At 49.6% G+C, this 50,712-nt stretch overlaps 1 protein-coding gene and 1 long non-coding RNA gene across 6 annotated transcripts; both read right to left on the bottom strand.

Annotated features, from left to right (window-relative positions):
- Nucleotides 1-14,586: 14,586 nt before the first annotated feature.
- Nucleotides 14,587-27,214, bottom strand: LOC114814583. Its single transcript, XR_005660405.1, has 4 exons — nucleotides 27,017-27,214; nucleotides 25,181-25,326; nucleotides 18,087-18,319; nucleotides 14,587-14,748 (listed from the first exon to the last, which is right to left on the bottom strand). It is a non-coding gene; the product is annotated as an uncharacterized LOC114814583 (long non-coding RNA).
- A 3,662-nt stretch (nucleotides 27,215-30,876) lies between these two features.
- Nucleotides 30,877-46,135, bottom strand: LOC100075884 (aldo-keto reductase family 1 member B1-like). Of its 5 annotated transcripts, XM_029073923.2 has the most exons (12): nucleotides 46,020-46,135; nucleotides 42,080-42,247; nucleotides 39,831-39,947; nucleotides 39,308-39,385; nucleotides 36,630-36,752; nucleotides 36,052-36,158; nucleotides 34,927-34,959; nucleotides 34,625-34,706; nucleotides 33,865-33,948; nucleotides 32,602-32,684; nucleotides 31,988-32,132; nucleotides 31,239-31,341 (listed from the first exon to the last, which is right to left on the bottom strand). In XM_029073923.2, exons 1-12 carry the CDS (start codon nucleotides 46,083-46,085, stop codon nucleotides 31,336-31,338), a joined length of 1,092 nt encoding a protein of 363 aa, XP_028929756.1. In that variant the 5' UTR covers nucleotides 46,086-46,135; the 3' UTR covers nucleotides 31,239-31,335. The 5 variants fall into 5 exon arrangements, with proteins under 5 accessions (XP_028929758.1, XP_016083817.1, XP_028929756.1 ...); XM_029073925.2 differs by lacking the exon at nucleotides 31,988-32,132 and having other exon boundaries at nucleotides 30,877-31,341; nucleotides 46,020-46,132; XM_029073924.2 differs by lacking the exon at nucleotides 34,927-34,959 and having other exon boundaries at nucleotides 46,020-46,134.
- Nucleotides 46,136-50,712: the final 4,577 nt, after the last annotated feature.

The following is a 50,712-nucleotide window of genomic DNA, read 5'->3' as shown; positions in this document are numbered from 1 at the left end:
GGATGAACATCTCATTAAAACAAGGGCAAATAAATAGAATTTTTAGGAGCTCTTTGGCAAAGCTGAATACTAAGTGGGTGAATCCCATAGTGAGCAAATCGTGCGGCTGGCACGCTCTTATTCCTTGGAAAATGTGGAGAGGAGACACAAGGTGCGTATGGAGAATTCTTTACGTCCTTCTGCCTTGCGTCAAAGCTTCTAAACCTCCGGATGGTGGGGAAATACGAAGTCTCCATGTCACTGCTGGGCTTGAGGCTCAGCGGGGCTTAATCTGTGCCCGAGGTTGATGGGGTTCAGCACCCCAAGGGCTCTGCTGGAGGCCCGGCCCCTCCGCACGCACCCGCACGGCCGAGGCGGAACTGTAAATTCTGCAACCGAATGCTGCGCTGCCCACACTCTCCGTCCCCATAGAAGAGCAATTTCCGTTTCTCAAGTCCCCACTTCCTTCTTGCCCCCAGTCCCCGCCAGTCGAGAGTTCTGCTGGCCAGGGAGAAGGTAGCGTCACGCTGCAGTCGGTCAGTCAGTCGTATTCACTGAATCTTTCCCGTGTGCAGAACATTGAACTAAGCGCTCGCAAGAGTAGAGTAAAATAAAATAACGGATATATTTCCTGCCCACAAGGAAACCAGTCTAGAGGGGAGGGTCCGGTATCCGGGAACCCTGCACCTCACCCAGACAGACGGAGCTTTGCCAGACTGAGCCCTCCCTTTCCCTCTGCTCCTCCTCCCCTCCCCAATTCCCCCTACTCCCTCCCTCTGCTCTACCCCCTTGCCCTCCCCACAGCACTTGTATATATTTGTACTTATTTATTGCTCTATTGATGTTATTAATGACACGCATTTATCTATGGTTCTATTTATCTATTTTGATGGAAGGGATGCCTGTCTACTTGTTTTGCTTCGTTGTCTGTCTCCCCCCTCTCGACTGTGAGCCCCTCGTTGGGTAGGGATCGTCTCTGTCGCCGAATCGTACTTCCCAAGCGCTTAGTACAGTGCTCTGCACACGGTAAGCGCTCAATCAATAGGATTGAATCAATGATTGAATGTCGTATGCAGTATCGTTTAAGGCTAAGTTATTCCAACTGGAGGCCTTCGGACAAGTCAAACCGGTTGATCGTGCGGAACCCCACTTTAGGCTTAGTGGACGTGGAGTTGGGCTTTACGACAAAACTCTTTCCTCCTCCAACTTATTAAAAAATCTTCTTAAGTGCCTGCAGACGGCAAAGGGAAATTGAAACGGAAAAGGTCTGATTTGCCTAAAGGTTATTAAACTGATCCTCAAAAGGGCGTCGAACGTCTTTCCGGCCCAAGCCTCGCCAACCCTATAGCCCCTGTTAGTGGGGCGTCAAAGCTATCCGAGAGATTGTGCGATGAGGCAGTTGATCGATCAGTCGATCAGTGGCATTTATCGAGTGCTCACCCTACTAAGCGCTTGGGGAAGTCCGGTACAAAAAAGACTGGGTGGGCACGGTCCGTGCCCACAGCGAGTTTACAGTCCGGAGGGCAACAGGAAGGACTGTAAGCTTACCGTGGGCAGGGAACATGACTGTTATACTGTGCCTGTCCCAAGCCCTCTACGGTCCTCCGCAATCAGTAAACACGATTGACTCACAGACCGCCTCTCTCTCCCCGCCCTTGGAACCCCTCACTAGCCGGCCCTTTATAATTCCGCCTCCCTCCTTCTGACAAGGGTGACGTGTTCAGCCTGCGGTGAGGACCACGCCGTACGGCTTGGGGAGAGACAGCGGGCCAGGGCGAGGTCAAGAAACTCGTTGAAAACCCACTGGTCTGCCGTGAGCAATAGAAGCGCTCGATGAATACCCCTCACTACAACCATAGAAGAGAACTTGGGGCTGGGACTCGAGTCGTGGAGTCTGATCCTGACTTTGCCATTTTGAGATAAGTGTTGGGTAGGACATTTAATCACCATGGGCCTCACTTTCCCTATCTGCAAAGTATAATACTACTAGAGGATAGTATACTTAGCCCTTCCCTATTAAAATGATGATAGCAGTCAGGAGGTCTAACTTTCAAATTGGTCCTCCTATTTTTAAAATGGGACTTGGTCTCAGGTCAACAAGCACTTGCTGGTGCTAATATAGGGAGAGAGACAGCTTATTCCCATAGATGAGGCATTAGACTGTAATAATAATGATAATAACAATATTTATTAAGTGGCTCAAGTGGCCAAGTCCTACGCTAAGCCCCGGGATAGATGCGAGATAATCGGATAGGACAATAAGCCAGAAGACTGGAGTTCTGTCCTTGTACGGACTTGCCAGGTGACTCTGGGAAGGTTTTTTCTCCCTATTATGTTCAGCTTGGGGCCTAGGATCCCTGACGAAGATAAAATTAAATGAGTCAAGAAAACGGTCCAGGATTATTTAGTAGGGATTCCCGGTCATTTCCCAGTACTGCTAACAAAGGCGGTATCTTTCCCAGCACAGGACAGCGGCCCCGACCTGGGACAGACCCCAGCTCAGCTGAATATTAGGGTTGGCTTGAGGAGCCCCCCAAAAGTCTGCCTGGGGACTCGGGGATGGCCTTTCTGTGATGTTCCGGGGGGAGTGTTTGCATTTTAAAGACACACAGATGTTTTCTTAATGAAGCTAACGTGATACACGGATGTTTTCCTAATGAAGCTAACGTGTTCTGCTCCCCGGTCGCTGAAATGAAAAGGGGAACGTCAGACACTGAAGTTTGACATACTATCAATCAATCAATGAATGGTATTTATTGATTGCTTAGCGTGTTCAGAACATTGTACTTAGTACTTGGGAGAGTACAACTGCACACAGTGAACGTACAATCTAGAAGGGAAGACAGATATTAGTAAAAACAAATTACATATTCTAGGACTAGGCTCTTGCTTTCAGCCAGGAAGCACAGGGATTTATGGTCACGTGGTTGCCCCATGACGGATACGAAGCTTGTGGGATCTGATTATCTTGTATCTGCCCTAGCTTTTTGCACGGTGCCTGGCATATTATTATTATACTGGCTAAGCACTTACTATGTGCCAAGCACTGTTTTAAGTGCTGGGCTAGATTCAAGTTAATCGGATTGGACACAGTCCCTGTCCCACTTGGGGCTCACACTCTAAATCCCCATTTTATAGAAGATGTAACTGAGGCCAAGAGAAGTGAAGTGACTTGCCCAAGGTCACACAGCCGACGTGGGGTGGAGCCGGGGCTAGAATCTAGGTCCTTCTGACTCCCAGGCCCGTGCCGTATCCATTAAGGCACCCTCCTTCCCCATAGTGAGTGTTTAACAAATATGACCATTATGTTCATCGGTATAATTCCCTCCAATAAGCTTCCCAAATGACCCAAGCGTGACCGATAGCCACCTGCTGCTGGTTGTCCTGGGCCTCCACTCGGCTCCTTTCACCGCCCTGCCGGGCTACCTGGTCTCTAGAAACATCCATGAGGCCCCGACGTGGGAGAAAAGGGTCGGGGCTGGAAAAGCCCAGCACGCTCTCCCTGTCGATCAAGCAGATGGGTTCATGTCACAGGGTCCTGGTGCAGGCCCGGAGGGTGGGACCAATAATCGTTTGGGGAATTCCATGAACTTTCCCTTCTCTCCCGATGTGCAATTTGGGATCAGTGTCAATGGTGAGATTTGCAGATTCAGATCCCGGGAGGAATTTTCCATTTAAAACCCCCTCTCCAAAATTACACCATGTCCCTTTTAGGGACAGCCCCTGAGTCAGCAGCCGGCCTGTCATGAGATCCTGGAACAGTGCGCTCTTTTCTTTAGATCGTGCTGCTGACACAAAAACCACACAATTCAATCACCAACTTTTTCCGGAGCCTGATGGCCTCTAACAGATGTGCCCACAGGTCCCTCACACCTCTGACGAGAAGGTCTCCAATCCTTCTAGGGCATTTCTGCTTGACTTAAACCCCCTCAACCTCTTCTTGAATAAAAAGGCCGAGCACCCAGGGTGGTCCCCGGATGGGCCGGCGAGTCAGAGCCAGACGGCCTTTCTCAGAGGAGAGAGAGGGGGCCGCCAAGAGGGACGCTTGTTTTCCTTTCTTTAGGATTGCAGAGTAGCTGTGCTAGTGGGGGAGAGAGTTGGCCATTCTCCAAGGCTTCCGCCTGTTTGTGAAACTCCATGTTGTTGATAATTTCCTGTTGATACAGAAGCAGTATTAGTAATAATAAATACTATTATGACCATTCTCCAAGGTTTTCTTTTGTTTCCATTACTGCCTGTGAAGCTTGATGTTACTGATGACTTCCCGTCGATGTAGAAATATTAGTAAATACTAATAACTACTACTATCAATCGAAATAAATACAATTACTATTTTTGGGGTGCCTTCTTGGGTGCAGTGTAGTGCACTACACTAGGTGATTGGGAATTAACGATTATTATAATAATAATAATAATAATTTTTTAAGCTTTGACTACGTGCCAAGCACTGACGTAAATACAAGATAATCAGGAATGCCACAGTCTCTGTCCTACATGGGGCTCCCGGGTTAAGGAAGAGGGAGAACAGATATTTCATTCTCATTTTACAGGTGAGGAAGCTGAGGCACAGAGAAGAAAAGTGACTGGTCCAAGGTCATACATCAGGCAAGTGGCAGAGCCAGGATGAAAACCCAGGTCTTCTAATTCCTAGGCCTCCGCTATTTCCACTAGGCCATGCTCCTTCCCAAAATACGCTGCCTGACCACAAGGAATTAAAACACTAAAGGGAGAGACGGACATAGAAGTGCAACTAAGGTAGTCAAAATAAATAAATGAATGAGTGAATAAGCAGAGATAAAAACAGTGCTGAGAATATGTATAAATAAATTCATAAGGGCCAGGGTTGACCGATGGGTTTGAACACCTCAAGGTGTGGGGAAATTAATCAGACCCAGGACAAAGCATCCAAAACTCGTTCTTCAGACTCACTCTGTTTCCCTAATTCCCTGAAAATTATTTTCTGCCTACAGCCACTTCAACGCACCCCATCCCTGTCACAGACTGTTCAGAAGCCCAGATAATTCGCTACAAAACCTGCCAGATTTTTTTCCCCATTTCAGAAGCAGCCATACCCAGTCCTCAGAACGGAGACAAGGTATTCAAACTCATTTTACATAGCTGTTCTTAGGAAGCCTGCATAAACCTGAACATCGGGGCTTTATTAAAATGGTCCATCGAAGTTAAGTTCCTCAGCGTTCAGCAACCTGTTCTCTTTTTCATTCAATGGAATTTATTGAGCGCTTATTCTGTGTAGAGGACCATACTAAGCATTTTTGTCTTTTGAAACAAGAAGCGACTGGGAGATTCCACCTCACTCTGCCCTGTCCCTCTCTTCAACCTCCTTTTTAATTTGCCATTAAAAAGAACTGAAAGAGCTGAGGCTACAAATCTGGCATTTTCTAAAACTGTCCTGCTTATGCCTGGGTGAGGATTGCATCTGATTCTCTGTTTTCTCAAGTGACAGGGTTTCGCTGGGGCAATATAAATGTTAGAAAAACAAGAGAAAACTTGAGAACTCCAGGACCCAGGAGCTACTTAAGCCCTAATTATGGATCCAGGATATCGTCTTACTTCCTTGGACAGGAGAAAAAACAAAGGCGCCTTTGCTAAATGTCTTCTCTGTTTCCTTCTTGGGAGAAGCAGTCAGTGCTGATGGGACCAGAGGCCCTTACGGAGCAAAGAAAAAGGCTGGGAGAGGAAGATAAGCCTCTTTGGGGTTCCCTTCTGCGGAAAAGGGTGTGCTGATAACTTAGTCATCGGAGATATGCGGTATAGATGCTACTGGGCTGGGATTACGTAGAACTGGACCCAGGGAGACCGAGAAAACAGAAGAAAAAACAGCAAATTTGGAAGAAAAACATTTTACTGAGGTGAAAAACAACAACACTCTCCTCTCGCCTCCTACCATTCTGGCCTGCCCCAGATTCCGTCCCTTGCACTTTAAGAGCCCTCCCCTCTGCTCCCTCAGTTACAGAAAAAACCTTGTTTCCAACCTCCTTTTTGCTCTCACTAGTATCATTATGCCTCTCATGTGGCTTCTAAGCTGCCTTTAAATTAACCTAAATCTTTTATTTTTGGAAAAAAGAAACTTTTCTTGGCCCCACGTCTCCCCTAGCTCATCTTCCAAGGTCCTTTGCCCTCTCTAGACTCTACGAACACGATGTCAGTCTCTCTAGTACTGTTGTGTGGCCTGGGCCTCAATTTCCTCATCGGTAAAATGGGGAATTTAATATCATTTCTTCTTCCTACTTAGTCTCTTAGCCCATGTGGGACAGGGACTGTGTCCAACTTGATTAACCTGTATCTACCCCAGGGCTTAGTAAAATCCTTGGCAACTATGAAGCACTTAACGAATATCACATTTATTACTGCTCTCCTTTGCTCTTTATAATTTGGAATTCTCCCTTTACACTCTGCTAAAATAGTTCTAGTCTTCCAAGATCTCCTTCTGATAAATCTAATGGTCTCTTCTTCAAGCTAATCCTTTGGTGGTATCTCTGCTGCCAGTGATAAAATCCACCACCCTGTCCTCTTTCAGTGCCATTCTAACTACAGTTATCAAACTTATATGTTACAAAGAACACAGATCTTTCTTGGTTCTACTTCCTACTCTGACCGTGCCTTTTCTTCCCCTTTTCTGGCCTCTTTTCCTCTCAGCGTTCTTTATCTAGGCGCATCCCTCCGTATTCAGTTTTTTGACCTTTGCGATTCTCACTTTAGAGTCCTTTCTTGGAGGCCTCACCCACTCAGAGAGTTCTAAAGACTATATTTGTGGGAATCACTCCCATGGGACCTTTCACCATTCCCTAGTCTTGTATTTCCTCCTGTTTCCAAGACCTGTCCATCTGGCTCTCCTATCACCACCTCGAACCTAGTCTGCCCCCAACCTGAGTTCCTCAACTTCCCGTCCACCGGCAGTAGCCCCAAGATCCTCTCTGTCTCCCTCACTCGTAACTTGGACCTCATTTTTGGTTCCCTTTTTTATTTTCTCCTCCTTTTTTTAATGATATCTGTTAAGCGCTTACTCTGTGTCCAGCATTGTTCTAAGCGCTGGGGGAATTACAAGTAAATCAGGTTGGGCACAGTTCCCGTCCTATGGGTGCTCCCAGTCTAAGAGGAAGACCAGATATTGCATCTCCATTTGACAATTGAGGAAACCAAGGCACAGAAAAGGTGACTTACCCAAGGGCACACAGAAAGAAGCAGCGTGGCTCAGTGGGAAGAGCACGGGCTTTGGAGTCAGAGGTCATGGGTTCGAATCCCGGCTCCGGCACTCGTCAGCTGTGTGACCGTGGGCAAGTCACTTCACTTCTCTGTGCCTCAGTTACCTCATCTGTAAAATGGGGATGAAGACTGTGAGCCCCACGTGGGACAACCTGATTCCCTTGTGTCTACCCCAGCGCTTAGAACAGTGCTCTGCACATAGTAAGCGCTTAACAAATACCGACATTAAAGCAAGGGGCGGAGCCGGGATTAGAACCCAGGACCTCTGATTCCCAGGCCCACGCGGTCTTTCCACGAGGCCACGTTGCTTCCCCATATCCAATCAGTCCCCGAGTCCCCCATTTTTGCCCCAGGAGAATTTCATTTATCCGACCTGCTGCTGAGTCAGGTTGATTCCTGCCCACTGTGACTTTGTGGGCAAGGAACGTGTCTATTTATTGTGATCTGGTACTCTCCCAACCTCTTAGTGCGGTGCTCCGCACACAGTGCTCCGCGCTCAATAAATACGATCGACTGACTGACACGTAACCTCCCCGCAGGCGGCGTAGCCAGGCCTCCCAGAACACACCTTTAGGTGCCATTCCGCTCCACAACAGGTCCCATCCCGCTCCCTCCACTACGGCAGGATGAGGACAAAATAGCAGCATCCTCCTGTCATTTATAGAAGGTTTGGGCTGGGGTCCCTGGGGCAGTGGCTGCGGACTCTGAACGTCCCCGCCTGGGTGGTGAGGAACAGGAAACCCTAATTCTTTGGTATTTAGTCTCTTCAGCTTGCTTTCTGTTTCTATTTCACCTTCCCTGTTGTCTGGTCACTCCTACTCAATTATTCTTCGACGGTGAGTCCCTTGGAGAGGCAGGGACATTGTCTATTGTACGTTTTCCCAGTGCTTAATACGGTAATAATAAGGACGACGATGTTATTTGTCAAATGCTTACGGTGTGTCAAGCACTGTTCTAAACACTGGGGTAGATTCAAGATAATCAGGTTGGACACAGTCCCTTTCCCACTTGGGGCTCACAGTCTCAGTACTTTGCACACAGTAAGGACTTACGTTCACGAGGCGCTCGTCCCCTTGATTCTATTTAGCGTGTTTATGTGCTTTGTTTTTGTCCGTCTGTCTCCCCCGATCAGACCGGAAGCCCGTCACTGGGCAGGGATTGTCTCTATCTGTTGCCGAATTGTATATTCCAAGCGCTTAGTACACTGCTCTGCACATAGTAAGCGCTCAATAAATACTATTGAATGAACGAATGACTTAATAAATCCGACTACTCCCCCATAGTCACGAACCAAATACAAACCCTCCTTACCTTATCTTCTCTCGTCTTTCACGTCGTCGAGTCGTCTCCGAGCCAAAGCGACACCACGGACACAACTCTCCCAGGACGCCCCGCCTCCATCTGCAGTTGTTACGGTAGTGGATCCGTAGAGTTTTCTTGGTTAAAAAATGGCAAGTGGTTTACCGTTGCCTCCTTCCGCGCGGTCAGCTTGAGTCTCCGCCCTCAACTCTCTCCCGCGCCGTCGGTGTCCAGCATAGGTGAGTTTTGACTGGTGGCAGGAGGCCTTCCACTCGCTAGCCACTGCCCAAGCTAGGGATGGAATGGGTGGGACTCTGGTTGACTCTCCCTCCCGTAGTCGAGACTGGTGGAGGACTGGAAACTCTTCAGGTGTGACCCGAAAGATATTACTTTATGCGTGGATAATAAATACTATACCACTATCCCCTCTCTCCACTCCTACGGCCACATCTCTAATACAGGTCCTTATTATTACCTTATACGAATGACTGTAGTAGTCTCCTCCTCACCTAGAATATCTTCCTATTCTGCAGTACCCTAAACTTCACGTAAAAAAAAATCCCTATTCTCCTCTGCTAATAATGATAATGTTGGTATCTGTTAAGCACTTACTATGTGCAGAGCACTGTTCTAAGCGCTGGGTAGATACAGGGTACTCAGGTTATCCCATGTGAGACTTACGGTCTTAATCCCCATTTTACAGATGAGGGAATTGAGGCCCTGAGAAGTTGTGACTTGCCCACAGACACACGGCTGACAAGTGGCAGATCCGGGATTCGAACCCATGACCTCTGACTCCCAAGCCCGGGCTCTTGCCACTAAGCCACGCTCATCTGGTGATTTCCCGCTTAACCAGCACACTGTGAACCCTGATGCTCCCTTCTATATTTATATTAATGTCTGTCTTCTCCTCTAGACCGTAAGCTCTCCGTGGACAGGGAATGTGTCTACACCTCTGTTGTTTTGTATTCTCCTACGTGCTTAGTACGGTGCTCTGCAGAACAGTTCCCAGTGCTTAGAACAGTGCCTAGCATTTGGAACAGTGCTCCAGCACTTAGAACAGTGCTCGGCCCATAGTAAGCGCTTAACAAATATTCATCATCATCAATTAATACCCCTGATTGTTAACTATTGACTTCCATCTCTTGGCCAAACAGCTCCTAGGTTTCTTCTTCTCTCTGTGTTGTGTATTCTCCTTCACCCAAGTCGATCCTTCCCTCATAAATATGGAGGCAGACCCTGCTTGGTGAATCAGCTTCATCCTGGGTGTGTACGTTTTTAGTCGTACGTTTTTAGTAAATAATAATTAACAGTATCTGTTAAGCACTTACTGCGCGCCAGGCAGTGTACTAAGTATTGGGGTAGACTCAAGGTAATTGGGTTGGATATAGTCATCATCATCATCGGGCTCACAGTCTGAATCCTCATTCTACAGATGAGGAAAAGGAGCCCCGAAGAATTTAAGTGACTTGGCCGAGGTCACACGGCGGACAAAGGGTTAGAGCTGGAATTAAAACCCAGGTCTTCTGACTCCCAGATCCATATGAAACCTTTTGAGAAGAATGTTGACTATGGTCCCATTTATCAAATGCCAGTACCAACGTCCTAAAGGGAAATGTTGTGGTCTGAAAGAATGTACGCATCACTAAAGGTGCCTGATTTATCCTTCCTTAAAAGCTGGCTCACCTCTCAGGATCTTCAATGATTCAAGCTGTAAATAGTCTCTTTATTCCTCCGCTAAGCTCCCTGAAGATGGCTTTTTTTTTTTTTAATTGGGGATTTGCCAATAATACGATAATTCGCTTCCGGTCCTGAGGCCCATAGAAGAGAACGTATCCAGGCTTCCAACTGCTAAGTGCTCTAACCATTTTTCAGATAAAATGGACAGGATCTCTTGAATATGGTCGTCCTCAAACTGTGGTCTGTAAGGGACTTCGGTTGGTCCTTGGCCTTGCCACTGCCCTGAACCACTTCTTCTTTTCCCTCTTCTCTTGGTCCTCCCCCTCTTCCTCCTCTTCCTCCCCCTTCTTCTCCTTCTCCTCCTCCTCTACAACTGCTGTACCTTTAAAGAAATACGGGAGGTGGGAGTTGGATTTCCTTTACAGCTGAAGCCACATCAGCCCATTCCCATCACAACGACTAAGTAGATACGGCAGAGGTGGTGAGGTTTATATGATTTTCATGAAAAAAGTCATTTCTCTTCCACCAGAAATCAATCAATTGTACGTTTTGAGTAAATAATAGTAATAGCATTTCTTAAGCACTTTCTATGTGCCAGGCAGTGTATCAAGCACTGGGGTAGATTCAAGATAATTGGGTTGGATATAGTCATCATCATCATAGGGCTCGCAGTCTTAATCCCCATTTTATAGATGAGGAAAATGAGGCCCAGGGAAGTTAAGTGACTTACCCGAGGTCACACAGCAGACAAAAGGGTAGAGCCGGTACTAGAACCCAGGTCTTCTGATTCCCAGGCCCATGCACTTTCCACTAGGCCAAGATGTTTACAGGGTACAAAGCAACACACTAAAGGACTCGAAAGCATCCCTGCCCTCAGTGGGGCTTGCAGCGTGGCTCAGTGGAAAGAGCATGGGCTTTGGAGTCAGAGGTCATGAGTTCGAATCCCAGCTCTGCCACTTGTCAGCTGTGTGACTGTGGGCGAGTCGCTTCACTTCTCTGGGCCTCAGTTACCTCATCTGTAAAATGGGGATTAAGACCGTGAGCCCCATGTGGGACGACCTGATTCCCCCGTGTCTCCCCCAGCGCTTAGAACAGTGCTCTGCACATAGTAAGCGCTTAACAAATACCAACATTATTAATCTAATGGAGGAGACAGGCCGAATAAACTATTTGTAAACTGAGGAAGCAGGAAGAAGAACAGGCAGTACCTCGGAATTCATTCATTCATTCAATAGTATTTATTGAGCGCTTACTATGTGCAGAGCACTGTACTAAGCGCTTGAAATGTACAATTTGGCAACAGATAGAGACAATCCCTGCCCACTGACGGGCATACAGTCTAATCGGGGGAGACAGACGGACAAAAACAAGATAACTTAATCACGACAAATAGAATCAAGGGGAGGTACACCTCATTAATAAATAGGGTTGTCCTGATGAAATAGCTGAAGAAATAATTGACTTCATAAGGGAGAGTATGGATACACAGGACCGCTGAGGCTGGAATACATTAATTATTATTATAATTACTCTAATAATAATAACGTTAGATGGGGTCCCTGGACTGTCACAATTTAGGGTGCTAGGATTTAATCAGGTCAGGCTTTTCCTTCTATGATCAGTCATATTTATTGAGCACTTACTGTGTGCAGGACCCTGTACTAAGCACTTGGGTGAATACGACATACATGGTATTGTAGACAAAGTCCCTGCCCACGATAAGCTTATAGTCTAGAGGGGGGAGACTTAAATGAATTAAACTAAATATTACCTGAAATTGATATGCAGGTAAATCTCTTTGGAAGTTAATTTCTAAACAAACGTTTCCCTTAAATCTACATTTAGCCAAAGAAAACTCTCCTATTTTTTCACTGAATTTTAGGATAGCAGCTACATTAATAGCCAGTTTTGAGTCTAATCCTGTCAAAGACTTGAGGTTTATTAACCGGTTACAATGTTTAATCATTCAGCTATTTTTATTTTACGGACCCATAATCAAAGTTAGCACGCGATCTTTTTAATCAGCAGTTCTAGAGTTGGAATCAAAACCTGGATCAAACTTTCCTGGATATGAGTGACAACACACAGCAAAATAAAAATTACCTTTCGAGAAGTTTAAGTGGCGTCACTGCAGAAACCTAGGACACAAAGGAAGAATTGTACCATTCAACTGATATAATCACGAGAAAACGTAATTAATAGTAATAACAAGCAGAAATACCTGTTCTTTGCTTGTGTTCTTTGCTATTTTCCTTCTTCCCTATACCTCTGTTCATTGTCCCTTCCTTTCTTCTTGTCTTTCTCAGAGTGGACTTTTCCTTCTATTTGGTCCTTTTTGGATTTTTCTAGGGCTGACCGCTTTTTCCCCTACTATTTTTTCTTCAAGTATTTTCTTTTGTTCGTGGTTTGCCGTTTGCTGTGTGCTGTTTTTCTGCTCCTTTCTCCCGTGTCATTAACATTTCTCTCTTTTTCAGATTATTTTGGGAAAGGCCAGGAGACACGCATTATTGCTTCACTTCACATGCCATTTATTTTTAATGGTATTTGTTAAATACTTACTATGCGCCAGGCACTGTACTTAACACTGGAGTGGATAAAGGATAATCAGGTGGGACACAGTCCATGTCCTACATGGGGCTCACGGTCTTAACCCCCATTTTACAGATGAGGAAACTAAGGCACAGAGACATGAAGTAACTTGCCCTAGATCACACAGCAGACAGGTGGTGGAGTCGGAATTAGAACCCAGGTCCTCTGACTCCCAAGCCCGTTCTCCTTCCACTAGGCCACACTGCTTCTCTAAATAATTTAAAGCCGTTTAGATAATTGTTTTCCTTTGCTTTATCTCCGCGGTAATTTTATTTTTTCCTCCTGGCGTAACATCCTTTCTATTTCTCTTTTATGTAGATTTCTTGTACTTTATTTTGAGTGGCTGTTTGTGTAGGCTGAACAACTTATATCGGTCCTCTTGATGATCTCTTTCACGCATTTTAACAAGATATCTTAAGACTGTCAGCAGTGAGGCTGCAACCTTCTGGTTCCAGGATGGGAGAAGGCTAATGGTCTAAAGCAAAATGAGAGGAGAGTTGGAAGAGATGAGAAAAAGTGAGGCGGATTGGGGCAGTAAGGAATGTGAATTAAAGGCATCTGCGGTGAAAGAGTGGCCTATTTGGGTAACTTTGGGCGAGTTAATAATAATAATGTTGGTATTTGTTAAGCGCTCACTATGTGCCGAGCACTGTTCTAAGCGCTGGGGTAGACACAGGGGAATCGGGTGGTCCCACGTGGGGCTCACAGTCTTAATCCCCCTTTTACAGATGAGGTCACTGAGGCACAGAGAAGTTAAGTGACTTGCCCAAAGTCACACAGCGGACAAGTGGCCGAGCCGGGATTCGAACCCATGAACTCGGACTCCAAAGCCCGTGCTCTTTCCAATGAGCCACGCTGCTTCCCCTCTCAATCAATCATACTTATTATATGAAAAACACTGTATTAGGGCTTTGGGAGAGTACAATATAACAATAAATGGATACATTCCCTGCCCACGACGAGCTTAGGGAGGAAACTGAGGCACAGAGAACCTGTGATGTGTCCAAGGCTGCAGAGCAGCGATGAGAACCCAAGTCTCCCGACTCCCAGGCTCACACTCTCTCTCCGGGCTTTCCTTTCACTCTGCTGGCCTGGGCTGACCGTCTCAAAAAGACAGGCTGGCGTGGGGTTTCACGTGGATCCCCTATAGTTTGTCAAGCTCCTACTGTGTGCTTATTTGTATATATTATTTATGACCCTATTTATATTGTTAATGAGGTGTATATCTCCACGATTCTATTTACCTCGATGACGATGTCTTGTTTTTGTTCCGTTCTGTTTCGCTTTGCTGTCTGTCTCCCCCGCTTAGACTGTGAGCCCATCATTGGGCAGGGATCGTCTCTATCTGTTGCCGAATTGTTCATTCCAAGCATTTAGAACGGTGCTCTGCACATAGAAAGCGCTCAATAAATACTATTTAATGAAATGAATTCATGGAGCTCTGAATGGGTACAGAGGACTGTACTAAGCACTTGGGAGAGTACAATACAACAGAGTTGCTAGACACGTTCCCTGCCCACAAGAAGCTTACCCTTTCTAGGCTTTAATAATAATAATGTTGGCATTTGTTAAGCGCTTACTATGTGCAGAGCACTGTTCTAAGCGCTGGGGGAGATACCGGATAATCGGGTTGTCCCTCGTGAGGCTCACGTTAATTCCCATTTTCCAGATGAGGTAACTGAGGCCCAGAGAAGTGAAGTGACTTGCCCACGGTCACACAGCTGACAAGTGGCAGAGCCGGCATTCGAACCCCCGACCTCTGACTCCCAAGCCTGGGCTCTTTCCACCGAGCCACGCTGCTTTAGTTCACCCAGCTGTGAAATGGGGTGAATAAGAGATCTGGAGAAAAGAAAACGAGATCAGAGATTTGAATACCTTCGAGTTATTAGAAAGGTGATTGTTAAATCCCGGTTACGGACAGCGTACAGCGATGGAGTTATTCTGGGTTCCTTGTTGCCAGGCTCTGATTTTACCCATCTGAAAGAAGAACAAATCAAAGTTTAATGGTACCAATCTCAAACTTCGGGACAGATAATAGGGGCGGTTCGGGGAGGTGTCTAAGACATAATCTTTATCATTTGGGATCATCATCACTAGCCAACTTCATGGACTTGTTTGGTTCCCTTCTCGGGTTACTGAGCTTGCATACTCTGCGCCCAAATGCAATTTTCTCAAAATGTTTTCCAGCAGTGAGATGTACCTTTTTTCAGGAAAAGGATCCAGCCTTCAATAAGGAATGGGTGTTAATCGTGCTGCTTCAGACCCCGCTGTACGCTCACTGTGGGCAGGGAATGGGTCTGTTCTTTGTTGTACCATACTCTCCCGAGCGCTTAGTACATTCCTCTGCACACGGTAAGCGCTCAGTAAATGCGACTGAATGAACTGAATGAACCCCTTACAGAAGGGACCTACGCTTGTAAATGTTTTTGCTTCCGAGAATTTTTACCCTGCCTAAAATTTGCAAGAATCCTCCTACAGCGAGCTCAGTAGAAGATGAATCCCGTTGAACGATATGAAACCGCCGAATCAAAACATGGAGTCAGTCGATAAAAAGTATTTATTGAGCACTTACTGTGTGCAGAGCACCGTACTAAGTGGTTGGGAGAGTACAATAGACATTCCTGCAGATCATTCATTCATTCAACAGTACTTATTGAGCGCTTACTACGGTGCAGGGCACTGTACTAAGCGCTTGGAATGTACAATTCGGCAACGGATAGAGACAATCCCCGCCCAATGACGGGGCTCACGTCACCCACTTCCTCCATCCACAAGAGTTCCAGCAGGGAGCCAAGCCCGTGGCAGGAGAAGTGTGGTATTTATTGAGCGTTTCCCATGTAACAAGCACCGTACTGAGCGTTGGGGTGGATACAAGATCATCAGGTTGGACAAAGTTCCCGTCCCACATGGGCCTCCCACTCTTAGGCGGAGGGAGAACAGATATTTAATCCCTATTTTATACCTCCTCCCCACCCTCTCCTTCGACCCCTACCATGAGACGCTTCCAACCTGCCCCAGCTCCGGGGAACTATCACCTATTTACTAGCGAAATCTCGCTACGATCATCGTCAGTGGGTTAAGGAAACGACTGAACTTGAAATGTCACCAAAAGCAGCTGGAATGAGCCATAAGTAGATGCCAGCACATGTAACTCCAGCTGACATGGTTTAGTCACGTCATTAGCTTGTAAATTCCCGGAGGGCAGGGACTGCACCTGGTATCTGTTCATTCACCGACCGTCGAGGAGGCGCTCGGTAAGTGACGTTGACGGGGAGGAGCGTGCCTCCATCCGGGGCTGTCCGTCGGCTTTCGGAATGTGAGCCCGTTATGGGCAGGGTTCGTGTCTCCTCATTTCTCCTCTTCCATAATAATGATAATGTTGGTATCTGTTAAGCGCTTACTACGTGCCGAGCACTGTTCTAAGCGCTGGGGTAGATACAGGGGAATGAGGTCGTCCCACGTGAGGCTCACGGTCTTCATCCCCATTTTCCAGATGAGGGAACCGAGGCCCAGAGAAGCGAAGTGACTTGCCCACGGTCACACAGCTGACAAGGAGCAGAGTAGGGATACGAACCCACGGCCGCTGACTCCCAAGCCCGGGCTCTCTCCACTGAGCCACGCTGCTTCTCTAGTCTCCCAGGCGCTTAGGACAGTGCTCGGCACATAGTAAGCTCCCAGTAAATACCACTGATTGAGTGAATGGTTCTAGATGTAGATGGCTTCTAACTGGAGAAGAAAGGGGAGGCGTGGGATTTTAGAATGGTTTTGTTTCGGATGTTCATTTGCCACTGGATCTGGACAAAAACTGCTTGGACCGATGCGTTAGGGTCACCGGGAGACCAGCCAAGCCCAGATTTACAAAGTCAATCGGGGCAATATACTGACCTCCTCCTCTTTGCAGTGTGCTCTTCTAAGGGCTTGGGGGAGTACAAAAGAAGTAAACAGTGTGGCCTAGTAGAAAGAGCACAGGCCTATGAGTTAGAACCCTTTCTCTGCCACTTGCCTGCTGGGTAATAATGTTGGTATTTGTTAAGCGCTTACTATGTGCCGAGCACTGTTCTAAGCGCTGGGGGGGATATAGGGTCATCAGGTTGCCCCACGTGAGGCTCACAATCTTCATCCCCATTTTCCAGATGAGGTCACTGAGGCACAGAGAAGTGAAGCGACTTGCCCACGGTCACCCAGCTGACAAGCGGCAGAGCTGGGATTCGAACCCATGACCTCTGACTCCAAAGCCCGGGCTCTTTCCACTAAGCCAGGCCGCTTCTCTAAGCAGCTGGGTGGCCTTAGGCAAGTCACTTGATCTCTTTGGGCCTGTTTCCCCGTCTTTAAAATGGGGATGAGATACCTCTTCTCCCTCCTACTTAGACTGAGCCCTCCGTGGGACAGGGACCGTGCTCGACCTGATTATCTTGCATCTACTCCAGTGCTCGATTCATAGCGAACACCTAACAAATAACACAGTTATTATTATTGCGCTGTAGGTTCTCTGCCCTCTAGGAGTTTATACATCTAATGGAGGAGGCGACGGAAAGTCTCCCCTAAACCCTTAGAGATCTCAGATTCTGGGTTTCCCTGGGCAATATTAAATAGGTGTTAAATAGGTGTTTGATACGGACCGTCACTATTATCATCCGCCTCCAAACTCGTCTCCTTTTCCTCCCGTCTCTCATTTTCTCATATCGCTCAATCAAAGGGATTTATTGAGCGCTTACTATTTATTTATTTATTGAGCAGCGTGGCTCAGTGGAAAGAGCCCGGGCTTGGGAGTCGGAGGTCATGAGTTCGAATCCCGCCTCTGCCCCTTGTCAGCTGTGTGACCGCGGGCGAGTCACTTCACTTCTCTGTGCCTCGGTTCCCTCATCTGGAAAATGGGGATTAACCGTGAGCCTCACGTGGGACAACCTGATTACCCTGTATCTCCCCCAGCGCTTCGAACAGTGCTCTGCACAGAGTAAGCGCTTAACAAATACCGACATTATTATATCAAAGAGCGGCAAGTGGGCCCAGTGCCCCGGACCCAAGGCGTAGTGGATAGAGCACAGGCCCGGGAGTCAGGAGGTTGTGGGTTCTAATCCCCGTTCCTCCACTTGTCCGATGTGTGACTTTGGGCGAGTCACTTTACTTCTCTGGGCCTCAGTTACCTCATCTGTAAAATGAGGATTGAGACCGTGAGCCCCAAGTGGGACGGGGACCGTGTCCAACCCCATTTGCTTGTATCCGCCCCAGCGCTTAGTCCAGCGCTTGGAACAGAGTAAGTGCTTAACAAATACCACGATTATTACTATCAATCTGGTGGCTAATGTCATCCTTACCCCAAGAGCCCGACCTCCGTGGGTCTTAGAGTCCTGATTGGCCAGAGACTCTACATTCTTCCACGGAACGTGACTCAGTCTTCTCCGGAACCTTGAACTGCCCCCGGGTCTCCTGGCCCTGGCTCTCTCTGGAGTCCGCTGCTCACGCTGGGCGCTCCAGAGCTTCTCTTCCGAAAAGACGCCAGCTGCGTGTTGCGCGGCTACCTACGTCCGGCTACCGGTTTGGCTAGTCCCTGCAAAAGTCAAGCAGAGGCAGCGTTGGAAAGCATTTCCTAAACCGCACCCTCGCTCGGCCTCTTGTGAAACCTTGTCTCGGCAAGACCGTGCGCGGGAGGCCTTGAAGAAAACACTGAGAAGCAGAGAGGTCTAGTGGAAAGACCCCGGGCCTGGGAGTCAGAGGACCCGGGTTCTAATCCTGCCTCCGCCCCTTGTCTGCCGTGTGATCTCTGTGCCTCAAACAGCAACTCCTTGCCACTGGCTTTAAAGCACTCGGTCACCTTGCCTCCTCTTACCTCTCCTCGCTGATTTCCTATTACAAACCGGCCTGCGCAGTTTGCTCCTCTAAGCCAACCTACTCACCGGACCTCGCTCTCATCTGTCTCGCCACCAACATCTCGCCCAAGTCCTGCCTCTGGCCTGGAACACCTCCCTCCTCAGAGCCGACCGACAACGGCTCTCCCGCCTTCCAAACCTTACTGAAGGCACATCTCCTCCCAGAGGCCTTCGCCGAGGTAGGCCCCCATTTTCTCTTCTCTCACTCCATTCGGCATCACCCTTGGACTTGGATTTGCACCTTCTATTCACCCCTCTCTCAGCCCCCCAACACTTAGGCACTTTTCAAGCAGGGATTGTCTCTATCTGTTGCCGAATTGTACTTTCCAAGCACTCAGCACAGTGTTCTGCACAGAGTAAACGATTGAATGAACGAATTTCTGGAATTTATTTATATTAATGTCTGTCTCTCCCTTTAGACTGCGAGCTCGTTATTAGTAGGGAACACGACTCCCAACTCTGTAATACCGTAGTCTTCCAAGCGCTCAATAAAGTGTTCCGCGCTCGCTACGTGCTCAATAAATGCAATTGATTGATTGATTGTAAAATGGGGATTAAATCCCTCTCCCTCCAATTTAGACTGTGAGCCCCATGTGGGAAAAGGGACTGACAACCTTTTATGTACTCCAGTGCTCAGAACAGTGCTTGACACATACGAAGCACTTAAATACTTATTATTATTATAAAAGACAGAGAAAGTTAGCACAGAAAAGACACCGCACTGTTTCTTCTATCACGCATCCATCCGCTACGACACCGAAATCATCTGTCTTGACATAAGATGCTCTTTTGCCCCCAGGAGGTGGATTTGAAGTGTTGAGAAATTTTCTCACCACAAGAAAACTAGAAAAAAACAACAACAGGAATCATCTATGATACCATGAGGCGATACATCCTGTGTTAAAGCGTGAATGGAATTAATTTATGACCCAAATGACTACTCTCTGACTCTTAGATCTTCTGAATAATATTACTTGGCTGCGGTACCGGAGTCAAAACTCAAATGCACCTTGGGGGATGTTTCCCGTCTCCTGCTCAGTCACCCTGCACCGGTTTTTCCTCAAATTGTGGAACATTGACTTCCGGCGCCAGGATTTCCAACATGAGCCCACTATCACGATCTTGAAGAAGAAGGGGGAGAGGCAAAAACTACCGGGGAATCTTGTTTTTCTCCACTGCGGGCAAGACTCTGCCTCTTGCAACTGCTTGTGTGAAACATCGATAACCACCGGCAATCAGAACTGCCATGTGTCTTCACAAAAGCCTTCCCGGACTAATCTCTCATCTCCCGGCGCTGTTTTCTCTCCCTGCTGTGTCACCTTACGCACTTGAGTGTCTCCTCCCAAGAACTGAGGTATTCCCTCACTTCCCCACCCCACATACGTTCATAACTTTAAACTCACTTGCTTCCCCACTTGTAATTTTTTTTTTTTTTAGCATCTGCCTTCCTCTCTAGGTGGTTAACTCCTCGAGGGCAGGGATTGGGTCCACTAAGCGTGCCGTACAGTGCTCTGCAAAGAGTAAGGGCTCGATAAATACTATTTGATTGATTGGAGCGGGGCGTGGTGGGCGGCAAGGCCCTGGGCTACACTCTGGCCACCTCTCTAAGCTTGGCAGCCATTTCAGGTATCGGAAGATTCTTCTGGGAGCCCCGTGCTGGATTTCTGGATCTTTCCGATAACCGAGATAAAACCTATTTCTTTATTCTCCTCTAAGATAAAGGGGGACCTTGTTTTCCCTTGGGTTTTGGGAAGCAGCGTGGCTCTGTGGAAAGAGCTTGGGCTTCAGAGTCAGAGGTCATGGGTCGGACTCCGGCTCTGTCACCTGTCAGCTGTGTGACTGCGGGCAAGTCACTTAACTTTTCTGTGCCTCAGTTACCTCATCTGTAAAATGGGGATTAACTGTGACCCTCACGTGGGACAACCTGATTACCCTGTATCTACCCCAGCGCTTAGAACAGTGCTGTGCACATAGTAAGCGCTTAACAAATACCAGCGTTATTATTATTATTATTCCCGGAGCACCGTCCTGCCGTGCTTACCTGTCTGAGCGGCCGACAGTCTCCGTTAGGATCAGGGAAACTCTACATCATTCCCAGGGGACATTTATAAAAATTATTATTATTATTATTACTTGCTCAGTACTTACTATGTGTCAAACACTATTCTGAGAGCCGGGATAGCTACGAGTCAGTCACGTCAGACACGGTCCCCGGTCCACACGGAGACAGACGTGGAACGTCCCAGAGAGGGATCAAGGGTAACGGGAAGGGGAAAAGTCAGCAGATACTCAAGTGGGCAATCGAAGAGAGATTGAGAGGGAGTCATGCGGAAAGGCACAGAGAAAGGGAGAGTACGATAGGAGAACAAGGTCAGAGAGGAGGATGAGACAAACAAAAGAATTGAAAGAGAAACAGGAAAAGTACAAGGCCTACCTTCCCCAAGTGAAGAGTTGGCAGTTTTTATTAGTGACTCTTAAATTCCAATGTGCTAACTCTCCAGATTTCTTGAGGGTGCCATGGGTCGGTGACTCCTTTCAAAATGATCCAGGGATTTATTTAATTCATGGAGTCTGGAGGGAAACAACTGAGAATTTTTCCAAATATTTGGAGGGTCGTGTCTTTGGCAGCAACCCAAAAACCGTTGGAGAAATTACTGTAAAAGGGAAGAGATCAATAAAAATTCCAGTCAAAAAACTAAAATGTAAGATTAACCACTGACAGGAATGAAACTTGCTTTGATATTTATCGAGCACTTACTGTGTGCAGAGTTGGTAGATTCTGCCCACAAAGAGCTTACAGTCTACAGACAAGCTTGCGGTCTAGACACGAGCTTGCAGTCCGGAGATGATTTTCATCTCAAAAGCTTTTACTGGGAAAGGGATTTCAGAGGCCTCTAGCACCGAGAAAGGGTTCTTGCCTCACCTGATGTAATTTTACTTCTTCTGACCTATCATCTAGGAAGAATTGACTGTTTTGGTATCATTTAGGCCTCCTGAGTAGGAACAGTATTTTTGTATTTCCCAGACCTGAAAGAAGAAGAAACAAAAGGGGGGAAGGGAGAAAGGGAAAGATGAAAGGAATGACAGAGCCCTGAGGGGGTCACTGGTTTGGACTTGAGGGCAATGTCTAGAAGATGGGCATGCAGTGTAAAGCAAGAATAATAATAATAATAATTAATCACTCTACTAAGCACTGGGGAAGACACGAGGTAATCAGGTCCTACATGGGCTCACATCCTAAGTAGGAGGGAGCACAGGCATTGAATCTCCATTTTTGCAGAGGAGGGAACTGAGGTACAGAGAAGTTAATAATAATAATGATAATAATGATAATGTTGGTATTTGTTAAGCGCTTACTATGTGCAGAGCACTGTTCTAAGCACTGGGGGAGATACAGGGTAATCAGGTTGTCCCATGTGAGGCTCACAGTCTTCATCTCCATTTTCCAGATGAGGGAACTGAGGCACAGAGAAGTAAAGTGACTTGCCCACAGTCACACAGCTGACAGGTGGCAGAGCTGAGATTAAGTTAAGTGACTCGCCCACAGTCACACAACAGACAAGCGGCGGAGCCGGGATTAGAACCCAGGTCCTTCTAGCTCCCAAGCCGGTGCTTTATCCTTTAGGCCACACTGCTTTCGAAAGCATTTACTGAGCACCGACTCTATGGAGAGCCCTGTACTAAGGGTTTAGGAGAGTATAACGGATTTAATAACGGTCCCTAAACATTAATGTAATATGGAGCAAAGGATGTGATTCTGCCTCAAGGTGACCAAACGTCTGAAACTGGCCCTGCTGGGCCCCGGACCTTCTGGCTTGTCAGCCCCAGGTTCACCGCCGCCCGGTAAGAGTTAAAATACCTCAGCCAAATAAGCACCTTCCTCTACATTCACCGAGGGCTAAGAGGTTCTGAAGCATATTTTGACTTCCCGAAGGAAAAAAGGTTCTTCAGGAGAGCAGAACATAGTAAGAATTCATGGCTTCCGTCCTCGCCCAAGGCTCTGTGGAAGGGAACGGGGGAAGAGAGGCAAGCAGAGGATGGAGGCCGAAAGATATCCTCCCTGCTGTTTCCGTCCTTTGCGGCCCCTACAAGTTTTCAAGCATCATTCATTGTCTCGGAAGGATGAGAATACATTAATAATAAGACTAATAACGTTGGTATTGGTTAAGAGCTTACTATGCAGAGCACTGTTCTAAGCGTTGGGGGAGATACAGGGTCATCAGGTTGTCCCACGTGAGGCTCCCAGTCAATCCCCATTTTCCAGATGAGGGAACTGAGGCACAGAGAAGTGAAGTGACTCGCCCACAGTCACACAGCTGACAAGTGGCGGAGCCGGGATTCGATACAGGGAGTGGAGTCTAGAGGTGGAACTGAAAAATCAAGTGAAGGGTGGAATTGGAATGTCTAAGAACCACTAGATCGTAAGGTCACTGAGGGTAGGGTTTGCGTCTCCGGAGAAGCAGCGTGGCTCAGTGGAAAGAGCACAGGCTTGAGAGTCAGAGGTCAAGGGTTCTCATCCCGGCTTCGCCACTTCTCAGCTGTGTGACTTTGGATAAGTCACTTAACTTCTCTGTGCTTCAGTTACCTCGTCTGTAAAATGGCGATCAAGACTGCGAGCCCCACGTGGGACAACCTGATTACCTTGTATCCCCCTCCGTGCTCAGAACAGTGCTTGGCACCTAGTAAACACTTAACAAATACCATCATCGTCGTCATTATTATCATTACCGGTCTACTGTACTCTCCCAGGCTCTAGGTAAAGTGCTCTTCACGGTGGAAAGTCCGGAATCAATACTGAGTCACTACTAACAGTATTCCTGATTGATTGACAAAAGTTTTGTAGTTGCTGCGGTTTTTGAAGTTGAAGGTAGGAGGAATCGCTGTGCGTGGGGGGTGGGGGGAATTGACTGCTGTGTTGGGTGGGCTTCAGATTCCCCTGAATTATCCAAACTAGAAATTCCATTAACTCCACTGACCTAGGTGCAGTCTTCGTACCAGCACTTAGTACAGTGTTCTGCACACAGTTAGCACTCAAAACATTCATTCATTCATTCAATAGTATTTATTGAGCGCTTACTATGTGCAGAGCACTGTACTGAGCCCTCGGAATGGACAAGTCGGTAACAGAGACAGTCCCTGCCCTTTGACGGGCTCACGGTCTAATCGGGGGAGACGGACGGACGAGAACGATGGCAATAAAATAAATAGCAATCAAACACACTATTGATTGATTGGCATGAAGGATCGACACTAAGCAGAGCTCCGCTGAAGCCTAAGTTAAGGATTTCAGAAATGTTTGGTGATATCAGCAATGATAGCCCCTGGTCTTACCCAAACGGGGCCATTCATTCATTCATTCAATAGCATCTACTGAGCGCTTACTATGTGCAGAGCACCGTACTAAGGGCTTGGAATGGACAATTCGGCAACGGATAGAGACGATCCCTGCCCAGTGATGGGCTCGCGTGCACGCCGTCCTCTTAACCCACACCGACCCAACGCGGGGGAGTCCGTCAGGTTTTAAGAATGGGAGGAAGAGGACCCATCTCATTTCTTGAGTTTCAAGGGTGCGGTCTAAAATGGATTGGCATTACCATGGGTACCTTATTCAAAAGGAGTCCGGTTCACATTCGAGAAGCAACGCGACCGAGCGGGTAAAGCACGGGCCGGGGAGTCAGGAGGCCTGGGTTCTACTCCCGGCTCTGCCACTTACCTGCTGCGTGACCTGGGCAACTTCTCTGGTGCCTCAGTTTCCTCGTCTGTAAAATGAGAAGGGGCCCCGTATCTACCCCAGCGCTTAGAACAGTGCTCTGCACATAGTGAGCGCTTGACAACGTTATAGAGAAGCAGCGTGGCTCGGTGGAAAGAGCCCGGGCTTGGGAGTCAGAGGTCATGGGTTCGAATCCCCGCTCTGCCACTTGGCAGCTGGGTGACTGTGGGAAGTCACTTCACTTCTCTGTGCCTCAGTGACCTCATCTGGAAAATGGGGATTAAGACTGTGAGTCTCACGTGGGGCAACCTGATGACCCTGTATCTACCCCAGCGCTTAGAACGGTGCTCTGCACACAGGAAGCGCTTAACAAATACCAACATTATCATGAGGCCAAGATCCCTGATCTCTGAGATACCCACGTGGGGCAGGGACCGTGTCTGACCTCATTATCCTGTATCTACCCCAGTGGTTGGCACATTTAACAAGGAATACATTTATTCTTATTCACTGAGTCAAAATGCTTTAGCTCTGCTGGGCCCTGGTTTTGGACAACTCCAAAGGGCAATTCAGACATCAAACCACCTTCTTGATCTAGATTGCATTCGACAGTTGGCAAGGGGCGCTCAGTTTTTGCACCTGAGAGAGTCCTGACTGGTTAGTCGATCAGGTACCCGGATGTTCCTATTGATTGTTCTAATAAAACCCAGAGTAGAAGAGGTTTCTCATGAAAAACAAACAGGGGGAAACTGTGGCCTTGAGATAACAAGCACATGGTAGGAGGAAGGAAGAAACCATTCAGTGCTATCCCACCAGTGGAGCCTGAACTCACCGTACTGTTTTCCTCCAGGACGTCAGTGAGATTTTTCAATCCAAAGTTTAATAGAGATTAGGTGGATAGCCAAGGCGCTGGCTGGGGCGGTTGGTAGCCAGTGGGCAAGTCGAAACAGACAAAGGCAGCGCACAGAAAAGCAGGTTCTTCGGCCAGAAAGAAAAAAAAAAAGTCAAGCTGGTGATTCAAGATAAGGGAGAGCTAAATCCACACGGTGAGGCTGCTGTCTCGGCTCCCAGTTTGAGCCCTGCCTCGATAACTGGTCTGCAGAAGTATCACTTCTAGATAAGGGGCATCTGAGTGGGAGATAAAAGAAGGGAACTGTAGGAAGTGGGTTTTTTTAAATGGTATTTTATGAGGTACTTACTATGGGCCAGGCACTCTACTAGGCGAATCAGGTTGGGCACAGTCCCTGTCCCACATGGGGCTCACAGTCTTCATCCCCCATTTTACAGATGAGGTAACTGAGGCACGGAGAGTTGAAGTGACTTGTCCGAGATCACCCAGCAGGCAAAGAGCGGACTAGGATTAGAACCCAGGTCCTTCCGACTCCCAGGCCCGTGTTCTAACCACAAGGCCATGCTGTTTCTCCGTCTCCCATTTCCACCATCACCTCTATTCCGTTCCTCTCGTCCCTGTCACTGTTAAAAGCAGACGGTTTTATATACCCCGATGCGCACAGGGGCTCATCAGAGAACGATTCACTGTGGTTCCCTATCGTTTGTCATTAGATGGAGACATACCCATTTGGCTCCTCTGAAGACTTCCTCGGAAACCAATCGGCCCCGTTGGTTGGTTATTTGGTATGGCGGAAACTGGTTCATGCCATCAGCAGAACTCTTAGTTCACTGACCTCATGGTTCTCGAGGCCATAAGCTCATCTACGGCACGGCTCAGTGGAAAGAGCACGGGCTTTGGAGTCAGAGGTCATGGGTTCGAATCCCGGATCTGCCACTTGCCAGCCGTGTGACGGTGGGCGAGTCACTTCACTTCTCTGCGCCTCAGTTCCCTCATCTGTAAAATGGGGATGAAGACCGGGAGCCCCACGTGGGACAACCTGTTTCCCTTGTGTCTACCTCGGCGCTTAGAACGGTGCTCTGCACATAGTAAGCGCTTAACAGGTACTAACGTTATCATTTACGGGCCCGGAACGAGTCTGCTAATGCTGTCATATTTTACTCTTCCAACTGGCTAAATACAGTGTACGGCACATTGTAAACGCTCAGTTAAAACCTTCGATTGAAATACCACCGACTGACTTCAGAGTCTTCACTGATACTATTCCCTTGCTTGGGGACAGTTGTCTACGGGACTAATAATCGTATTTTTGAGCTCATGCCAGGACTAAGCAGGAATCTGACTTGTGAGCCCGTTGTCGGGTAGGGATTGTCTCTCTCTGATGCCGAATTGTACTTTCCGGGCGCTTGGTACAGTGCTCGGCACACAGTAAGCGCTCAATAAATACGACTGACTGAATGAATGAATTCTTATTCCCATCTCCTCTGTCATCCCAGATCTCTCCTGGACTTTTTAAATAGATATTAGACCTAGAGCGCGGTTTCCCCTGGTAACAACAAGTCCTCCTTCCCACTCGGAACGGATTTCCTGTGTTTACTTCCAGTAAATTTTTGCCCGCCTGCTTTATTTTGGGTGTTGGTCCACCTCCTCAGCTCGATCCTCTTGAACACCCACTACTGCCCTTAGAATACTACCGCACCGGAGACCTCTCATCAGAGGTCCCAGGATCCGAACCACCGTTTTTCTCACAGCGCAAACACCGAAACCTCCCTCTCCCTCCTTCAGAAGGGCCGTCTACGAGGACGCCGATTTCCACACCTCCTCGGGAGCAAGCGCCCCAGACACGTGCTTCCTTCCCGTCTCCTCTCGGCGAAGGCGGTAAGTGGCCTGGGTCACTTGAAACGTGAACAGGAGGGTTTTGCTCGTGACGGTTTCTTTTCCAAGTGAGAAAGAAATCTCGGGAAGTGAGAAGCGGCGTGGCTCGGTGGAAAGAGCCCGGGCTTGGGAGTCAGAGGTCATGGGTTTGAATCCCGGTCCCGCCACTTGTCCGCTGTGTATCTGTGGCAAGTCACTTCTCTGTGCCTCAGTGACCTCATCTGTAAAATGGGGATTAAGACTGTGAGCGTCACGTGGGACAACCTGATTACCCTGTAAATCTACCCCAGGGCTCAGAACAGTGCTCCGCACCTAGTAAGCGCTTTAAAAATACCAACACGATAATTCCCTTCACTTACATCCAGCCCCGGGTCTGCATCCCCATCAGGCAGTTAGTCCCTCGATCCCACAGAAAAGGCCCATCTCCTGAGATCTGTACTTAGGTTTCGGGGGCATTTGTCCTATTAAACCCTCCCCGTGCCCTCTGGCTTCAACCTCACGCCGGGCAAGAGAGCCGGGGAAGAAGGAACCCGGGCCTCTCTCCTTCCGCGAGCGGAAGGAGACCTTTTCGTTCCAGAGGTCCTCTAGACCAGGGAAGCAGCGTGGCTCGGTGGAAAGAGCCCGGCCTTGGGAGTCGGAGGTCATGGGTTCGAATCCCACGGCAGCCGGGTGACCGTGGGCAAGTCACTTCACTTCTCTGTGCCTCGGGTACCTCATCTGGAAAACGGGGATGAAGACTGTGAGCCTCACGTGGGACAACCCGATGACCCTGTATCTCCCCCGGCGCTTAGAACGGCGCTCTGCACGTAGTAAGTGCTTAACAAATGCCAACGTAATTATTATTATTCCTTCAATAGTATTTATTGAGCGCTTACTATGTGCAGAGCACTGTACTAACCGCTTGGAATGTACAAATGGGTAACAGATAGAGACAGCCCCTGCCCTTTGAAGGGCTTACAGTCTATCATTAGAGTCCCGTGGTGGCATGCAGACGGCACCTCCAGGAATCCATAACCGTTCCCTTCTCCCGGCCTCTCCAGGGTCCACCCGAGGGTGCCGTCGAATGCGGCGGGGGCCCAAGCGAGAGGCTGGTTTCGTTCAGCAGCATTTGGGAAATGGGCTCCTGCTCTCTGGTGGTCGGAGGAGAGAGGACAAGATTCCCTGCCCAAGTCTCCATCTCAAGAAAGACAGCCGAGAGCCGGACAACGGCACCGCTCTTTGAAAATGTGCTAGGCTTTCAGCTAGCGAGGCAGCGTGGCCTGAGGGTCGGAGGACCTAGGTTCTCGTCCCGCCTCTGTGACTGGTCTGCTCTGGGACCTCGGCCAAGTCACCTCTCTCTGCCTCAGTTCCCTCATCTGCAAAATAGGGATTCAATACCTATTTCCCCCTCCTACTTTGGAGAAGCAGCGTGGCTTGGCGGAGAGAGCCCGGGCTCGGGAGTCAGGTCGTGGGTTCTAATCCCGGTTCCGCCACTTGTCTGCTGTGCGACCTTGGGCGAGTCACTTCCCTTCTCTGTGCCTCAGCTACCTCGCCTGTAAAACGGGGATGATGACTGTGAGCCCCACGTGGGACAACCTGATTACCCTGTATCTATCGCAGCGCTCAGAACAGTACTCTGCACCAAGTAAGCGCTTGACAAATACCATAATTATTATTATTATTATTACTTTGACTGAGGATGCGTGTGGGACCTGATTATCTTGTAACTACCCCAGCGCTTAGTAACGGCGCACATAGCGAGCACTGAAATAGCACAGTTATTATTGCTATTATGGGGCTCGCTGCCTAAATAGGATGGCGAACAGGTATTGAATCCACCTTTAAGCATCAACGGGTGCCACCCACCCCAGAGGGAGATTGGATGAAGAACAATTGTGTCTGTCCCATCCACACCCTTCTAGAAAAGTGATTTTTTTAAATTCTTTTATGATTCTTAATTAGAACGACTTTGCCAGACCTGCTGGCCGAAGACTTCCGCAGCCCTTCCCTCCTCCGAGCCTGGGGAGGGCAGAGCTGGGAGTTTTTTCCAGGCCCCGGGGTGAGGCAGGGTAGCGATGGCATAGACGGGAAGAGAGGACCCTGCTGCTTCAGGGGTGAATAATGCGGCTTTCAGACCCGGCACAAATCCCGTCTACAGCAGCTCAGCTTGAGTGGGACCCCAACGGTCTAAATTACCGAACCGCCTTGGATAAATTTGACAGTGAGGCTGTTGCCATTTGCCCAGTTAGGAAAATATCACCTCTGTTCCAATTTTTCTTTTTCCAAACTGTTGGTCTCCGGGCCCACAAAAAACTACAAAAAAATTTGGGTATTTGTTAAGCGCTTACTAGGTGTCAAGCACTGTTCTAAGCGCTGGGGGGATATAAGGTGATCAGGTTGTCCCCACGTGAGGCTCACAGTCTTAATCCCCATTTTACAGATGAGGTCACCGAGGCTCAGAGAAGCGAAGTGACTCGCCCACCGTCACACAGCTGCCAAGTGGCAGAGCCGGGATTCCAACCCACGACCTCTGACTCCCAAGCCCGGGCTCTTTCCACTGAACCTCGCTGCTTCCCTAAAATGACAGCATTTGTTAAGCGCTTACTATGTGCCAAGCACTGTTCTAAGCGCTGGGGGAGATAGAAGGTAATCAGGTTGTCCCACGTGGGGCTCACGGTCTTAATCCCCATTTTACAGATGAGGTAACTGAGGCACAGAGAAGTTTAGTGACTTGCCCAAAGTCACACAGCTGACAAGTGGGGGTACTGGGATTAGAACCCACGACCTCCGACTCCCAAGTCCAGGCTCTTTCCACAAAGCCACGCACAAGTTTGAGGAGACTTCTCTAGAACCACTGGGCACAAGGTTGGCTTTAGAGGAGGGGACGGGTTTCCATTACAGGGATCTCACTGTTTCCACCCTTTGCTTTTTTTGCTTTCCTGTGGACTATAAGCTCCTTGTGGGCAGGGATCACGTCTACCAACCCTGTTGTACTGCACTCTCCCAAGCAGAGTCCTCTGCATGCCGTAAGGCCTCGATAAATAGCACTGACCGATTGAATCCCTGTTTTATACATGAGGAAATAGATACAAAGAAATTAAGTGATCGGTAGATAGCATTTGCAATTTGGTATGGCGGTGTGTTTTTTTTGTGTGTGTTTTTTTTCAAAAAAAGAAAAGTGGGGAAAGGGAGGATGCTCAGGCTATGGATGAGTGTGAAGCAGTGTGTATGTGAGGGTGAGAGAGACTATCCTTTGGCTCAGAGGATAATAAAGAGATATCAAAGGGTTTAACCTCTACCAGCTAAAGGCCTGAAATTTAACTCACTGCACTTTACAGAGTCCTTGTTAACACCTAAGTGTTATCTCGATGTTTTCTATCAGTTCATACTTCCCCCACCCCTTAGTTCAGTGCTCTGCAGACAACAGGTGCTGGATAAACACCATTACCGGTGTTCAGAGACCATTTGGATGAACGTCGCTAGACTGTAACCTCCTCTAGACTCTAAGCTCATTGTGGGCAGGGAATCCGTCTGTTTTTGTACTGTCCTCTCCCAAGCGCATAGGACAGTGCTCTGCGCACAGTATGGGCTCCATATATACGACTGAACGAATGAATGAATGAGAAACTGGCTGAGATTCTGTAAAAAACACAGAGTCCTGTCGTGAATACGAGAGATTTCGAGCTCGCTGCACTGGGAATACCTGTTTGCCAGACCGACTGCGAGCTCCCACCGGACTGAGGACTGGCAGGAGTCTAGAAGCCAGTGCTGAAGCAGCCTCGGACGTGTTCATCAACACCGAAACAATGGTGACTACACAGCACTAACGTGAATGCGTTTTAATAGAAACAGAAAATCTACAAACTGTGAAGCCCCGGAGAAGAAATTCAACTGTGAGCAACAGAAATCCAGCCGTTACAAAAGGAAAGAAAACTGCCCTTCTGATGACATAATGGCTACGTGGTTTGATCTGCAGAATTCTCTCTCCCTAAGCCGTTCGGTGCCCGCCCCTGGAGTGGGGGAGTTCAGGGCCTGCCCTTATTTTAAATTTAGCGCTGCTCCAAGACACAAAGCCACACCCTAGGGCCCCACATTGGTTTGCAGCTTTCAGCCGTTCGATCTGCTGTTGCATAGCAGGCGTGACCCAAACCCAGCAGTACAGGCACAGACACAAGACACAGATATCTGCGACTGAACCGGGGAAATCCGCGAGAGGCTCATGTAGAGGGCGGTGACGACCCCGGCTTTAATATTCGGCTTTGAAGGGATAATCCTTGTGATTTTCATTTCTGTGGAGAAAGAGATGACCGTTTACTTTGGGGCCGACATTGCTGATGTGATCCCGGTGCGGCGGTTCTAGTAACCCTCCCCGGTTGGTGTCCACAGAAGGCTCTGGCACTCTCTGCCGCCCTATCGAAATACACAAGTATAGGGTGCAAGACACTCCCTGCTTCTCATTCCGAGGGCTCCAGGATGCTCAACAAATACTACTGATCGGGTGCCGCGTGAGGAAGAACCGCACGAAACCCTCCAGAGCCACTCTACGGTGGCCCCGAGCAAGGAGATGGTACAGCTCTGAGGCCCAAAGAAGTCGAGTGACTTGCCCAAGGTCACAGATCGGGCAGGTGCCGGAGCTGGGATTAGAACCCAGGTTATCTGACTCCCAGGCCGGGGCTCTTTCCACTAGGCCAAGCTGCTTCCCACGTCAACGATAAACTACCCTCTCGCAGAAATGGTGCCGCATTTAGGAAGCGACTTTCAAATATTCTTTGAATTATTTCTCCTAACGATGGGGGTCCGCCGTCATCGCTCCAGTGCGGTTGAAGCGTCCCCTGCCACGGTGCCCATGAGCACTGCAATAAAACTGGCAGAATTCCCTTCTTCCAAGTCTCCAGGGTGGGGATTAGACCACCACGGCATCCTAACTCCCCTCACCTTCCTCCTGAGTCCTTGGGAGTAGGGTTCAAATTGGGAAGAGACAGCCGGGAGAGCCGTTTCATCTCCCTCAGGGGCCGGGCCACGCTCAGGTGGACGCGACGTTTTGGATTCTGTTCCTAAGACAAGGAGTCTCAAAGAGAAGCTGGAAATCAAGCCGTTCATCTTCACGTCTAACGACTGGGTTCGGGGTAGGGGATGAAGGATGTGGATGGTAAAGGAACAGAGGGAGCATCCAAAGCAGAGCCCTGACACTGCCCTCACCCGGATGACCAGTTGATCAAAAGCATTTTGGAACGACTGATGTGATTTAAGACAAACTATATTGCAAGAAGAAATGAGTTTCCACAAGGAGCCATTTGAAGAAGGTCTCGCAACTGATTCCGGGATCTTCAGTTCAGATGGGAATCTGCTGGGTGAAGCTTTTTACGTTTGGACCGCCCTAGAACATGCTCCTCTGCAGGATTCTCTCCCTAGGACTTTGGGATACGTTTAAAATTTGCCCTAAAACCAGGAGTCTAGAGTTGTCCCAAACCATCCTCAATCCCCCAGGGCTGTCTGGATTCAGATTACCGCCACCCATCCGCACCAGTTTAACACAGTGAGACACTTACGCTTGGATGCCACAGGCCCTCCAGTTTCTGTTGAAGCTCAGGATCGTTCCCATCTCCTCCTTACTCAACTCGAAGTCGAAGACCTGGGAAGAAGAGACAAGGAGCTCAGTGGTAGGTGAAGGACAGGGGACGCTTCCCCTGAAGCCGGTTCCAAGGATGACAAAGACTCCTTAAATCTTCTTCCCCCACTCCCGGAGGCGCTGAGTTCTTCTGTTGGAAGGAAGCGGGTGGTACCTGATTAGCACTCACTGAAAACCCAACAAGAACTGGAAACTCCTGAACAAAGAGATGCAAGACTAAAAAGACATTCAATCGAAGTCTCGTCTGGGGCGCGGGAGAGAAGGAAGAATGAAGATCATTCTTTGGCTGTGAACAAGGCCTTAGGCAGTAATTTTTCTGGCCTAGGTTTGTTCTCTTTCTGCTCGAGATAAAGGTTCTAGTTGAACACAGAGAAATATCTGCATCTTCTGGGAGGCTGAACGCAAACGCTCGCGGGGTCCTTGAAGGCCCACTCCTCACCACACCTGTCGGTCACGACCTTACTAAAATTACGTATCCTCCGAGAAGCCTTTCCTAACTTCTCATTTCCCCTATTCACCCTCCCTTCTGCATCACCTATATTTTTGGGGGTGGCCCCTTACGCACTTTGATATTCAGTCCAACCCCAACCCCACAGCACTTATGTCCAGATCCTTATATTTTTCTGTTTCCCCTGTCTCTTCCCTCCTTCAAAGCCTTATTGGAGGCCCATCTCCTCCAAGAGGCCTTCCTTGATTAAGCCCTCCTTTCCTCTTCTCCCACTCCCTTCCGCGTCGCCTTAACTTGCTCCCTTCATTCATCCCTCCCCCGAGCCCCGAGGCGCTTATGTACATATCTGTAATTTTACTTATATCGATTAACGTCTGTCTCACCCTCTAGACCGTAAGCTCACTGCGGGCAGGGAATGCGTCTATTATATCGTACTCTTCCCAAAACCTTTGTACAGTGCCCTGCACACGGTAAGTGCTCGATAAATACGACTGACTGCTCCTGACTGTCTCCCCCACTAGACGGTAAGCTCCTCGAGGGCAGAGAAAGTGTCTTCCAACTCTATTATATTGTACTCACCGAGTGTTCAGTAGAGTGTACGGCACAAAGTAAGCACTTGGTAAATATCTTTGATTAATTAACTGACTGACTCAGAGGAGGGGGGGGTTAGAGAGGAGATATCCCTTCCCATAAGAAGTGGGGTTCCCGGGCTTCGGAGACCAGCGGGGATCCTACCTGAAAGTTCTCCACAATGCGCTGCGGGGTGACTGACTTGGGGATTGCGATCACGTTCCGCTGGATGTGAAACCGGATCAGGACCTGTGGGGAATGATGGGGAGGGGAGGTAATACTGAGAACTGGCACTCCTGAGCCCCCAGAGGGTAAATTCACCCCAGGCAACAGAAGGATAAGAGGCCGGTCCAATCCCTCTGAACTGATCTAGGGAGGATCCCGAGGAGCGGAACCCGGTTTGATCATCTGTCTGATCATCTTCTAGACTGTGAGCTCGAAGAGGGCGGGGAATGGGTCTGTCTGTTGTTATAGTGTACTCTCCCAAGCACTTAGTACAGTGCTTTGCACACAGTAAGCGCTCCATAAATATGAATGAATCTGAAAATGGTGATTAAATCTCTGTTCTTTGACTGGGAGTCCCATATAGGACGGGGACTGGGATTATCTCCTGTTTCAGTGTTTAGTGTAGTGCCAGGCACGTAGTTAGCACTGGACAAATTCCCCAATTATTAAGATTACCCTTACCCGTACATCCCATTGCTTTCTTTCTTTCCATGTGAAAATCATTTGAGTGTCTATCTCCCTTCTCCCTGGCTAGAATGTAAACTCTTTGAGGGCAGGGACCAAATCTTCTCCCAGTGCTCAGTTGGGTGTTCAGCCCATCCTAGCTGCTCAATAAATACTACTGATTGACTGACTGCTTCCCCACGGCTAAGAGGAGACAGACGCTTCCTCAGAGAAGCTTGTCAGTGGAAAACACTACCTGTGCGGAGGTCTTCTTGTGCTTCGCTGCAATCTCCTTAATCTTGGAATCATCCAGGAGAGAAGGGTCTTCTGGTTTGGCCCTAGGAAACCCGAGAATATTACATATTCATAAACGGGGTCTACTCCACCCCCTTTCCCTCTCCCCACTTTTCTCCCGCAAAGGGGAAGGATGGCTTGGGACTGAACAGTCAAAATGGGGTTTTCACAGATGGGAGGTGTGAGATGTGAGTTATCCTTCTCTGAGGCAGAAGGACGGAGAGGCTTTTGTTTACGGATACATCCGCTCCCATATCAGCTGACCTTACAGGCACGTGGCGTGAGACGGGGCAGGACCTGGGTAGAGCCAGGGAGTAAGAGAGTTGTTGGGTTCTAGCAGAATGCTATCTCCAGAGTAAAAATAACGGCATTTGTTAAGGGTTACTACTGCCAGGGATGCACTAAGCGCCGGGGTGAATCCGAGCAAACCGGGTTGGCCACAGTCTCTGCGGAGCTCACAGTCTCGATCCCCATTTTACAGATGAAGTAAATGAGGCCCAGAGAAGTGAAGTGACTTGCCCAAGGTCACACAGCAGACAAGTGGCGGAGCGGGGATTAGAACCCACGACCTTCTGGCTCCCGGGGCCTTGCTCTATCCACTACGCCACGCTGCTTCTTGATCCGGGCACCCAGAGGTGACGAATTTCTCAGGGAGTCAGAGGCAAACCGGGGGCTCGCACCCTCGGGCCCCCACCTACGGCTCGAATCCGGAGCCCCAGGGCTCTCCACGGAGGAGATGCACTGAACCGGCCCACAGGCCGAAAGGGGAACTCTAGGAGGCCCGGATGCGTCGAAGGGCAGCGTGGCCTAGCGGAAAGAGCTCAGGCCTGGAAGTCAGAAGACTTAGCTTCTAATCCCAGCTCCACCACGTGCCTGCGTGACCCTGGGCAAGTCACTTCTCCGTGCCTTAGTTTCCTCATCCGTAAAATGGGGATTCAATACCCGTTCTCCTTCCTACTTAGCCTGTGAGCACCGGGTGAGACGGGGACTGATTCTCTTGTATCTTCCCCGGCGCTTAGAACAGTGCTTGACGCACGGTGAGCGCGTAACGATATCCCGGCTATTATTTCCTGGGTCCTGTCCCCATCGGCATGGCTCAGTGGAAAGAGCCCGGGCTTTGGAGTCAGAGGTCATGGGTTCGCATCCCGGCTCTGCCACACAGCTGTGTGACTGTGGGCGAGTCGCTTCACTTCTCTGGGCCTCAGTGACCTCATCTGTAAAATGGGGATTAAGACCGTGAGCCCCACGTGGGACAACCTGATTCCCCTGTGTCTACCCCAGCGCTTAGAGCAGTGCTCTGCACAGAGTAAGCGCTTAACAAATCCCCACATCATTATCACAGATGATCATTTTACACCCCCCATGAAGACGGACGGGAGAAAGTCTTACCATGGCCTATCCGGGGAGCCGAAAGGGCTGTAGGCCGTTACCGAAATCCCCTTGGACTGGCAGTAATTTATCAACTTGACCTGGGTGAGGTACGGGTGGCACTCCACCTGCAGGAGGGAATGATCACAGGAAGCCAGGGTGCGTGTGGGTCGGCACACGCCCAGCTGGATCCTTCCAAAACGGGCGCCGTTCACCACCTGCCGTTCTTCCGGGAGGGACGGGATCCCGCCGACGGTCCCTTCCTCTCCAAGAAACAGAACTATTTCCATAACTGTGAGGTGGCCCGGGATTTTACTCAGCTGTCAACACTCATCAAGTCTCCCGGGCGGAAGAACGTGACTCCCCGACTTCCGGCTGACCACTGAAGCCTCGGGGCCCCTTCTACCGTCCCCTTAGCAAATTTCTCCCGTAGTTCCCTTCCGGGCAGCATCACTGACTCGCTCAACCTTAGGCCGACTCGGCCCAGCCAGGGACCCGCCTCCTCACCCTGCCTCTGCCCTGGGGGTCCTTCGGACTTACACGGTCAGAAGGTCCCCAGGTCTCTCCGGCCGGGATCCATCCTTCCACGGATCACTTACCTGGTTAGTGGCCGGCAGGTACTTCAGTCCCGGTTTGTTCAAGATCCTCTCGATCTGCTCGTGGTTGAAGTTGGAGACTCCGATGGCTTTCACCAGCCCGGCGTCCACCAGCTCCTCCATGGCCTGGGGAGGAGACAGCCTCTTCGTGACTGCCGAAATAAAGAGTCACGGGGCCCCTCCTAAAGGCAAGCCGGGATTGCTCTTGGATAGCGGGGCTCCTTGATTGGCGGGGAGGCCCCGGCTGGGCCAGGGCAATGATCCTTTGACGAATCTCCCTGGGGTTTCAGACAAAGAAGGTGTGACTTCAGGTTGAGTCAGAGACGGTACGCTTGTGACTGGAAAGGTTAACCAGCTCAGGTCTTGGTCCACGGTTCGCGGTCTCATACGCGATCGATACTGGTACGGGGACAGAAGACTCTTTAGTTCACGGAACTGGTTCTCAGACTCTGCCACTGGTCCCTTGTTCCCTGGTCCCTGGTTTAGATTACTCATTTGCTTAAATTGGCCCACTGTTGACGGAGGGAAAGGAATGGGGAGAGGGGAACGGTCATTTCAGAGTTATTAAAATCACATCTCCTCCAACAGGCCTTCCCCAACTAAGCCATCTTTTCCCCTTCTCCCCCTCCCTTCCGCTTCGTCTACGCACTTGGATCTGGACCCTTTAAGCACCTGATATTCACCGCTCCCTCAGCCCCACAGCGTTTATGAAAATAGTCGCAATTTACTTCTTTAATGTCTGGAAATCAGGTGGTTCTTTAAGCACAGCCAGATACCGCTTGCAGCAAATAGTGTAAGAGCTTAAAATCTGTAATTAAATTAGATGTGCTGAAGTAAACCTGCAACATATGTGAAGCTCCTGGTGAAGCAATTATAATAATAATAATGATGGCATTTGTTAAATGTTTACTATGTGCCAAGCACTATTCCAAGTGCTGGGGTAAATAAATAAAAATAAATGGTGGTATTTGTTAAGGGCTTACTATGTGCAAAGCACTGTTCTAAGCTCTGGGGGATACAAGGTGATCAGGTTGTCCCATGTGGGGCTCACAGTTTTAATCCCCATTTTACAGATGAGGTAAATGAGGCACAGAGAAGTTAAGTGACTTGCCCAAAGTCACACAGCTGGCAAGATGTGGAGCCGGGATTAGAACCCACGACCTCTCACTCCCAAGCCCACACTCTTTCCACTGAGCCACGCTGCTTCTCTAATCGGGCTGTCCCATGTAGGGGGGGTCACAGTCTTCACCCCCATTCTACAGATGAGGCAACTGAGGCCCAGAGAAGGGAAATGCCTTCTCCAAGGTCACACAGCAGACACGAGGCGGAGCCGGGATCAGAACCCATGACCTCTGATTCCCAAGCCCATGTTCTTTCCACACTAGGTTTACGTATGTTACCATTTTACATTTAATTGCTTGGATTCAAATCCTTTTATTATCGGTACTTATTTACATGGGTATTTGATCCTCATTAGAAGCAGGGCCGCCTAGCGAAAAGAGGATGGGCCTGGGAATCGGGGGACCTGGGTTCTAGTCCCTGCTCTACTATTGCCTGCTGGATCAATCAGAGGTATGTATTGAGTGCTTACTGTGTGTTGAGGATCGGACTTTGGGCTTGAAAGAGGACAAAGAGTTGGTAGACGCGTTGCCTGCCCCCAGTGAGTTTACAGCCTAGAGGGGGAGACAGACATTAATGATAAGTAAATTACAGATCCATATATAAGTCCTGTGGGGCTGAGGGCGGGGTGAATAAAAGGAAAGGATGAAGGGCATAAGCAACGCCAGATGCCCGCGGGCACCTTTGCGTCTTGGTTTCGTCACCTATAAAATGAGGAGGATAAAATACCGGTCTCCCTCCCTCTTAGAGTGAGAGTCCCCGGTAGGATTAGGGCTGTGCCAATCTGATTATCTTGTATCTACCCCTGCACTTGACACACGGTAAGCACATAATAAATATCACTGTTATCATGTACGCTAATAATCTCAACTGATATTTATTCCGCTTTTGATCTCTTTAAATGTATACTGATATTATCATCCCCTAAGCGCTTCTGTCCACATCCTTCGATTTGGGTGTCTCTACCCCTGCCTGTAATCTATTTCACTGTCTGCTTTCCCAACTCGACCGTAAGATCTTTGGGGTGAGGGATTGCCCACACTTATTCTATTGTCCTCTCCCAGGGGACGGCGCTCCGCACACAGTAAACCCTCCATAAAGACCATCGATTACCTGGCCGATTAATGCATTTCACACTACTTCCTGTGGGAAACTCGACTTCGTTTTAATGCCCTCTTACCTAACGTTCTCATTTCCACGGAACCGAGAAAGAGCGCTAACTGGGGTAGCGCAGTAACGCGTTGGAGCGAACTGACTGCGCATTCTGATTTTCACCTCTCACTTGTGGGCCGAGAATGAATCCTCTGGGACCCGACAGGATGTTCCCGGCAATGCGAGTCAAACCTGACCTGGGCGGGCCTTAGAGAAGGGAGAGTGGTTCAGATCAAGGCTCCGCAGTGGGTGTGAGAGGATTTCGACTTCACCGGAGAGAAGGGGGAACGCGGACCGGGCAAGGTCCCTGGGGCGGTCCCCCATTCGGACCCCAGGATGGTCCCCGGGATGGGCCTGGGAACCCTCCCCGCCCTCCAGGCCCCCCACGGACCAAAAGAGCCGGAACCTACCTCCCACGTGTCCACGAGGCTGGTGTTGCTGGAAATGATGTGGCCTTCCTCATCCAAAGGCATGAATACCTCCCCAGCCTGAAATTGTGAAGCAGAAAGCTGACCGCTGATGCTCTCTCCCTCAGTGCCCCAGGGAAAAAATCTTCATATGGACTCAAAAACAATTCCGTCCCCCCTAATTACTGAGTTCCTGACTCTGGAGAAGGAAATAAAAACACGTCCCTGCCTGCACCCTGCTGAGCTGCTTACAAAACCAGGATCCGGGGCTGGAAATTCAATTTGTTCATGTTTTGGAGAAGACTGGGCCACCCGCGGTTTCTGATTAAGCCCTCGAAGGCCTCCGATCCTCTTCCAAATGACCCTGCCCGGTTTCTCAAATTGCTTTTCCCAGATAGAGGGGGTTTCCCTTCGAAAGAGTGCGGCCGGTCACCCTCCCTTAAGCGCCCACCGCCCAGCTGGGCCGGGGGGAGCCGTCCAACTTTGCTCGGGGAACCGGGGACGGGAAGGGAGAGAGCCAAGAAACCTTAAATCCTATAGGCCAGTGAATGAGGTACAGGTCGAGGTAATCCAGTTGGAGCTCGCTGAGTGACTTCTGGCAGGCCCCCTTCACCAAGTGCTTCTCGTGGAACGTGGACCACAGCTGGAAAGGAGGATTACAGTGAAACGTGGTGATCCGGGAAGGGTCGTGGACGGGCCATAATGAGAGTAATAATAATTCTCTATCGTCACGCATAGCATTTGTTAAGCACTTCCTCTGGGTCGAACGCAGTACCGAGCCCTGGGTCAGATGCAAGATAGTCAGGTTGGACACAGTGAGCACTATGGAGCTCACAATCTAAATAGGAGGGAGAACAGGTATTGCACCCCCATTTTACAGATGAGGAAACCGAGGCCCAGAGTTAAGTGACTTGCCCAAGGTCACACAGGAGGCAAGTGGCCGAGTCAGGAACGGAACCCAGGTCTCCTGGCTCCTGGGCTTCTGCTATTTCCACTATGCCACGCTGTTTCTCTAGATAGGTTATTACGATTAGATAGATTATTTCCTAGCTTGGCAGGCACAGGTTAGGGTTTCACTCAAAGAACAAAGGATGTGTGGAACTTCATATAGTTCAAACACTCAAAGAAGATTGAAAAGTTTCCTTCTTTTAAAGAAAAGATTAAATCAATCAGTGGGATTTATTGAGTGCTGGCTCTGTACAGAACACAGTACTAAGCGCTTGGGAGAGTAGAAATCAACGGAGTTGACAGACAAGTTCCCTGCCCGAAAGGAGCTTACAGTCTCGAGGGGGAGGCAGACATTAATACAGATAAATAAATTACGGCTCTATACACAGCTGCTGTGAGGTTGAGGGTGGGGTGACTATCAACTGCTAAAAGGGCATAAACTGCTTAAACAGACTCTAAAACAAGTTAAGAAGTCTCCCTCAAAGGCACTGATTGTGATTCCTTTAAAGGGGCAGGGACTGGTTCTTAACTGATGATCTCGTATTAACCCAAGCGCTTCGTACATGGTTAACTGCTTACTAAATGCCCTATACATTTTATAGTAAATTTAAAAGTCGATTTTCCCATCCAAAATGTTACAATTATGCCAAATCTGTGCCAGGCAATTATTTGCCAAATACCGACGAAGGCATCAAAATGGAATGGGCCCTGTACTTCTGTACTATGGGGGCGTTGGGTGGGAGAGGAGGGCAGTTTGCTCCTAATCACTTCACGGGACCTCAGTTTCCTCATCTGCGAAATGAGGATGAAGACTGCGAGCCCCCCGGGGGACATGGACTGGGTCCAACCACGCTAGTTTGTATCTACCCTAGCTCTTAGTACAGTGCCTGGCACAGTAAGTGCTTAGCAAATACCATTAAAAAAGACAAAAATCACGGCATTCAAAGCCCACGATCTCTCCGGAGAAAAATGATTACCGGGCCAGTGGTCGCCAAAGGCCATCCACTGCGTCGTCTGTGGCGTTTAGGGAGCGCTTACTAAGCGCAGAGCACTGTTCTAAGCGCTCGGGAGAGCACAGCACAACAGAATCGGGCAACGCTCGGATTAGAGTCCAGGTTTCCTGACTCCCAGGCCGGAGTCTTAGCTTCCTGTTTATCTATTGTGTATAATGCGTATCTAGCTTAGTCCTTGGCACACGGTCAAGCACTTAACAGATACCACGATTATCGTTACTAAGAAGTGCCTTCCTCAGAGCCCAAGAAGAGAGAGTGCTGTCATTCAGCCTCTGCAAAGGGCCAGAGAACCAGCCCCAAAAGGCAGGATAGTTTGGCATATCCCGGTCAGGACAACAGGTGAAGGTTATTTCAGTCTCCTGCAGCGAGCCTGGTGGCTCGGCTCCACAAGGACAATTTTTACGCCAAACCTGAAGAGGAAGGTCCAGTCTCTCTTGCCGTAGCTTTCTGCTCTAGGGGAGAAAATGGAGGTGAGAGGGGACCTCTCCCCTATTCTCCTCTACAGCCGGAAGAATGTCTTGCAGCCCTCTCCAGAACATAAAAGGGGAGAATCTGCTGGGTTATTTTTGAGACACAAACTGGGTATTTGGAGGAGAAAAGTGACTAGTTAAAGCAGTTTACGGACAATCTTAACACTTCCGTCTAGAGCCCCCCTAGACGGTAAGCTTCCCGCGGGTGGGGAACGTGCCCACCCACTCCGTCGTACTCTCCCGAGTGCTCGGTCCGGCGCCCTGCACACCGTAAGCGCTCAATACGTACGATCGATCGATCTAATGAGGCCTCTTCTGGCCCCATCTCCAGGCGGGATCTGTACCTTACTGACGATAAAGAGGTCCTCTCGCTTCACCACCCCCTCCTTGATCTTCTGCCGAATGGCGTCCCCCACTTCGTTCTCGTTCCGGTAGACGTGAGCGCAGTCGAAGTGACGATATCCGGTATCGATTGCCACCTTCACTGCCTCCGCCACTTGGCCGGGGGACGACTGAAAGGAAAATGAGGAAAAAAAAGAAAGGTAAAGTCTTTCGAGACCTATCTTCCTAAAACTAGACGTGGCGGCCCTTCCCCTGCCAATCTCAGCCGAGGTCTTGGAGGGATCCCTTGGCTAATGATGCCTGTGGTATCCGTTAAGGACTCACTATACGTAAAGCACTGTGCTAAGCACTGGGGTAGATATAACTCCCAGTTTCACATGAGGCTCAAGGTCTGAGAGGGAAGAACAGCTCGCTTGACAAGGAAACCGAGGCTCAGAGAATAAGAACAATAATAATAGGGGCGTCTGCTAAGCGCTCGCTGTGTGCCAAGCACTGTACTAGATGCTGGGGTAAATGACTAGATAATCAGGTCAGGGCGTGCAGTTTAAGTGGGAGGGAGAGCAGGTACTGAATTCCTGATTTTCAGGTGAGAAAACTGAGGCACAAACAAGGTCAGTGACTTGCCTAACTTCACTGGGTAGGCAAAAGGTGAAGCCAGAATGAGCCCCCAGATCCCCCGATTCCCATTTAAGGAAAGGACTGTTGTGAATTTCAACCTCCGGGCTGCTTCTTGCAGGCTAGATTTATCAAGTGGGCAGAAACCAGTTTGTGTTTTCTCTTATTTCCTGTGCTGTGCGCCGGCAGGATTCTGCGTGAAGACAGCTAAGACTAATGGGAGGAGTTTGCTCCATTCACTCTGCTGACCTCTCAATACAGAGGGCCTCATGAAGACTGTGGGATTGGACAGAGTTAATTCTGGGGACACTGGAACCCATTAAGAGCAATCCAAATAGGAGGCCAGAATGGACACTGAAGTCTTCGTGTGAAAAGGTGTGTGTGTGTGTGAGTGTGCGCACGTGTGAATCTTGAGCCCGGTGAGGTCGGGATACATTTGCAAACTCGTTTTTATGTTGGATCTGGAGGAAGATGAAATGATTAGGAGATCTCAGACGGTATGAGGGCCCCATGTTATGCAACCCCAAGCTGCTACTGATAATAATAATAATAATAATCGTAACGGAGGTAATTGTTACGGTTCAATAAGCAGTGGGATACATGCAAGATCAGGCACAGTACCGGTCCCACATGGAACTCACAGTCTAAATAAGAAGGAGCCCAGATATGAATCCCCTAATTACAGATGAGGAAACTGAGGCACAGATATGTTATGAGATTAGCCCAAGGTCCCATCTCAGGGGTCAGAGCTGGAATTAGAACCCAGGTCCTCTGACTCCCAGGCTCGTGGTCTTTTCTCCAGCCCGTACTGCTTCCCTATAGATCTTCGCTCTCCTGAAAGGGTGAGGGAGGCCATGTCAGAGGGAGAAAGGGGACAGAAGAAAACAGAGCAAAGAGGAGATAGTGAGCCACAGAGAACTGATTACAAAAAAAAGGCTGCCTCGATCCAGACCGTGACTCACAGATGATGTCCGCTAAGCCGATGGTCTAGGGATTTGACGATAAGGGATCCCATCTAGAAGTACACCCGGAAGCGAGCGAGGGTCGCCATGGAAACCCAGAAGTGTCAAACCACTTGTCCATCCTGACTAAGGTTTCTATCAATCAGCCAGTGATATTCAGTTTGCAGAGGACTGTACTAAGCACCTGGGAGAGTACAATACAGTGGAGTTGGCAGAAACTCTCCCTTCCCATACGCGGCAGTGTGACCTAGTGGAAAGAGCACGGTCCCGGCAGTCGGAGGACCTGGGTTCTAATCCCAGCTCCGCCACTCGCCTGCTGTGCGACCTTGGGTAAGTCACTTAACTTCTCCACGCCTCAGGTTTCTCATATATAATAATAAGAACCCCGTCAACAATTACGAAATCGAGAGGATCACGCGAAAAGCCTATTTTTAAAAGCCCCCGCTCCATTTCCTAGCCATGGAATCACTGAACCCGGTTCAAGCTCAAAACTAAATCCGTTCAGGGGGCCAGACTTTCCCGTTTGGGTTGTGTTTTCGGTCAGCCAAGAGCGGAGCAGAGGGTAGGAATGTTTTGGCCCTTCTTAAAATTCCCTGGCCAGCAAACATTCGGTTCAGCTGGCCCGGCGAACCACCCGCCTCACCCACTGCGTTTCCAATTAAGCTCCGCTGAAGGGTCGGCAAAGTAAACCCGCGGAATCCCTGGCGCGCGACGCCCCTCGTATCCCGCCGCTAGAATCGGGTCACGTAAAGCCAGCACGGGGGCGGGCGGCATCTAGTGCCGGGACCGACGCCAAGGGCTCTAAACTCCCTCCACCGCAACTCCACCCCAGCTGGTGAGGGGCAGGGAGAATAAAACCCACTCAACCGCAAGCATCGATCCTTTTGAAATGTGGTGTTGGAGAAGACTGGGGATGCAGCTTGGTGTAGTGGGAGTCAGAAGGTCACGGGTTCTAATCCCAGCTCCACTTAATAATAATAATGTCGGTATTCGTTAAGCACTTACTATGTGCAGAGCACTGTTCTTAGCGCTGGGGTAGATACAGGGTAATCCCCATTTTACAGATGAGGGAACTGAGGCACAGAGAAGGTAAGTGACTTGCCCACAGTCACGCAGCTGACAAGTGGCGGAGCCGGCATTCGAACGCATGACCTCTGACTTGTCTGCTGCGTGACCAAGCCCGGTCACTTTTCTTCTCTGGGCCTCAGTTCCCTCATCTGTAAAATGGGGATCGAGATTCTGCGCCCCACGTGGGACGGGGACTCTGTCCAACCCGATCCACCCCAGCGCCTGGCGGAGCGCCTGGCACAGGGTAAGCGCTTACAGATAACCGGCTCTGCCGCTTGTCAGCGGCGTGACCGTGGGCGAGTCACTTAACCTCTCTGTGCCTCAGCGACCTCGTCCGTAAAATGGGGATTAACCGTGAGCCTCACGGGGGACGACCCGATGCCCCTGTATCTCCCAGCGCTTAGAACAGTGCTCTGCACAAAGTAAGCGCTTAACAAATACCGACACAACCGTCGTTACTTTTGCAAACACCCTGGACGGGCCGGTAAATAAACAAATGGATTTTGGAGCCGCTTAAGCCAAAGTGGTCTCTGGAAGGCCCAAAGGGCGCGTATTAATAATGTTGGTATCTGTTGAGCGCTTACTACGTGCGGAGCACCGTTCTAAGCGCTGGGGTAGACACGGGGGAATCACGTCGTCCCACGTGGGGCTCACAGTCCTCATCCCCATTTTCCAGAGGAGGTAACTGAGGCACCGAGAAGCGAAGTGACTCGCCCACAGTCACACGGCTGACAAGCGAAGCAGCGTGGCTCGTTGGAAAGAGCCCGGGCTTGGGAGTCATCGCTCATGGGTCCGAATCCCGGCTCCGCCGCCTGTCAGCTGTGTGACCTTGGGCAAGTTACTTAACTTCTCTGTGCCTCAGTTACCTCATCTGAAAATGGAGATTGAGATCGTGAGCCTCACGCGGGACAACCTGTTGACCCCGTATCTCCCCCAGCGCTTAGGGCGGTGCTCTGCACATAGTAAGCGCTTCACAAATACCAACATTATTAAGTGGCCGAGCCGGGATTCGAACCCGTGGCCTCTGACTCCGAAGCCCGGGCTCTTTTCCACTGAGCCGTGCTGCTTCTGTATTGTGGACCCGTCATTAGGGGGCCCGATTCTCTCACGCTAGGCGAAGGTGGAAGAGGCAGACCGGCGGCTAGACGGAGAGAGACCCTAAGGGCGACAGCTTACGGCACGAGGCCGGCCGTTCCGGCTAAGATCTACCCAAATTATCGCTCTGCCTGGGAAACCGCTCGAAGGCATTCGATGATAGCAATCAGGATTTTATTTTTAAAAAAGCACCGGCATTTACCTTCCAGGTGCCCAGCCCCACAGTGGGCATCTTGGCCTCGGTGTTGAGCTCCACAAAGGTGGCCATGGCGCCTGTGGTCCAGGCAAGTCCCGCCAAGGGGGAGGGCCGAGCCTTAGTCCGGAGGGGCGGGGGGGAGCGGAGGAGCAGGCGGCCAGCCGATTGGCTAGCGGCGGGGGGCGGCCCGCTTCTGATTGGCCGGGACGCGGCCCACCCGGAAACCTCGTCCTGTCCCTTTAAGAAGGCGGCGGCCGACGCCCTCAAACTGCCATTATTTTCTCTCCCGTCTCTTTAACGGAGGCGATTTCCAGCGACCCCGCGTCTCCACCGACACTAATTTGGACGGAAACGAAAGGGAGAAAAGTCCGATCCGATTGGAGGAGGAGGCGGAGTTGGAGAAGCGTTTTGAAATGCGTATCCCCCCCCCCCCCAAGTATGCACCCCTCTTGCACAGCTGCTGTTTTGATTCTTTTAAGTGGATTCTTCTCTTTCGCCAACCCTCACTCCTGTTTTGGTACCCGGCGCCTCTGCAGAGTTTCCTGCCTCTAGGTTAACCGAGATTCCGTAAACCCATAGTGCACATTAAAAAGCTGCAATCAAAGCCCCCCCTTTCCTTAGCAACGGTAAGGGGAGAAGGCTGGCACGAGTACAGGGCCCTTAGGAGCAGATGGCAGATCTGCGGGGCCCGAATATAATTATTTCTCAATAATAATAATCACGATGACATTTGGTAAGGGCTCACTATGGGCACGGCACTGTCCCGAGCGCTGGGGTGGACACAAGGCAATGAGGTTTACCCATAATAATGTTGGTATTTGTTCAGCGCTTACTACGTGCAGACCACCGTTCTAAGCGCTGGGGGAGATGCAGGGGAATCGGGTTGCCCCACGTGAGGCTCCCAGTTAATCCCCATTTTACAGATGAGGTGACTGAGGCACAGAGAAGTGAAGTGACTCGCCCACAGTCGCCCAGCTGACGAGTGGCAGAGCCGGGGGTCGAACGCATGACCCCTGACTCCGAAGCCCAGGCTCTTTCCACTGAGCCACGCGTGACCCCTCCCTCCTCACCTCCGCCAAACTGATTCTCTTCCCCTCTTGAAAGCCCTACTGAGAGCTCACCTCCTCCAGGAGGCCTTCCCAGACTGAGCTTCCCCTTTTCCCTCTGTTGCCTCTCTGCCCCCCCTTCACCTCCCCTCATCTAAGCCCCCTTTCCCCCCTTTCCCTCTGCTCCTCCCCCTCTCCCTTCCCCTCAGCACTATGCTCATTTGTATATATTTATCACCCTATTTATTTTGTTAATAATAATGTTGGTATTTGTTAAGCGCTTACTATGTGCCGAGCACTGTTCTAAGCGCTGGGGTAAACACAGGGGAATCAGGTTGTCCCATGTGGGGCTCACAGTTAATCCCCATTTTACAGATGAGGGAACTGAGGCACAGAGAAGTTAAGTGACTTGCCCACAGTCACACAGCTGACAAGTGGCAGAGCTGGGATTCGAACTCATGAGCCCTGACTCCAAAGCCCGTGCTCTTTCCACTGCGCCACGCTGCTTCAATGAGGTTAATGAGGTGTGCATCCCCCCGATTCTATTCATTGCAATTAAGCTGTCTTGTTTTTGTCCGTCCGTCTCCCCCGATTAGACCGTGAGCCCGTCAGGGGGCAGGGATTGTCTCTATCTGTTGCCAAATTGTACATTCCAAGCGCTTAGTACAGTGCTCTGCACATAGTAAGCGCTCAATAAATACTAGTGAATGAATGAAAGGTTGGCATTCACCGAGTTTCATCGGACTGCCGCGGGTGGAGACTGCAAGCGGGGCTGAAATCGCAAAACATTCACCGTCGTAAGGCCGAAGGGCTCGGATGCGTCGTCGTGTTCGTCTTCCCTCCCCCTACGATTTACGGCCTCCTTCTCCGGCTCTGGGGTGAGGGGGTGGCCTGCTAGCCGTTAGAGAAGATGTCAAGGCTTCTGGGCAGAGTGAAAGGGGGAGAGGCGCAATCACAGTTGAGGGCATTCAAAGAGAGAGGCCGAAGGAGAGGCCGGAGGAGGGGAAAGGCGGCCCCGAGCGGGAGTAATAGCTTACCCCGCCCGTCAATTCGAAGGATAGTGATATTGCATCCAGTGAGCAGGGAACGTGTCTGTTTATTGTTAGATTGTAAAAATAACGGTATTTGTTCAACGCTACAGGCCGGGCACTGGGGTGGATAAAAGCAAATCTGGTTGGACGCTGCCCCCGTCCCACGTGGGGCTCACAGTCTCAATTCCCATTGTACAGATGAGGTGACTGAGGCACAGAGAAGATTAGCGACTTCCCCAAGGTCACACAGCAGACGAGTGGTGGAGCTGGGATTAGAACCCAGTCCCTTCTGAGTCCCGGGCCCGCGCTCTATCCGTTAGTCCATGCTGTTTCTAGCGCTTAGTACAGTGCTTCGAACCCAGGAAGTGCTCAATAAATACAGCTGAATGGAGTATATGTCAATCAACATTAACGGTATGTAGCGAGCGTTTCACGATGCGCAGAACATCGTACGAAGGGATTAGGACGGTACCGCATAAGTGTCGGTAGACACGTTACGGCTGCCCACGAGGAGCTTACCGTCTTGAGGGGGAGACAGGATCTAAATAAATTATGATTTATTAAAATACATTTATGTACCCTAAATTATTTACAAATAAATCACGCGCCTAAGTGCCGTGGGGCTGAATTTCAAGCGCTTAACAGGTAGAGAGCCGAGCGGATAGGCGACGCAGAAGGGAGGGGAGTCAGGGAAATGAAGACTTGGTGGGGGGAGGCCCCCGGGAGATAGGATTTTAATAAGGCTCTGCAAGGGAGCAGACCGGTAGAATCTCTTGCACGCTTTGCCCGGGAAAATTCAGTAGTGCAGAAGTTATACCTTCTGCAAAACGACTCTGCCTACTTCAGGTAAAAGCGCGTTGCGTCACGATAAATCAAGCAAAAGATTTTATTGCCTGCCTGCTATGTGCAGAACACTCTTGGGAGACTCTAATAGAATTAACAGACATGCTCCCTGCCCTCGAGGAATTTTTACCTCAGGGGGCTGTCGATTACCTCCCCAGATAATGACTACCTGGAGATTTCAAGAGGATGAATCCATAGATCTGCGTCTCCAGAGCCCAGCTTTGATTCTAAGGGTGTGGGAGAGGGCGCATCGGGACTTAACGTAGAACCGGGAGCGGGATAAACGGTTTGCGGTTGGTGTTCTGTGGGATCCCCCATCTTGAAGCTGGAACAGTAGAAAATCAGGGCATCCAAAAATCACACTGGAGCGAGAAGGCCCTGAGAAAGGAAGGTAGAACCCTGAGGCCCTGGGAAACTGAGGCTGCAAGATGGCTCCCTTTGGCAAGGGGAGGTTTAAGAAACCAGGATCGTATATTCCCGAGGAAAGAATCCAGTTTTGGCTGAGAAGTAATAATAAAAATAATGTTGGTATTTGTTAAGCGCTTACTATGTGCAGAGCACTGTTCTAAGCGCTGGGGTAGATACAGGGCGATGGGGTTGTCCCACGTGAGGCTCCCAGTTAATCCCCATTTTACAGACGAGGCAACCGAAGCACAGAGAAGTGAAGTGACTGGTACACAGTCACCCAGCTGACAGGTGGCAGAGCCGGGACTCGAACCCATGACCTCTGACTCCCAAGCCCGGGCTCTTTCCACTGAGCCACGCTGCTTCTCTAAGCAGTGAGCTCAGTGGATAGAGCGCGGGCCTTGGAGTCAGAAGGACCCGGGTTCTAATCCCTACTCTGCCACAAGTCTGCTGTGTGACCTTGGGCAACTCACTTTACTTCTGTGGCCCTCAGTTACCTCCTCTGTAAAATGGGGATTACGCATGGGAGCCCCAGGTGGAACAGGGACTGTGTCCAACCTGTTTAACTTGTATCTACGCAGGGCTCAGAACAGTGCTTGGCACATAGTAAGTGCTTAACAAGCACCATTATTATTATTTTGATTCTTATCATTATAGGGATGATTCCCTTCAGCCTATCGACGGGTTTCCTTAGGGCAAGGGTAACTCGTAACTCTTCACTCCCATTAGAGACAGAATAAGTGCGAATATCCTGCTTACGGCTACCAGCTCACCGAGCATTCACCGAGCAAGTCCGGGGCCTCCGGCCCAGCCCTGTGTATTTATAAAAAGCTCTGTATTTGAGTTCTGCCCAGCCTGATCCAACCTGGCCCGACTCTGGCCTGAACTCAAATCCATAGGTGATGGGGCAAGACGGTGCTCGCATAACCCCGCCCGAGTTCACCATCACTCCCGTCGGTCCTCCGGGATTTGAATTTGCAGTCAAGCTCCCGGGAACTTCCAAACTCGAATAACGTCCCTATTTCTAGAGAGCCACGTGACCGTGTTTTCCCCCAATGCCGGGGCCCAAGGAGGCCCGAGACAGCAGAGGAAGGGGAGGGGTGAAATGTCGCTCTCAGCAGCCCTGCTATTCTGAGCCTGCGACTCAGTGCCTATTCCTAGCCTTTTGGGAACTCACGGTGAAAGAGGGAAGACAAGGCAGGCAAATATACGACCATCACGGACATGAGCCAACGGATACGGTTATTCAAGAACTCGCTCGTTCGATCGTATTTACTGAGTGCTCACCGTGCACAAACCCCCGTATAAAGCGCTTGGGAGAGTCCGATGTAACAATAAACGGACACATCCGTTTACGGTGAGTTGCGGGGAGGA

Source organism: Ornithorhynchus anatinus, chromosome 10, assembly GCF_004115215.2.
Source record: "Ornithorhynchus anatinus isolate Pmale09 chromosome 10, mOrnAna1.pri.v4, whole genome shotgun sequence".
Classification (NCBI taxonomy): Eukaryota; Metazoa; Chordata; class Mammalia; order Monotremata; family Ornithorhynchidae; genus Ornithorhynchus; species Ornithorhynchus anatinus.
This window is presented reverse-complemented; position numbering and strand designations above follow the sequence as displayed.

Bases quoted from the DNA above. Each gene is read 5' to 3' on its own strand.
- LOC100075884 (XM_029073923.2), bottom strand. From the start codon at position 46,085: ATGGCCACCTTTGTGGAGCTCAACACCGAGGCCAAGATGCCCACTGTG. The intron at 33,949-34,624 runs GTAGTGTTTTCC...CATTCCCCACAG, and splicing joins ACAAGAAGACCTCCGCACAG to GTCCTGATCCGGTTTCACAT. The intron at 32,133-32,601 runs GTAAGTGTCTCA...CTTGATTTCCAG, and splicing joins AGGGCCTGTGGCATCCAAGC to CTTCTCTTTGAGACTCCTTG.